Raw genomic sequence first — 71,512 nt, 5'->3', positions numbered from 1 at the left:
CTTTAATCAATTTTATTTCTAGCTAACTTTAATTTTTGGATAATATGAAAACTCAATCTCGGGATTTTGGAATTTCAACACAGCGTTAACATGATACCATCACGATTGCGTTGTTTCACCTCGATAGCGGCACCTGTGGTTAATTCCCGACGCGTAACGCAATCGATCGGTTGTTGAGAGAGAGATTAAAAACATGCGAACTATTCTATCAAACCTTAACTTTATAATATGCAAACTCGTATGCTTGAATTGTTACACAACACGGCACTTGGTCTTTGATTCGTATCCAATCCTTAATACATTCTGATATGCGAAGTTATTATGCTTGAAATCGTCAGCACAGTACCACGTTGATGTTCGTTCATTGATTCATAACGATTATGAATTTAAAGCGTTCGACTGAAATACTTCTAATTGCCTTATCAACACCACTCGATGGCCGCAATGCTTCGTTACTTGAATTGTCACACAACACAGCATTCGGTCATTGATCATGCGTGGTCCTTAATGCAATTATTGTCACGTTGTTAACAATAGGATGACTGATTATTATGCAACGCTACTCGTTGACAGGGAACTCCAACCAGTATTATTCTTGGAGGCACAAATATGCGTTTGAATTCGTTATTTCATTCGTGGATACCGGCAAGATTATGCAGAAAGACAAATATTAATGAACGACTCAAGTATTTCTAATCAACTTCTCAACGCGACTCAATGAGTGGCGATGTTTCCTTTTGAGATCCTTATCTCGGGCCAATCTTTTAATTAATTGTGGCCAGACCCCTGACAGGGAACCGGTTGAACACGCTCTCCACCCCCGCAAGCGGCGCTCCGTGGTGAGGTGCCAAGAATTAATCCTTGTTAATGGGTCAGTTGGTAATTTATGCGGTTAGAAGTACAGCCCCAGCATATTACAGAGAAAATTATGAACACTCTTAAAACGATGGATTATTCACTCGATCGTTGCGATGTTTCCACAATCACGGATGGTTCAATGGCTTGAGGTTTTTAGGCTTTGTTAATGACCCGTGTGTGTGTGTTGAATGGTATGAGTGGAATCGATTCTTTGCGTCAAGCAGACGTCTGGTTTGTCGTGTAGTGGGGGGCAGTGTATCATACGTATCAGTTGATTCTTCTTTCAGTAGTTGGTTCAGACTCGACGGACGTTGGTGAACGAGTAGATACGTTGTTGTAGCTGCGATGACCGTCTGGTAGACGGCGTTAGAAGCACGCCCGCAGCGGCGCGGTTGTACGCGGACGGCAGGTAATGCGCGCAGTACGTCTACGAGCAGCTGGCACGCTGGTGCTCCGTCGTCGGCGGTTGTAGATTGCAGGCTCACGATTCGCTCGTGGTGGCGCTGGCCGCTAACAGCGGCAGCGGGTCGCCAATCGGCGACACTCGCCAATTCGGCGAGTTGTAGAAGAGTCTCCGGCGTCGGTGATGGCTGGTCTTCTGCTGAGATGAGTTGACCGGGTCTTCTGCTGAGATGAGTTGAGATGAGTCTTCTTCTGTTGAGCTGAGTTGAGAAGAGTCTTCTTCTGTTGAGCTGGCCCCGAGGGCTGATGAGCTGATTTCAATGCTGAAACGGCTCCTTTTTACGCCAACAATCTCTCTCCTTCTCGGCTCCCCCTCACGAGGCGGAGCTATCTTTGATCTGATCGTATGTCGGTGGGGGGGGGGTTCGTGTGTCAGTGTGTATGTTTGTGTGTGTGTCATTTATGACACGGTTCTGTTCGGGTCTTTCCTCAAGCCATAAACATCAAGACAACAGACACCTCGATTCATCTTGGTGGCGTCTGGTTGTCTACTCCATCCACCCAGAGAGAGGGGCGGGTTCCCCCCCCCCCCCTTTTTCGTACACGTTTTCGACGCACAAAGAAATGGTTAAGATTTTTTTAAGTTTAACATTTCACATCACAGTTGGTATCTTATCATACACAGTTATGATCCTGCTTGTGATTCATAGTATTTGATTTATTTCCAAGTGAAGATGCTCTTCCGAGCGTATGCATTTTTATCACGTGCTGCAGGGAAAGACAAAGGTGGCCGGGATCTTCCCATCTCTCTATACTTTGCAAATATCATTTCGACTCCACATTCTACCAGCCTAATCCACCCCGTTACCTTGGCTCTTACTTAGTTTATTAATTTTCGTCACTTTGTGTGTTTATAAATGTGTGACAGTTTAACTTAAAGCTCGCTCGCTCTTTTGCTGCCCGTGTGCAGGGTGGGGTGGGGGCCACTACTAAGTTCCGTGTGTGACAGATGGTCCCCGCGATAACGATCTGTTTGCCCTGGCGTAAAATTCCTCTCTCGCGCTCTTCGGGAGAGACAAAGGTGGTCGGGAGCACCTCTTTATACTTTCGACTTATATTTCTCAAATACCATTTGGTCCCATGTTCGCCAAGACTCGTGTTTGTAACTACGTCCTCCCGACACCTCTCGGTTTTACCGAGGTTCGAATTGTTATGATGGAATTATTAAAAAGAAAAATAATTATCATCCTGAGTTTAAGAGGTCCGTTTCTTGATTGTTGGAATCCATATCCCTTGGTTCTGTAAGGTTCTATAATGGAATGTCGTGTAAGGTTAACACGTTGTTATTATTAATATTATATTGCAATTTTCTTTAAAACTTTCTTTGCCTGGTTGCCGTGTGTGGGGTGTGTCTCCTCATCAAACCCGGCTGGCTTTTCCAGATGGCCCCTTGTGATAAGGTGTAATTCCTGCTTCTCCGCGCTGTGAGAGAGACAAAGGTGGTCGGGGTTGCTTGGGATATTGTTTAAACTCTTTCGCAAGTTTGCCCGTTGTCTCATTCCTTCTCGATAACCTTTGATGTGACTCGGTATTCCTGCTCCAAGCTTTGTTTTAACAGTAAAAGTATTAAAGGTGAAAATCATTTGATAGCGAATTAATCATTGGATAATAATTCACTGATGTGTCTGGTGGCCTGTTCTTAATTGGAGTGAGCGTTAGGATCGCTAATTTTATCTTATTCTTGTTGTTGCCTTTTGATTTTTTTGTTGTTTTACTGGCAAATAAGGAAACGAATATGTATACGATTTACCCTGTTGGCGTCTGGTGTCTGCTCTCTTGGTGTTCTGACCTCGGAGGGACCTTTCCTAAGGGGCCCATCAAACTCTTGTTCATCTGGGGATTTTTGCCGATAGCTGTTACATCCTCGCCTTGAGAGTTTTATTATTTCTTTATATATATATGGCCTGTTTATGACCGACATCTGGTTTTTCGTGTTTCTGGCTTACGGGTTTGATTCATTAAAAAAATATATATTGTCACGAAAGAAAGGAAAAAGAAATCTAGGTGTATGCATCCGTAAATATTCTTATGGATATTAATTGTGGAAAAAGGGCCTTATACAACATAGCACAGTGGAAGGGGGCAAAGGCGAGCTGCTCGCTTCAGTTCCTGAAAGAGCTCCCAGCACTCCCAGGTTGAAAGGTTGGACTAATCGTGCCGAACAACACGAGAACACGGCGGGACTGCGATCGTGGATGCGGCTTGCGAGGTGAATGCGGGCGAGTTTAATCACCTGAGTGAGCTTTGCTGAACCCCTGGACTGGAATCTGGGTGCTCTCAGAGGGTGACGAGTAGCAGTGGGCAGAGCTCTCTGCTCGCCTAGCGGTCGGAGCGTCTCCATTCCAGATGCCGGCTGGCTCCTGACTCAGCCCATCATTTCCCTGCTGGGTCGAGATTTCTCCTGCTTTGTGGTCGCCCTTCGGATAGACTCGACCCTGTCATAGGAATGGTGAGTTTCTACCACTGGCTCGGGGCTGTGAAAAGAGGGTGCTCGTTTTCAGCAGGGAGACATCTGGGATTTTTCTTGTAACCCAGTCCGTCCGTAATTCTCTTCCTCAGGTGCCGCGAGTTATTGGTCCTCGCCCCTGTTAGAAATGACTGCACAATAATGATGATAATGTTGGGATTTTATTTGGCCAAGTCCAGCTTTAGTGGGCTAAACCACGCGGACATTCTGAACGAGTTATTGCTGATGAGCATCACGAGTCACAGTACCACCCTCCACGTGATTCACCACCAAGCTGTCTCGACTCTTATTGGTGTCGTTAGTCCCGGCTCCTGTGTACCGCACCCGTTTGTGTTGTCAGCCACCCCTTGTACTCCAAGATGAGATTAAACACATTCCTGCGGAGGGAGCTGGTAGGAACGTTGGGTTGCTCGGTCAATGGCCAGGGTCAACGGCGGCACCACGTGGTGTATTCCGCAAATTTGCCCGATTGTGAGGGTGGGCACAAGCCGACGTTGAGTTTTATAAGGGCACCACGGGGTGACCAGCCCCTCCCCACCCAGCCCCACCCCTCCCACCCTCCCCACCCAGCCCCACCCCTCCCACCCTCCCCACCCAGCCCCACCCCTCCCACCCTCCCCACCCAGCCCCACCCCTCCCACCCTCCCCACCCAGCCCCACCCCTCCCACCCTCCCCACCCCTCCCACCCTCCCCACCCAGCCCCACCCCTCCCACCCTCCCCACCCAGCCCCACCCCTCCCACCCTCCCCACCCAGTCCCACCCCTCCCACCCTCCCCACCCAGCCCCACCCCTCCCACCCTCCCCACCCAGCCCCACCCCTCCCACCCTCCCCACCCAGCCCCACCCCTCCCACCCTCCCCACCCAGCCCCACCCCTCCCACCCTCCCCACCCAGCCCCACCCCTCCCACCCTCCCCACCCAGCCCCACCCCTCCCACCCTCCCCACCCAGCCCCACCCCTCCCACCCTCCCCACCCAGCCCCACCCCTCCCACCCTCCACACCCAGCCCCACCCCTCCCACCCAGCCCCACCCCTCCCACCCTCCCCACCCAGCCCCACCCCTCCCACCCTCCCCACCCAGCCCCACCCCTCCCACCCTCCCCACCCAGCCACACCCCTCCCACCCTCCCCACCCAGCCCCACCCCTCCCACCCTCCCCACCCAGCCCCACCCCTCCCACCCTCCCCACCCAGCCCCACCCCTCCCACCCTCCCCACCCAGCCCCACCCCTCCCACCCTCCCCACCCAGCCCCACCCTTCCCACCCTCCCCACCCAGCCCCACCCCTCCCACCCAGCCCCACCCCTCCCACCCTCCCCACCCAGCCCCACCCCTCCCACCCTCCCCACCCAGCCCCACCCCTCCCACCCTCCCCACCCAGCCCCACCCCTCCCACCCTCCCCACGCAGCCCCACCCCTCCCACCCTCCCCACCCAGCCCCACCCCTCCCACCCTCCCCACCCAGCCCCACCCCTCCCACCCTCCCCACCCAGCCCCACCCCTCCCACCCTCCCCACCCAGCCCCACCCCTCCCACCCTCCCCACCCAGCCCCACCCCTCCCACCCTCCCCACCCAGCCCCACCCCTCCCACCCTCCCCACCCAGCCCCACCCAGCCCCACCCCTCCCACCCTCCCCACCCAGCCCCACCCCTCCCACCCTCCCCACCCAGCCCCACCCCTCCCACCCTCCCCACCCAGCCCCACCCCTCCCACCCTCCCCACCCAGCCCCACCCCTCCCACCCTCCCCACCCAGCCCCACCCCTCCCACCCTCCCCACCCAGCCCCACCCCTCCCACCCTCCCCACCCAGCCCCACCCCTCCCACCCTCCCCACCCAGCCCCACCCCTCCCACCCTCCCCACCCAGCCCCACCCCTCCCACCCTCCCCACCCAGCCCCACCCCTCCCACCCTCCCCACCCAGCCCCACCCCTCCCACCCTCCCCACCCAGCCCCACCCCTCCCACCCTCCCCACCCAGCCCCACCCCTCCCACCCTCCCCACCCAGCCCCACCCCTCCCACCCTCCCCACCCAGCCCCACCCCTCCCACCCTCCCCACCCAGCCCCACCCCTCCCACCCTCCCCACCCAGCCCCACCCCTCCCACCCTCCCCACCCAGTCCCACCCCTCCCACCCTCCCCACCCAGCCCCACCCCTCCCACCCTCCCCACCCAGCCCCACCCCTCCCACCCTCCCCACCCAGCCCCACCCCTCCCACCCTCCCCACCCAGCCCAACCCCTCCCACCCTCCCCACCCAGCCCCACCCCTCCCACCCTCCCCACCCAGCCCCACCCCTCCCACCCTCCCCACCCAGCCCCACCCCTCCCACCCTCCCCACCCCTCCCACCCTCCCCACCCAGCCCCACCCCTCCCACCCTCCCCACCCAGCCCCACCCCTCCCACCCTCCCCACCCAGCCCCACCCCTCCCACCCTCCCCACCCAGCCCCACCCCTCCCACCCTCCCCACCCAGCCCCACCCCTCCCACCCTCCCCACCCAGCCCCACCCCTCCCACCCTCCCCACTCAGCCCCACCCCTCCCACCCTCCCCACCCAGCCCCACCCCTCCCACCCTCCCCACCCAGCCCCACCCCTCCCACCCTCCCCACCCAGCCCCACCCCTCCCACCCTCCCCACCCAGCCCCACCCCTCCCACCCAGCCCCACCCCTCCCACCCTCCCCACCCAGCCCCACCCCTCCCACCCTCCCCACCCAGCCCCACCCCTCCCACCCTCCCCACCCAGCCCCACCCCTCCCACCCTCCCCACCCAGCCCCACCCCTCCCACCCTCCCCACCCAGCCCCACCCCTCCCACCCTCCCCACCCAGCCCCACCCCTCCCACCCTCCCCACCCAGCCCCACCCCTCCCACCCTCCCCACCCAGCCCCACCCCTCCCACCCTCCCCACCCAGCCCCACCCCTCCCACCCTCCCCACCCAGCCCCACCCCTCCCACCCTCCCCACCCAGCCCCACCCCTCCCACCCTCCCCACCCAGCCCCACCCCTCCCACCCTCCCCACCCAGCCCCACCCCTCCCACCCTCCCCACCCAGCCCCACCCCTCCCACCCTCCCCACCCAGCCCCACCCCTCCCACCCTCCCCACCCAGCCCCACCCCTCCCACCCTCCCCACCCAGCCCCACCCCTCCCACCCTCCCCACCCAGCCCCACCCCTCCCACCCTCCCCACCCAGCCCCACCCCTCCCACCCTCCCCACCCAGCCCCACCCCTCCCACCCTCCCCACCCAGCCCCACCCCTCCCACCCTCCCCACCCAGCCCCACCCCTCCCACCCTCCCCACCCAGCCCCACCCCTCCCACCCTCCCCACCCAGCCCCACCCCTCCCACCCTCCCCACCCTCCCCACCCAGCCCCACCCCTCCCACCCTCCCCACCCAGCCCCACCCCTCCCACCCTCCCCACCCAGCCCCACCCCTCCCACCCTCCCCACCCAGCCCCACCCCTCCCACCCTCCCCACCCAGCCCCACCCCTCCCACCCTCCCCACCCAGCCCCACCCCTCCCAACCTCCCCACCCAGCCCCACCCCTCCCACCCTCCCCACCCAGCCCCACCCCTCCCACCCTCCCCACCCAGCCCCACCCCTCCCACCCTCCCCACCCAGCCCCACCCCTCCCACCCTCCCCACCCAGCCCCACCCCTCCCACCCTCCCCACCCAGCCCCACCCCTCCCACCCTCCCCACCCAGCCCCACCCCTCCCACCCTCCCCACCCAGCCCCACCCCTCCCACCCTCCCCACCCAGCCCCACCCCTCCCACCCTCCCCACCCAGCCCCACCCCTCCCACCCTCCCCACCCAGCCCCACCCCCTCCCACCCTCCCCACCCAGCCCCACCCCCTCCCACCCTCCCCACCCAGCCCCACCCCCTCCCACCCTCCCCACCCAGCCCCACCCCCTCCCACCCTCCCCACCCAGCCCCACCCCCTCCCACCCTCCCCACCCAGCCCCACCCCCTCCCACCCTCCCCACCCAGCCCCACCCCCTCCCACCCTCCCCACCCAGCCCCACCCCCTCCCACCCTCCCCACCCAGCCCCACCCCCTCCCACCCTCCCCACCCAGCCCCACCCAGCCCCACCCTCCCCACCCAGCCCCACCCCCTCCCACCCTCCCCACCCAGCCCCACCCCCTCCCACCCTCCCCACCCAGCCCCACCCCCTCCCACCCTCCCCACCCAGCCCCACCCCCTCCCACCCTCCCCACCCAGCCCCACCCCCTCCCACCCTCCCCACCCAGCCCCACCCCCTCCCACCCTCCCCACCCAGCCCCACCCCCTCCCACCCTCCCCACCCAGCCCCACCCAGCCCCACCCTCCCCACCCAGCCCCACCCAGCCCCACCCTCCCCACCCAGCCCCACCCAGCCCCACCCCTCCCACCCAGCCCCACCCAGCCCCACCCCTCCCACCCTCCCCACCCAGCCCCACCCCTCCCACCCTCCCCACCCAGCCCCACCCCTCCCACCCTCCCCACCCAGCCCCACCCCTCCCACCCTCCCCACCCAGCCCCACCCCTCCCACCCTCCCCACCCAGCCCCACCCCTCCCACCCTCCCCACCCAGCCCCACCCCTCCCACCCTCCCCACCCAGCCCCACCCCTCCCACCCTCCCCACCCAGCCCCACCCCTCCCACCCTCCCCACCCAGCCCCACCCCTCCCACCCTCCCCACCCAGCCCCACCCCTCCCACCCTCCCCACCCCTCCCACCCTCCCCACCCAGCCCCACCCCTCCCACCCTCCCCACCCAGCCCCACCCCTCCCACCCTCCCCACCCAGCCCCACCCCTCCCACCCAGCCCCACCCCTCCCACCCTCCCCCTCCCCACCCTCCGCTCCCCACCCAGCCCCCCCTCCCCACCCATTTTTGAATGCACGACGGACGGACACAATAATCCCCTGTGGGCTGGTGTAACCAGGAGGTTCCTACCAGTAAAAGTAGCTTCTGTTGTGTCTCGTGTCTACTGTCTCGCTCGCGTTGTTCATCTCGTTTGTCTTGTTGGTAGTGTCTGTGTAGCGCATCTCGTTTGTATTGTTGGTAGTGTCTGTGTAGCGCGTCTCGTTTGTATTGTTGGTAGTGTCTGTGTAGCGCGTCTCGTTTGTCTTGTTTGTTGTGTCTGTGTAGCGCGCCTCGTTTGTATTGTTGGTAGTGTCTGTATAGGGCGTCTCGTTTGTATTGTTGGTAGTGTCTGTGTAGCGTGTCTCGTTTGTATTGTTGGTAGTGTCTGTGTAGCACGTCTCGTTTGTCTTATTGGAAGTGCCTGTATAGGGCGTCTCGTTTGTATTGTTGGTAGTGTCTGTATAGGGCGTCTCGTTTGTATTGTTGGTAGTGTCTGTATAGCGTGTCTCGTTTGTCTTGTTGGTAGTGTGTGTATAGGGCGTCTCGTTTGTCTTGTTGGTAGTGTCTGTATAGCGTGTCTCGTTTGTATTGTTGGTAGTGTCTGTATAGCGCGTCTCGTTTGTATTGTTGGTAGTGTCTGTATAGGGCGTCTCGTTTGTATTGTTGGTAGCGTCTGTGTAGCGCGTCTCGTTTGTATTGTTGGTAGTGTCTGTATAGGGCGTCTCGTTTGTCTTGTTGGTAGTGTCTGTGTAGCGCGTCTCGTTTGTATTGTTGGTAGTGTCTGTGTAGCGCGTCTCGTTTGTATTGTTGGTAGTGTCTGTATAGGGCGTCTCGTTTGTATTGTCGGTAGTGTCTGTGTAGCGCATCTCGTTTGTATTGTTGGTAGTGTCTGTATAGGGCGTCTCGTTTGTCTTGTTGGTAGTGTCTGTATAGCGTGTCTCGTTTGTATTGTTGGTAGTGTCTGTATAGGGCGTCTCGTTTGTATTGTTGGTAGCGTCTGTGTAGCGCGTCTCGTTTGTATTGTTGGTAGTGTCTGTATAGGGCGTCTCGTTTGTCTTGTTGGTAGTGTCTGTGTAGCGCGTCTCGTTTGTATTGTTGGTAGTGTCTGTGTAGCGCGTCTCGTTTGTATTGTTGGTAGTGTCTGTATAGGGCGTCTCGTTTGTATTGTCGGTAGTGTCTGTGTAGCGCATCTCGTTTGTATTGTTGGCAGTGTCTGTGTAGCGCGTCTCGTTTGTATTGTTGGTAGTGTCTGTGTAGCGCGTCTCGTTTGTATTGTTGGCAGTGTCTGTGTAGCGCGTCTCGTTTGTATTGTTGGTAGTGTCTGTGTAGCGCGTCTCGTTTGTATTGTTGGTAGTGTCTGTATAGGGCGTCTCGTTTGTATTGTTGGTAGTGTCTGTATAGGGCGTCTCGTTTGTATTGTTGGTAGTGTCTGTATGGGGCGTCTCGTTTGTATTGTTGGTAGTGTCTGTATAGCGCATCTCGTTTGTATTGTTGGTAGTGTCTGTATAGGGCGTCTCGTTTGTATTGTTGGCAGTGTCTGTATAGGGCGTCTCGTTTGTATTGTTGGTAGTGTCTGTATAGGGCGTCTCGTTTGTCTTGTTGGTAGTGTCTGTATAGGGCGTCTCGTTTGTATTGTTGGTAGTGTCTGTATAGCGCGTCTCGTTTGTATTGTTGGTAGTGTCTGTATAGGGCGTCTCATGTGTATTGTTGGTAGTGTCTGTATAGCGTGTCTCGTTTGTATTGTTGGTAGTGTCTGTATAGAGCATCTCGTTTGTATTGTCGGTAGTGTCTGTATAACGCGTCTCGTTTGTATTGTTGGTCGTGTCTGTATAGCGCGTCTCGTTTGTATTGTTGGTAGTGTCTGTGTAGCGTGTCTCGTTTGTATTGTTGGTAGTGTCTGTATAGCGTATCTCGTTTGTATTGTTGGTAGTGTCTGTATAGGGCGTCTCGTTTGTATTGATGGTAGTGTCTGTATAGGGCGTCTCGTTTGTATTGTTGGTAGTGTCTGTGTAGCGCGTCTCGTTTGTCTTGTTGGTAGTGTCTGTATAGGGCGTCTCGTTTGTCTTGTTGGTAGTGTCTGTTTAGCGTGTCTCGTTTGTATTGTTGGTAGTGTCTGTATAGGGCGTCTCGTTTGTATTGTTGGTAGTGTCTGTATAGGGCGTCTCGTTTGTATTGTTGGTAGTGTCTGTATAGCGCGTCTCGTTTGTATTGTTGGTAGTGTCTGTATAGGGCGTCTCGTTTGTATTGTTGGTAGTGTCTGTATAGCGTGTCTCGTTTGTATTGTTGGTAGTGTCTTTATAGGGCGTCTCGTTTGTATTGTTGGTAGAGTCTGTATAGCGCGTCTCGTTTGTATTGTTGGTAGTGTCTGTATAGGGCATCTCGTTTGCATTGTTGGTAGTGTCTGTGTAGCGCATCTCGTTTGTATTGTTGGTAGTGTCTGTGTAGTGTGCCTCGTTTGTATTGTTGGTAGTGTCTGTGTAGTGCGCCTCGTTTGTATTGTTGGTAGTGTGTGTATAGCGCATCTGGTTTGTATTGTTGGTAGTGTCTGTATAGGGCGTCTCGTTTGTATTGTTGGTAGTGTCTGTATAGGGCGTCTCGTTTGTATTGTTGGTAGTGTCTGTATGGGGCGTCTCGTTTGTATTGTTGGTAGTGTCTGTATAGCGTGTCTTGTTTGTATTGTTGGTAGTGTCTGTATAGCGTGTCTCGTTTGTATTGATGGTAGTGTCTGTATAGGGCGTCTCGTTTGTATTGATGGTAGTGTCTGTATAGCGTGTCTCGTTAGTATTGTTTGCAGTGTCTGTATAGCGCGTCTCGTTTGTATTGTCGGTAGTGTCTGTATAGCGCGTCTGGTTTGTATTGTTGGTCCACAGTGATGTCACAAATCGCCGAGTCGCAGAGACGGAGCAATGTTTGTGTGTCGCGTAGGCCTCGGCAAGGTAAGGCAAAAGGTAAAAACAATGAGCCTACCTTTACCCTACCTTTTACCTTACCACAATACAATCACTCTACCCTACCTTTTACCCTTCAGCAGGTAAGGTAAAAGGTTAAAAGCAACGAGCCTACCTTTACCCTACCTTTTACCCTTACCCCATACAAATTACCCGATTACAGGGTAATTACTGGGGTACTACACATGAAAAAGGTTTATAGCAGGTAAACGCTAGGTAGATCGCTTTTATCATATAGAATACTCTCGATTATTCCAAGTTTACACGCTTTCTTTTAACTCACTGTCTGTTGTTGTCGTTGTATCCTCAAATCTTGTAACTCATTTTTAACCCACTTCCCAATGTGGTATCGACTGCAAACTTGGTATACTTATGTCATCCTGATGACAATACCATATTCCATCATTAAACATTAAAAATACATATTTTTTATATTATTTTTTACGTTATGTTTTGGTTCGGGTCTAATTGTCCACGGTCAACTGACGTTGGCTGTAATTGGCCACGGCCCCTGACGTTGTGGCAACCTTCGGGGCCACTTCCTGGAGTCGTGGAGTTCTGCCATTACTAGTACGGTACATTTCATGAAAGTGTGTTTAAAAAAGTTTAAAAAAATATTACTTATTAAATGGAGGCCACGGACTGCACCACGGAGCTTTTAGTGGTAAACAAGGCACCGTATTTAGCGGTAATACTTCGCGCTACCTTTACCCTACCGGGTAATTCTTCCGAGCTACCTTTACCCTACCCTTTACCTTACCCCTTGGCATGTTGACACCTTTACCCTTTACCCTTTTACCCGGTAAAAAGGGTAAATTACTTTACCTTGCCGAGGCCTAATGTCGCGCCAACGGGAGCGGTGCCGTGGGGAGAGACACAGAGGTTGTGTAGCACTGCTGCCCAAGCGGTTGCTCCCACGGCAAACCTCCACAGGGCAGCATCTCCGGCGTGAACGGCAGCAGAGCTGGGACCTACGTCCCACGTTAGCCATTTGTCCTTCCCCCGCATCTCACTCACTCAGGAATCACCCGCGCCTGTCAACAGTTGTGTGCTTGTGTGTGCCCGAGTTACGCCGAGTTCGCACCGCAGCCATCGGTTGCGTGCAACTCTGGACTCCCCCATGCGGCCGATCTTGCTCGGCGGATTCGTAGCCACGTGGTTCCATTCTCCTCGCCCGGCAACAATCGCGAGCCGCGCGATAGGTTCGCCACGGTGCAGGGCACGCGGCGCTGCGTTCCCGTCTCGTTGTGCACCCGCTCGCTCGAGGCGCGGACAAAGCGGTCGCGTGCGGGCAGTGAGACATGCATAGAGGGCGAGTGGCGCGGCGATTTCGAGAGCGGTTTAATCGCGGGGACTTTTTACCACTCAGGTGCCGGGATCCCGGGTGTGAGACTTCGCTCGACCAGCTGGCGAGCGTTATTTGTACAAGGCGTTCGGTTGGGCGTCGCAAAGGAAGACATGGAGATACGCGGACCTTTGTGTATGGAGGCGTGTATCTATGGCTCGCTTCTCTGGCGATGGCGGGACGCTGCTGCTTGGCAGACATTGTGCGTGGTCTTGGATTTGGCTGCAAGTGCCAGAAACAGTGCCCTGGCGCGGTTGACGACGGCCGTTTTGCGCTCTCCCCATAGGTTGACTCGGCCTAAAATGAGCACCTGGTGCGGTATAAACATCGCCACTGGAGAGACAAAGGCGGCCGGGCGTCGTGCTGGCCACCCACCTCCTCGTGTGCTGTGCTGGCCTTAATAGGTGCTCGCTAACAGCACTTGCCCCAAAAGTCTGTCAAGGCTATACGGGGGATCTTTGTTTCCGATTGCGTGCATTGCCTTTGTTGTGCTCGGCCGCCAATCCCGTTCAGCTTCAGCCCAGACAAGGATGCCCACTGGGGACTGCTTGGCATGGTGTCGCTGGGAAGCTATGCCGGGTCATACCGAGCCCGACCACCACCATCATCATCACCATCATCATCACCATTACCACCATCACCATTCACCCACCCACCACCATCATCATCACCACCACCATCACCGCCATCATAATTATCAGCACCACCACCGTTGCATAATTTACACTATCGGGAATTGTACCCAAAATAAACAGTGAGGCATAAACAAACAACTCGTGCAGTCTTGCGTTTGTTTTATTGGCCTTGCGTTTGTTTTATTGGCGGCGTTCTAGCAACAACAGTTGAACGAATGAATTAAGATTGCAAATGTTCCTAAGGCACGGTCAAGGCAAATACAGCGCAATGCGTTTGTCGGAGCAGTGCGCAGCCCCCCTCCATCAAGCAGTGGCTACGCAGAGGACGTAATTATTTTAAACTTTCAAATAATTCATGTTTTGCGTGGGTGAGCATTGCCGAGCGTTTTAACAGCCGTGCGAGTGGCTGCTCCATGCCACCGCGAGCTGGCGGAAAGGCCTCCGGCTGACGGGGGAGCTTCGCTCGGAACAGGGATCATTAGCGACACGTGGGCAAACAGCGAGTGCAGGCAGCTATAGTCATAGAGGCAGCTGGCTGTACAGCAGCAAGCCTGTACTATGCCCATACCACAGGAATGTGGAATTTCCACAAACTGCAATAAATTGAGTTGGGCACCACCGACTTGGGGTCAAGCCTGGTGCATACAGCATCTCTCCAAGGCCAAGGAGCTCGTAAAACAATGATAAAGATCCCCGGATAGCTTCAGACTGGCAGGGCGGCAAATGGCGTTAGCGAGCAACCTATGAAGGTCGGCACGGCGCACAATGAAGGGGAGGGTGGCCAACAACAATCCCTGGCACCTTTGTCTCTCCAATCGCAATGTATTAACGTCCCACCAGGTACGGCAATTGCCTTTGCAATGTGGAATTTCCACTGCTGGTTCTGGGGTTGGGGGGGGGTGAAGAGGTTGTGGGTTGTGACCCATTCATTATTTATGAACATTCCCGGAGAATCAGGTTAGTCTTTACAGAGACGTGAGAAGCAGAAGAGATGGTTCAGAAGCTGCGTCGTTAACGAGGCCCCCACCCCCGGCACACAGGGGCCAGGGTGCGGACCCTCGATCGCTGGCAGGAGGGCCTCCACCCGATGGCGCTCCACAGGGAGGACGACGCGGGGACCACCAGGACACAGGCGGCAACCGTGGTCCCGTCGCGCGGCGCCACCACCAACCTCTACTGGCACTCCGCGGCGCCGTCCTGCAGGCACCAGGCGCGCGCGTTGCTGAACAGGCGCAGCCACGGCGAGGTCGTAACGGAGCCGCGCCACGCGGTGGGCGCCCACGCCCACTGCCAGGGCAGCACGCAGCGCTCCGGGTGCGGCATCATGGCCAGGTGGCGCCCGTCCGGCGAGCAGAGCGCAGCCACCCCGCTACCTCGCACGCACGGGGGGGACGGGAGACGAGACGTCATTATTGGGAGGAGTTTACGGCGGAGACGAAGCCCTCTGAAGCCCTCTGAAGCCCTCGTGTAGCTGTGTCGCTGGGGCAAGCGTGGTGAGCGACCACCGGTGAAGGTTGGTGCGGCACAAAAGGCGGGCGGGGGGGGGCGGTGGTGGGGTCAACGCCGTGTTGTGCCAGGCGATCACGGAAGGCCCCCAGTTGGCCCAGGCACGCCAAGAGAGGCAGCCCCCGGCCGGGTCATCATGGGCCCAGGTTTTTAAACTGATGGGCGCCCCCGCCTGCATTATCGTTCAACAACGCATCGCACCACGAAACACGATATGCTCAAGGAGCATAAATTACCATCACGCAAACTCTGGTCACCCTCGCAGCAGCAGCTGCTTTAAGCTAGCCATCTAAAGATGGTCACGGCATCGCGCGCTTTCAGATGCGCTTCTGCGGCCGTCTGGAACACCCTTCCGATATTAGGAAGCCACTGGAGCTATTCACTGTGAAATCATCCAGATAGACAAACTCATTTCTTTAGAAATGAGTTTGTGTCTAGTTTGTTGTCCTTCCCCCGCACCTCTGATTAACGCGGTTGACTACGTACGGTGCGAAAGAAGTTGAATCCCAATTGAGTAACTTGCGGCGCGATTTTTTTATTGAACAGGGTGGCCGCCGAGGTTCGATTCGAGTCGTGCCGGTTCCAGGCCCACACGGCTCTCGGCCGCTCACACGTGACGGACACGCGGGGCCAGCCGGGCGATGGCGCAGTGGGTGGCATGACGGTTGGCACGGCAGGGGATGTGGTGGGGTCGACGCGGCGGGGGCGCAGGGGACGCGGCGGATGACAAGGCCGGGGTAACACGGCGGGGTTGACACGGCGGGGTTGACACGGCGGGGTTGACACGGCGGGGGTGACACGGCGGGGGTAACACGGCGGGGTTGACACGGCGGGGTTGACACAGCGGGGGTGACACGACGGGGTTGACACGGCGGGGGTGACACGGCGGGGGTGACACGGCGGGGGTGACACGGCAGGGTTGACACGGCGGGGTTGACACGGCGGGGGTGACACGGCAGGGGTGACACGGCGGGGGTAACACGGCGGGGTTGACACGGCGGGGGTGACACGGCGGGGGTGACACGGCGGGGGTGACACGGCAGGGTTGACACGGCGGGGTTGACACGGCGGGGGTGACACGGCAGGGGTGACACGGCGGGGGTAACACGGCGGGGTTGACACGGCGGGGGTGACACGGCAGGGTTGACACGGCGGGGTTGACACGGCGGGGGTGACACGGCGGGGGTGACACGGCGGGGGTAACACGGCGGGGTTGACACGGCAGGGTTGACACGGCGGGGGTGACACGGCGGGGTTGACACTGTTGTATACGGCCCTTTTTCCACAATTAATATCCATAAGAATATTTACGGATGCATACACCTAGATTTCTTTTTCCTTTCTTTCATGACAAACAATATATATTTTTTTAATGAATCAAACCCGTAAGCCAGAAACACGAAAAACCAGATGTCGGTCATAAACAGGCCATATAGAGAGATAAAGAAATAATAAAACTCTCAAGGCGAGGATGTAACAGCTATCGGCGAAAATCTCCAGATGAACAAGAGTTTGATGGGCCCCTTAGGAAAGGTCCCTCCGAGGTCAGAACACCAAGAGAGCAGACACCAGACGCCAACAGGGTAAATCGTATACATATTCTTTTCCTTATTTTCCAGTAAAGCAACAAAAAAATTAAAAGGCAACAACAAGAATAAGATAAAAGTAGCGAGCCTAACGCTCACTCCAATTAAGAACAGGCCACCAGACACATCAGTGAATTATTATCCAATGATTAATTCGCTATCAAATGATTTTCACCTTTAATACTTTTACTGTTAAAACAAAGCTTGGAGCAAGAATACCGAGTCACATCAAAGGTTATTGAGAAGGAATGAGACAACGAGCAAACTTGCGAAAGAGTTTAAACAATATTCCAAGCAACCCCGACCACCTTTGTCTCTCTCACAGCGCGGAGAAGCAGGAATTACACCTTATCACAAGGGGCCATCTGGAAAAGCCAGCCGGGTTTGATGAGGAGACACACCCACCCCACACACGGCAACCAGGCAAAGAAAGTTTTAAAGAAAATTGCAAAATAATATTAATAATAACAACGTGTTAACCTTACACGACATACCATTATAGAACCTTACAGAACCAAGGGATATGGATTCCAACAATCAAGAAATGGACCTCTTAAACTCAGGATGATAATTATTTTTCTTTTTAATAATTCCATCATAACAATTCGAACCTCGGTAAAACCGAGAGGTGTCGGGAGGACGTAGTTACAAACACGAGTCTTGGCGAACATGGGACCAAATGGTATTTGAGAAATATAAGTCGAAAGTATAAAGAGGTGCTCCCGACCACCTTTGTCTCTCCCGAAGAGCGCGAGAGAGGAATTTCACGCCAGGGCAACCAGATCGTTATCGCGGGGACCATCTGCCACACACGGACCTTAGTAGTAGCCCCCACCCCACCCTGCACACGGGCAGCAAAAGAGCGAGCGAGCTTTAAGTTAAACTGTCACACATTTATAAACGCACAAAGTGACGAAAATTAATAAACTAAGTAAGAGCCAAGGTAACGGGGTGGATTAGGCTGGTAGAATGTGGAGTCGAAATGATATTTGCAAAGTATAGAGAGATGGGAAGATCCCGGCCACCTTTGTCTTTCCCTGCAGCACGTGATAAAATGCATACGCTCGGAAGAGCATCTTCACTTGGAAATAAATCAAATACTATGAATCACAAGCAGGATCATAACTGTGTATGATAAGATACCAACTGTGATGTGAAATGTTAAACTTAAAAAAAAATCTTAACCATTTCTTTGTGCGTCGGAACGCGTACGGAAAAGGGGGGGGGGGAACCCGCCCCTCTCTCTGGGTGGAGGGATTAGACAACCAGACGCCACCAAGATGAATCGAGGTGTCTGTTGTCTTGATGTTTATGGCTTGAGGAAAGACCCGAACAGGACCGTGTCATAAATGACACACACAAACATACACACTGACACACGAACCCCCCACCACCGACACACGAACCCCCCCCCCCCACCGACATACGATCAGATCAAAGATAGCTCCGCCTCGTGAGGGGGAGCCGAGAAGGAGAGAGATTTTTGGCATAAAAAGGAGCCGTTTCAGCATTGAACTAAACTCATCAGCCCTTGGGGGCAGCTCAACAGAAGAAGACTCATCTCAACTCAGCTCAACAGAAGAAGACTCATCTCTACTCATCTCAGCAGAAGACCCGCTCAACTCATCTCAGCAGAAGACCAGCCATCACCGACGCCGGAGACGTCTCTACAACTCGCCGAATTGGCGAGTGTCGCCGATTGGCGACCCGCTGCCGCTGTTAGCGGCCAGCGCCACCACGAGCGAATCGTGAGCCTGCAATCTACAACCGCCGACGACGGAGCACCAGCGTGCCAGCTGCTCGCAGACGTACTGCGCGCATTACCTACCGAGTCCGCGTACAACCGCACCGCTGCGGGCGTGCTTCTAACGCCGTCTACCAGACGGTCATCTCAGCTACAACAACGTATCTACTCGTTCACCAACGTCCGTCGAGTCCGAACCAACTACTGAAAGAAGAATCAACTGATACGTATGATACACTGCCCCCCACTACACGACAAACCAGACGTCTGCTTGACGCAAAGAATCGATTCCGAACATTGGCCTACTCTTTCCCCACTCATACCATTCAACACACACACACACACACACGGGTCATTAACAAAGCCTAAAAACCTCAAGCCATTGAACCATCCGTGATTGTGGAAACATCGCAACGACCGAGTGAATAATCCATCGTTTTTAAGAGTGTTCATAATTTTTCTCTGTAATATTGTGCTGGGGCTGTACTTCTAACCGCATAATTACCAACTGACCCATTAACAAGGATTAATTCTTGACACCTCACCACGGAGCGCCGCTTGCGGGGATAGAGAGCGTGTTCAACCGGTTCCCTGTCAGGGGTCTGGCCACAATTAATTAAAAGATTGGCCCGAGATAAGGATATCAAAAGGAAACATCGCCACCCATTGAGTCGCGTTGAGAAGTTGATTAGAAATACTTGAGAGTCGTTCGTTAATATTTGTCTTTCTGCATAATCTTGCTGGTATCCATGAATGAAATAACGAATTGAAACGCATATTTGTGCCTCCAAGAATAATACTGGTTGGAGTGCCCTGTCAACGAGTAGCGTTGCATAATAATCAGTCATCCTATTGTGAACAACGTGACAATAATTGCATTAAGGGCCGCGCATGATCAATGACCGAATGCTGTGTTATGTGACAATTCAAGTAACGAAGCATTGTGGCCATCGAGTGGTGTTGATAAGGCAATTCGAAGTATTTCAGTCGAACGCTTTAAATTCATAATCGTTATGAATCAATGAACGAACATCAACGTGGTACTGTGCTGACGATTTCAAGCATAATAACTTCGCATATCAGAATGGATTAAGGATTGGATACGAATCAAAGACCAAGTGCCGTGTTGTGTAACAATTCAAGCATACGAGTTTGCATATTATAAAGTTAAGGTTTGATAGAATAGTTCGCATGTTTTTAATCTCTCTCAACAACCGATCGATTGCGTTACGCGTCGGGAATTAACCACAGGTGCCGCTATCGAGGTGAAACAACGCAATCGTGATGGTATCATGTTAACGCTGTGTTGAAATTCCAAAATCCCGAGATTGAGTTTTCATATTATCCAAAAATTAAAGTTAGCTAGAAATAAAATTGATTAAAGCAGAAGGTTTGTGTGTGATTCTTCCTGAAATTCTGCATAATATTGTTCTGCGTATGAGATCTGAATCCTGGGGACCTATCATAAGCACACTATCACCACACATAATCCATAACACGCATAATTCGTAATGTTCAATCGAGAGTAATCGTATCCTTATCGATAATACGGAATTAAAGAGCAGAGTCGAATCGACTCTCTCTCATTCACGATCACAACGCCTGCGTCACTGCATACGATTAATTGCGTCATTCCAATTCATAACACAATCCTCGTCACCGAGGCTCAACCTGATAATCCATAACGACCTGCATTATCATAACCACGCCCACTCGCATAAATTAATACAATTATCTCTCGAATCAGCATAATTTATGTGCATGATTACACTGATTAACATAATTTCGGATAAATTATGCAAATTTTAAATTTCATTTAATTTTCATTATTTTCATCAATTTTGATAACACCTATATATACAACATATTGGGGGCTCGTCCGGGATCTCTCGCAGACAGTTTATGCTTGAATTAAGGAACAAATCACTGTTGTATTAACCAAGGTTTTATGATCTAACGTTGCCCTGTGACTGTAACGGGTGTAAAACAAACACAAAAACGCACTCTGAAGGGAAATTCCAGAGTAGCAGGGTATAACAAAGACAGTTGAAGTAAGATTATTTGCTCGAGTCAAACTGACCATATCCTGTGATACAATTGTTTATACGTGCTCCGAAGGGAATTTCCAGAGTAACTCACACGACACATGAAATGTCAGAATTAAGATACACTCTTAAGTCTATCAAGTACACCACATAAGATAGATGGAACTGGATCTGCAACATTCGGAGGCTGACACCCCAACGCATACCACTGACTCAGAGGGGACCTCCCCGGAAGAGATGGAATCTATGGAAAAACAATATCGTGAACTTGTGTTAAAACGTACTGGCCGGACTGCTAAAGAGCAGGCAGAACAGAGAGACATATGGGAGGGGACACATATCGAGGACATTAAGGAACATCGGAAAAAACTTCTTAAGGACGTGATAAAATGTAACAAATCCGAACGTGATGTAAAAATTGCGGAAATAGCAAGGTTAGACTCACACCTCCTCATACAGACAGACAGGGAAAGGGCATGGAATGCGGAAAAATTTGAAAGGGCTGAGAGGGAAGCGGCCCCGCACTCAACGCCCATCGGCGCGACGACGGCGAGCATCGTGCTGACTCTTCCAGCCAGCAGTGGACAGAAACTGGCAGCCGTTCGTATGCCCCAACCCCTCCCCCACACTCTTCCCCTCACTCCCCCACCGCGCCGCAACACACAGGAAACACATTTTGGACACACGAGATGCTAACCACGGCGTCTGCTTTACGCAAAGAATTGAACCAGTGATAACGAAGACACGATACGCAGATCGGGATAATCAAGAAGGGTTGCCACTCCAAGGTGCGGCATTAAAAATCAATTCATAACGAAAAATACTGCTGTCATTGAGTTGCATAATAACCAATCGTCCTACTGTAAAAAACGTGATAAGAATTGACTTGAAGGTCTATGAATGGATGTGGTACTGTGTGGGCAATGTTTAAATACGAATTTACATTATAAGGTTAAGGTTTTGATAGAATAGTTCGCTTGTTTTTAATCTCTCTCTCAACAACCGATCGATTGCGTTACGCGTCGGGAATTAACCACAGGTGCCGCTATCGAGGTGAAACAACGCAATCGTGATGGTATCATGTTAACGCTGTGTTGAAATTCCAACATCCCGAGATTGAGTTTTCATATTATCCAAAAATTAAAGTTAGCTAGAAAATAAAATTGATCAAAGCAGAAGGTTTGTGTGTGATTCTTCCTGAAATTCTGCATAATATTGTTCTGCGTATGAGATCTGAATCCTGGGGACCGATCATAAGCACACTATCACCACACATAATCCATAACACACATAATTCGTAATGTTCAATCGAGAGTAATCGTATCCTTATCGATAATACGGAATTAAAGAACAGAGTCGAATCGACTCTCTCTCATTCACGCTCACAACGCCTGCGTCACTGCATACGATTAATTGCGTTATTCCAATTCATAACACAATCCTCGTCACCGAGGCTCGACCTTATAATCCATAACAACCTGCATCATCATAACCACGCCCACTCGCATAAATTAATACGATTATCTCTCGAATCAGCATAATTTATGCGCATAATTACACTGATTAACATAATTTCGGATAAATTATGTAAATCTCAAATTTCATTTAATTTTCATTATTTTCATCAATTTTCATAACACCTATATATACAACAACACGGCGGGGTTGACACGGCGGGGTTGACACAGTGGGGGTAACATGGCGGGGTTGACACGGCGGGGTTGACACAGCGGGGTTGACACAGCGGGGTTGACACGGCGGGGTTGACACGGCGGGGTTGACACAGTGGGGGTAACACGGCGGGGTTGACACGGCGGGGTTGACACAGCGGGGTTGACACGGCGGGGGTAACACGGTCGGTGACGTGACGGATGACATGGCAGGTGGCACGACAGGCGTCGTGGCGGACGGTGCAGTGCTCACCGCGGCGAGCCGTTGGGGTTGAGGGGGTAGCTCTCGGTGGGGCTGCCCTGGTCGTCCACGTAGCGGAGGGGTGCCAGCTTGCCCGCGATGAGGCGCTCCAGCTGCTCCTCGTTGCTAAACGCCATGCGACCTGGAGGGAGGGTGGGGGCCACGTGCGGGCGGTCACGTGGGGCGGTCACGTGGGGCGGTCACGTGGGGCGGTCACGTGGGGCGGTCACGTGGGGCGGTCACCCTCCCCCTGCCCCACTCACCCTCCCCACTCACCCTCCCCCTCCCCCTGCCCCACTCCCTCTGCCTCACTCACCCTGCCCCACTCCCCCTCCCCCTGCCCCACTCCCCCTCCCCCTGCCCCACTCCCCCTCCCCACTCCCCCTGCCCCACTCCCCCTGCCCCACTCACCCTGCCCCACTCCCCCTCCCCCTGCCCCACTCCCCCTCCCCACTCCCCCTCCCCCTGCCCCCCTCCCCCTGCCCCACTCCCCCTGCCCCACTCACCCTGCCCCACTCACCCTGCCCCACTCCCCCTCCCCCTGCCCCCCTCCCCCTGCCCCACTCACCCTCTCCATGTGCCACCCACACACCCAGCACGGAGCCCCCCATGCCGCTCAGCAGGAGCGCCGGGGAGTCCTCCTGGACGCGCACGCTCACGAAGCGCGACTCGAAGCGGCCCGACACGTTGGGCGCCAGCACCACGCCGGGCGCCAGCGCCTCCTCGTGGCCGTCACCGCCGTCGTCCACGCCGCCTTTTAAATTCAGAGCGCACGCAAAAAGAGAATAGCCTTAACAAACTGTTGAGGCAAGTGCTGTCAGCGAGCCCCTATGAAGGCTGGGGTGGGTGACCACCACCACGCCCGGCCGCCTTTGTCTCCCTAGTAGCGATGTTTACACAACGCACCAGGTACTCGTTTGAGGCCGAGTCAACCTAAGGGAGGTTGCCGGACCAGGTCAGATAATCGCTATCACTGGTGTTGGTCGCGAGCCGGAATCGAACTCGGGTCGGTGGGTTAGTAGCGCAGCGCGCTAACCGTTACACTGCTGCTGCTCCCCACACACAGACGCACGCACACACGCGGACGCGAGCATGTGCGCACACGCTTGCACACGTGCACGGTAATGTCCTTCGGGCGCCACCACCATGAGGGTACCGGCGCGCGGAGCGATCGATTGATCTCGCGACGACACCAACGCAGAAATGCGGCCGGTCTCGCTGCACATCTCGGAAGCCAAGCAAGGCCTCAGCCTGCGCCGTGCTTGGATGGACCGACCACCGCCGCGAGTGTTGTAAAGGCGTGGTAATGCAAGGATAATAACGTGCCGCTCGGCGCTCTTGTGGAGACAAAACGAATCTCAGGCGCGGGGCGGAGGAACCACCGACACGAGGAACTCCGTTCCAAACAGCCGGCACCAACACTTGCCCAAGCTCTGCCATCCTCTATGTATTCAGGGGTTATTGGTCAGAAACCGGAACACCCAGTGAAAGTCCACTCGTGCGAAGGTGCAATGCTCTATCCCCGCACGGACGGGACAGGTGGAGTCCGCGTTTTGTCTACCGCCTTCTGCTCGCAAAGGTACGGCACCACCTTGCAGCCCATGGGGAAGGGAGTTCTGTAGCATCTGTGCGCAATCCGCCAACCCTCCCTGCCGCCTACAGTGCTGGATTACTGGCCACGTGCAGCAAACTTCACTGTTGGTCTCCACCCCCCCTCAATTACCAACACGCGCCGACCAGCGTGGTGAAGTATGGCCAAAATTTCGATTTAAAGCTTTCGTGACTGCAAGGATTCATCTTCTTGGTTCTTTCGGTAAAGTCACGTAGAATGAGAATAAAATAAAATAATAATAAAATAACACAATTAAATTCTCAAGACGTTTCGGCCACAACACAAGTGACCTTCATCAGGTGAAGGGACGAGACTGTCTTGAGGACAGCGCTGGAGCGAACAGGAGCGAACTTGGCTGTGTTCGCTCCAGCGCTGTCCTCCAGACAGTCTCGTCCCTTAACCTGATGAAGGCCACTTGTGTTGTGGTCGAAACGTCGTGAGAATTTTATTGTGTTATTTTATCTTATCAATTTATTATTTTATTCTCATTCTACGTGACTTTACCGAAAGAACCAAGAATATATGGCCAAAATATCACTCGTGGACCACAAGACGTTGGCAGGCTCTCATCCGGCAGTAGGTTAACAAGGCGAGGCAGCACACGCACATTCATTCACCGGGTTTCGTCTCTGTCCCGTCAGTGTGTCTGGACAATCCGCGTGGTCCCTTCATTCGAACCTCTGTCACATTTTTACGGAGACTCTGAAGATTCCCGCGTCACGCGTGTAAGAATCGATTTTTATCGACTAATTGACAAACCTGCACTAGCAGTGGAGCAAGCTGCTCAGCTGGCTACCGTGCGGGTGTGCTGTGTGCTGTGTGCACAAACATAGCACACAGGCTGTGATGCGTACTGTCTGTGTGCGTGCAGACAGACCGCACGCAGGTTTTTGGGAAGCAGTATTTGGGATCCACTGGAGCGATGCACTTTTAAATCTAGATTGAAATCTCATTTATTGAGAGCTGCTTTTTGTGTTTAGTTTGTTGTTCTACCACTGCACCTCCGATTAGCACGGCTGGCTAGGTACAGCGCGAAAGAAGTTCAACATACAAATAGTAGCGCGGTGGTTAGCCCACTGTGCTACAAACCCGACAATTCGAGTTCGAACCCTGTTCACGACCAATAAAAGTGGCAGAGTATATCTGAGCCAGTCCTGGGCCACCTGCAAAAGGCGGCCGGGTCGGTGCCGACCACTCGCCCCTCCGTGTGTGCGAGCTACGCGGGGAATATTTGTGCGTGCGCATGTGCGCGCGTGTGTGTGTGTGCGTGTGTGCCCGTGTCTGCGCGTGTGTGCGCGTGTGCGCGCGCGTGTGTGTGTGCATGTGTGCGTGCATGTGTGCGTGTGTGTGCGTGTGCGTGCATGGGGGAACCTCACCGGTACCGTCGCCCACCCAGCCCAGCAGCGCCATGAGCTGGCAGCCGTTGCAGACGCCGAGGCTGAAGGTGTCGGATCGGCGCCGGAACGCCGCGAACTGCGCGCGGGCGCTCGCGTTGAACAGCACAGACGCCGCCCAGCCTGCAGCACACGCGTTCGAGTCGCGGGCACGTGTGGAGCACGTATAGAGCACAGAGATCACGTGTGGATCACATGTATATCGCATGTAGATCGCATAGAGATCATGTGTATAGCGTTCAAGGCCAACCGTATCATCTCCACACGCTTCACAGGGGAGGAGGAAATAAATAAATCCATGGTGTTAATCTAAATGGAGTTAAATCTAAATGGTGTTAAACAAGGGTGTTTATCTAAATGGCGTTAATCTAAATGGAGTTAAATCTAAATGGTGTTAAACAAGGGTGTTTATCTAAATGGTGTTAATCTAAATGGAACTAAATCTAAATGGTGTTAATCTAAATGAGCTGGAAAACTAAAAGGGGGGTCCTCAAGCCTCAAGTAGAGGGAGGGGGAGCAGCAGCACGGAGCTCAAGCACAGCAGGAAGAGAATTCCAGACAACAGCAGCAGCCTGACCAGCCACTTTGTAGAACTATCATTTGTGGCCAGGTCGCATCTGACAAAGATGCTAATAGAGCTCAGTGGGCTTTACCTGGTGATATTTATTTTAGTGATTTGACCTTTCTTATACTTTGGATGCCTATCTTGTTTTTGTATTGTTTGTTGTTGTAACTTTCTGACCCGCCCGGACACATTTGAAAAAGAGCTTTATAGCTCATCGGATTCCTCCAGCATAAAGAAAGATTTAGATTCTCCGCGGCTGTGGGCGGCTCTCCGAGGCCTCTACTGCTGCCGGAGAGTCGCGCCGGAGAGACGCGGAGAGGTGAAGGTCACTCCGCGTCGTGACGCGGCCGGCGCGGGAGACCTCTGGCGGAGCCCAGGACGTCCGCGTAGCTGAAGCCGCCGACGAAGACGAGGCCTCGGAAGCGCTCAAGCGTCACGGCGCCCGTGCACACGTCGCTCATCGTCACGTCCCACACCTGCCTGCGGGGACACGGCCCCACACTGCCGCCAACGCCACCGCCAACGCCACCGCCAAACGGTTCAGGAGGGGTCACGTTTTGTTTCCACCGCAGAAGCGGAGCCGTGCCATTGACGTCACACGCGGCGCTCGTGGCTGTCAAAACGATACTTTACATTTTTTGAGGTAGAAATTTGCCAAAGTACGTGCAAAATTAAACCGAACGTCATTGAGTTGCCGTCCAGCCACCGGTGACCGGGCTGTCCCCGACGGGATGCCCCTTCCATCGCGGTCGGCTGGGCGGCCGCCTGCCATCGAATGCCGAACCTCGGCCGTGCCGGCTCCATGCTCCGGGCCACTGCTCGCTCTCACCTCGAGGTCGTTCTTTACCGTGGATCCGGAGTGGAGCAACCGTGGGGGCGGAGTGCTCTCTCTCGTGCCGTGCACTCCCTCACCTCAAAGCCGGCCATGTGCAGGGCGGCCGCCATCTCCCGGTCTCCGTTGCTGCCCTCCTCCCGGACCGTGGCCACGAGGGGCCGCGCCAACGCTGCAAAAGAGGGGAGGGCAACGGGCTTCTCACTTCGATGTCGTCGGCCATGGCCAATCCACTGCTGGATGAAGGCCTCAAGCCGTCATCGTCTCACGATCCCGCGACGTAATTGTCCGCCCAGCACCCGCACGCGAGCTGATGATGGTGGAGCATGACTTCCAAACAGCTGAGGTGGGCTAGACATTGATACACATGAGCACGCACGGACGCACGCACACACACACGTCGAGCATGCTGGCCAGGTTCATAACATTCCTCCTTCTTCTCGACCGATTATGGCGGCTGGATGTTTGCAAACTCGTCAGCTTACCGAGGCTCTCTGGAACGCTTGGAGAAACGCTGGGGTCGAAGGTCAGGCGGTAAGGGGGGGCGACGCGCCGCGACAGCCCCTCGCGCTCCTGGGGTCGGGGGGGGAGACACACGGTACACGCCGCCGAGGATCCCAACGGACCAAGCGATCCGATCATCGCAGAATGGGTGCTGCCTTTGAGTCACGTCCCTGTGATTACGGAGCGATCTCATGCTGCTCAAATATTATGATCGAGGAAGTCCCAACACGACCCACAGCTCTTGTCAAGGAAGTCCCAACACGACCCACAGCTCTTGTCAAGGAAGTCCCAACACGACCCACAGCTCTTGTCAAGGAAGTCCCAACACGACCCACAGCTCTTGTCAAGGAAGTCCCAACACGACCCACAGCTCTTGTCAAGGAAGTCCCAACACGACCCACAGCTCTTGTCAAGGAAGTCCCAACACGACCCACAGCTCTTGTCAAGGAAGTCCCAACACGACCCACAGCTCTTGTCAAGGAAGTCCCAACACGACCCACAGCTCTTGTCAAGGAAGTCCCAACACGACCCACAGCTCTTGTAAGTCCCAACACAGACCACGGCTCCTGTCGTGGACAACGAGTAGTAGCGGAGTCACGCTCGACGCACTGGACTTGCCATGCAGAGGCGCGGCAGTTGGAACGACGAGAACGTTCCCTTAGAAATTCCCCCGGCTCCTGGGAAACTCCCCAGACGGAGATCGGAACGCCGCAATCGGTGGGTCGCGCGCGTGGTGACGCAGAGTGCGGAAGGTACCGCCATCTCTGCGCTCTATACGACCGCGCCGGTGGGTGGGGGCGACGTGCGACACCAGCGGGCCTCCTCCTCCTCACCTGCCGCACGCAGGCCGGGTTGGCCTGCAGCTCCTCCAGGGCGAAGCCGGTGGCCTCCCAGACATCGCGCAGAGCGCCCAGTGGCTCGCTCAGCAGCTCCTCTCCCGACACGCGCACACGCACCTGCGCACCATGGGTGGGTGGGTGGTGGGGGTAAGTGGGTGAGTTGGTGAGTGGGCAAGTTGTTGAGTGGCAGAGTAAGTGAGTTGGTGGGTAAGTAGGTGAGTGAGTGGGTGAGTGAGTTGGTGGGCGAGTTGGTGGGTGAGTTGGTGGGCGAGTTGGTGGGTGAGTGAGTGAACGACTGAGTGGGTGAGCGAGTGAGTTGGTGGGTGAGTGAGTGGACCTGGCCTGGCACAGATGCCGTGGTGACGTCACCGTCACTTAGTGGCGAATGGCGGGTATTGGTAGAGTGAGAGTTGGTGAGTTGGTGGGTAAGTGAGTGGGTAAGCGAGTGGGTGGGTGAGTGGGGGAGTCAGTGGGTGCGTGGGTGGGTAAGTTTGATGAGTGCGTGAGTGGGTGGATGAGTTGGTTGGTGAGTGAGTGAGTTGGTGGGTGAGTGATTGAGCTGGTGGGTGAGTGGGTGAGTTGGGGGTGAGTTGGTGGAAGAGCGAGTGAGTAGGTGAGTGGGTGAGTGAGTGGGTGGGTGAGCGAGTGGGTGAGTTGGTGAGCGAGTTGGTGAGTGAGTTGGTGAGTGAATGGGTGAGCGAGTGGTGCGAGTTGGTGGGCGAGTGGGCGACCTGCGCCGTCTCCCCCTCTCCGACGATGCGCCCGACACGGCTGCACGCCACGCCGGCGCTGCGGTAGCGATGGCACACGGCATCAGCGAGAGCCGGAGACACCTCCAGCACCAGGCCCAGCTCTTCGGCAAAGAGCAGCTCCAGTGCTACTCACACACACGCGTACACACGTGTGCACGAGCGCACACACACATAAACGCGCACACACACGATCAGTGTGGTTAGGGTCAGGGCAGGGCCAGTGTGGTTAAGGTCAGGGCAGGGTCAGTGTGTCGAGTTGTTGGGGCTATCGCTACCGGAGGAGCCGGCTTCGCCCGGCATTTCAACATCGATGCCGCGGTTCCCAGCGAAGGCCATCTCCAGCAGACACACGAGCAGCCCGCCGTCACTCACATCGTGTCCCGCCGATATCGCGTGCTCTGCCACACGTACACACACAGACACACACACCCATACAGACACACACACGCATGCACAAATACACGTACACACGCACACACACACATGCGCGCACGTCCACACAGACACACACGCACACACAACAACCGTCAGTGACACTCACGTCACCATGGCACTTGTGCCAGGGTAGGTGCACTTTGAGACCATGTAGAGTGTGAAATGCCCACTGGCAGACCTAGGTGCCATATGTTGACTGACTGAGATGACTGGCTGATGCACCAGCTGTGCCCCCCACTGTGCCAACTTGCTGTGTTTTAGCCGCCCGGCACTCGGCTTGTTGTTGTGAGCACTCCTCTGCCCTCCATTGTTATTTGAAGGCGACTGCCTCCAACTGCCCAGGAGCATCCTTCACAAGCCTCTTCCACAGAGGCCGATGTTGACACCGCTGGTACCAATCATTGGCAAAGTCCACTCAACTCCATATCCTCTCGGACCATATCATTTCATCATTTAATCTCTTCTCCAGCCTGTGCCGCGCCCGTTTAGCCCCCTCTATCCGGCTGAACAAAAGCTGTTTGGGCATGTGGTAGCGGGGCATGCGGGCTACATGACCCAGCCAACGCAGCCTTGCCTGCCAGAGGAGCTCACCGATGGGACCTTGCCCAGATCTTTCAAGGATTTGTGAGCTCCTCAAGACAAAAATCCCTAGCATAGGCTTCACAGACTGTTGGGGCAAGTGCTGTTAGCGAGCACCTATGAAGGCTGGTACGGCGCACGAGGGGGTGGGTGGCCAAACACCACGCACGGCCGCCTTTGTCTCCCCTGAGGCGATGTTTACACACAGCTCCACGTATATTTGAGGCCGAGTTGACAAAGGGGAGGCCCAGGACTGGTTCACAAAAAACGTCACTGGTGTTGGCCGTGAGCGTGGAATCGGATTCGAGTCGCCAGGTTCGAAGCGCAGTGCGCGCTAACCGCTACTCCACTACCGCTCCCCACAAAGACACGCACACACACATACACACACAGACAGACATCAGAGTGAGGGGGGGTAGTGGGGGTGAGGGGAGCGGGGAGGGAGTGGGTGGAGGGAGCCTGGGGGGAGTAGCGGCAGCGGAGCGGGGGAGGGAATGGCTGGGAGGGCGACTCACCAACCAGCAGCTCCTGCGTGACGTTGAAGCCGGCCACCACCGTCTCCGGGCTATCCATGTCGGGGCTCGAGTCCCCGATCTGCCCGTAACACTGCGCCAGTGCGCTGCCACCCAGCCGGTGCCTGGCGGGCCCCAGGGACACGTGCAGCAGCACGCCTGCACGCGCACGCCAGCCGACACAAAGCTGTCCCACGACCGCAGGGCCATACTTCCCCACCCCCTACGGCGTCCAACCGACGCAAACGTTCAAGCAGACCGCGAGCGCTCTTGGCGTTGTGAAGAATTCCTTAAATAGCTCATTGGAATCCTCCACAATGAATATTCTGACTCTGGCTGGAGTTCCACGGCAGGCAGCCAGGACGCCAAGCCGCTGTTGCCCAACGACACCGGCACGCGTGGCCCCGCTCTCTTTTGAATGTCACGGGATCATCGACGCTCCGCCTTGGACGTCGCCCCGATACAGCTTCCCACTCATCGGCATTCCGCTGGCGTTCGCACAACGTAATGACGCGAACGACCTCTGCAGAGTCTGACTGGAGCATGCCACGGGCAATCTGCGGGGTGTTACACTGCAACCTTGCACGCGAAAAGACGTTCAGCGGCTGGGCGCCAACGTCGAGGGACGCCGCCTTCTAACGTAGGGCGTTGGAAGCAGTGCCTCATCTGTCGCTAACGAGGCCCGCTTCGGCTGACCTCCAGAAGCGCGAACGGATGTCGATCCGTCTCGTGATTCTGCAAGTAACGCGACGACGTCATCGTCCGTGGTTCTCTTCAGCCTGCGTCGCTGCCTCGCTCAGTCTCGGTCGTCTCTCTTTGAGCTCTCCTCCTCCCGCTGCATCAATCCCCCTGCTTCACTCTCCACCGCCCCCTCCTCATGTCCCCTTCTCGTTGTTTTTGGTGCAGTGTCGCCGAGCGCAGGCTCCTGTCCGGTCACCATGGCTGGAGCCTAACGACTTTGCCGTTTTCACTCCTTGATATTTTCCCACGTAATAATATTAATACTACATTACAATTTACACGACGGCCCCCGATTTCAACAAACTCCTGGACAGCTTCTGAGATCATTCCAGCGAACAATGGGGATCCTCCCCCTCCCCCCCGCACGCACGAGAGCCCAACGCGAACCTTCGCCATCCGGACTCTTGAGGTCGGGAGTTACGGTGGCCGTGATGTCAGGGCAGCCCACATAGGCCGAAATCACGAGGGCACCTGGGAGCACGCACACACGGACGAGGCAGCCAGCGCCGTTACCATCTCAGTCGCCGGGCACGGAGCGGACCCGCGGCCCAAACGCCAAGTGGCTGGCAACAAACAGCACTAACTTAAGGTGTAATAGTGAAGAGGTAATCGGTGTCCTGCATTGAGCAAGGTTACGATTGTCAGGGTTTGGGGAGACAGAGACGATGGCAGGGATCTGCAGAGTGGAGTGGTGCGAGGGAAGAAGTGAGGTAGGCTGCAGTGTGGTGAGTGGGTGTGTGTGTACGGTTGGGTGAGTGTGAGGGCGAGCGAGTTCGTTGGTGAGTGGGTGAGTGAGTGGATAAGTGGGTGAGTGGACGAGCGAAGGGGAGCGGTGGCGTAGTGGTAAGAGCGCTGTGCTATGAACCCGGCAACCCGAGTTCAATTTCCGCTTACGGCCGAAACCAGTGACGATTATCTGAACCGGTCTGGGGTCTCCCCTGGAGCGACTCAGGCTCAAATGATTACATTGTGTAAAAATCACCACTGGGGAGACAAAGGCGGCCGGGCATGGTGCTGGCCACCCACCCCCTCTTGTGCAGTGCCAGCCTTCAGAGGTGCTTGCTAACAGCACTTGTGCCAACAGTCTGCTCCCGTGGACTCCACTCATGGAACCGCAGCACGAGACACACAGCGTATGGGCAGGGGAAGGAGGCAGGGGAGGAGCAGGAGGGGGAGCAGGGGGAGGAGCAGAGGGAAAATGAGGGGGAGGGACAATGAGAGGGAGGAGGAGCAGGAGGAGGGAGAGAAGGAAGGGGAGGAGGAGCAGGAGGAAGAGCAGGAGGAGGAGAGAAGGAAGGGGAGGAGGGTGGTCACCAGGAGCCTTGACGGTGTTGGAGCCGACACGGGCGGCCATGCTGAGCGAGTCCTTGCCACCGTCCACGGCGATGCCGAGTTGGCGCATGCACGAGCACATGGCCCGGCACGCGGTCACGAGGCGCGCGCCCTCCCCGGGCAGTTTGGCGGCCCACATCCAGTTCCCGCTGCATTTCACGTCCTGCGGATCGTGCGGTCACGCAAACAATGGAGGCAACCGAATCACCGTCCCCGGGTGAGAAGGGGGCTTCGGGGCATGTCGGACGCACCGCAGACTTTAGGAAGTCTCGGGAAACGCAACGCTAGGAAGGACATCGAGTGGAAACCAGACGACGTGAACGCGCAACACGACGGCACTGCGAATGGAATCGATGTATCCCGTCGTGAAATTCGACCAAGGCGAGGGGACTCAAGAGACCCAGCATAAAAGAGTCGCATTTGCAAGGGCGACCTGGGTCACCGAAATGACAAAACCAAAACAAATAAAAGAAAGCACAGCAAAAAACAACTGTCGCACAAGGGATGGAACATATTGTACTAGTCGCAAATCAATGTCAAGTCGATTCCCCTGCAGCGCAAATCAGCTTGGTCCGATGGCCTTGAGGCTGATCAGTAGCACGGATGGCAAACCAACACCGAACGTTGCACGGAGGTTCGGGTCGACCAAAGCCGTTCTCTGGGACAGACAAACTCCCCTCCTCCACGCCGCTCAGTGGCCGATCCACCCCCACCCACCGCCCTCCTCACCTCTGTTGCGAGTTGGTTGCATACAAAAACTCACTGCCACAACTTGCTTCTAAATTTACAGATCGTATATATCATTTTCGCATTGTATAGAACTTTACATTTCTATGTTTGAGTATTAAAGTTTTGGGTACTTTGAGTGGCAGATATTTGCTCGTGTGAAAACGAGAAGAACATTTCCACAATTGGGATTTATTTGGCTCTGTGAGCCGCGATGATCGAGAAGCACTGGGCCCAGTGGTGATAGCAAAGTTGAGCAGCACTAGGCCCCAGTAGTGATAGCAAAGTTGAGCAGCACTGGGCCCCAGTAGTGATAGCAAAGTTGAGCAGCACTGGGCCCCGGTAATGATAGCAAAGTTGAGCAGCACTGGGCCCCAGTAGTGATAGCAAAGTTGAGCAGCACTGGGCCCCAGTAGTGATAGCAAAGTTGAGCAGCACTGGGCCCCAGTAGTGATAGCAAAGTTGAGCAGCACTGGGCCCCAGTAGTGATAGCAATGTTGATCAGCACTGGGCCCCAGTAGTGATAGCAAAGTTGAGCAGCACTGGGCCCCAGTAGTGATAGCAAAGTTGAGCAGCACTGGGCCCCAGTAGTGATAGCAAAGTTGAGCAGCACTGGGCCCCAGTAGTGATAGCAAAGTTGAGCAGCACTGGGCCCCAGTAGTGATAGCAAAGTTGAGTAGCACTGGGCCCCGGTAATGATAGCAAAGTTGAGCAGCACTGGGCCCCAGTAATGATAGCAAAGTTGAGCAGCACTGGGTCCCAGTAGTGATAGCAAAGTTGAGCAGCACTGGGCCCCAGTAGTGATAGCAATGTTGAGCAGCACTGGGCCCCAGTAGTGATAGCAAAGTTGAGCAGCACTGGGCCCCAGTAGTGATAGCAAAGTTGAGCAGCACTGGGCCCCAGTAGTGATAGCAAAGTTGAGCAGCACTGGGCCCCAGTAGTGATAGCAAAGTTGAGCAGCACTGGGCCCCGGTAATGATAGCAAAGTTGAGCAGCACTGGGCCCCAGTAGTGATAGCAATGTTGAGCAGCACTGGGCCCCAGTAGTGATAGCAAAGTTGAGCAGCACTGGGCCCCAGTAGTGATAGCAAAGTTGAGCAGCACTGGGCCCCAGTAGTGATAGCAAAGTTGAGCAGCACTGGGCCCCAGTAGTGAAAGCAAAGTTGAGCAGCACTGGGCCCCGGTAGTGATAGCAAAGTTGAGCAGCACTGGGCCCCAGTAGTGATAGCAAAGTTGAGCAGCACTGGGCCCCAGTAGTGATAGCAAAGTTGAGCAGCACTGGGCCCCGGTAGTGATAGCAAAGTTGAGTAGCACTGGGCCCAAGTGGTGATAGCAAAGTTGAGCAGCACTGGGCTCCGGTCGCAGAGACCCAGGCCGCGAGCAAGCGACGCCAACTTGCCCCGAGGGCGGAGACGCGGGCGAAGCACAGGTTGGTGAGGGCCTCCCCCACCGCCATGCGGGCCCCGGCAGCCGGGTCCACGAGGCCCTTGATGGGCTGCTCCCCGATGCTGGTGGCCGCACCGACGGTGCCGCACATCGAGTGGGCCACGACCGCCACGTCGGCCAGCGGCGTGTGCAGAGGCCCCACGCACTGTTGCTGGGCCACCAGGCCCGTCACCGAGCGGTCCACCTGCCGGCGCCGAGCACCACAGCCACCGGGGGGAGAAGAGGCCCAGAAAAACGAGACTACAAACCCCTCCACGGCAGCGGCCCGCCGTCTCTCACCATTCTGTCCCCGTCCCAGCCTCCGCCACGGTACACAACGCGACAGGCCAGGTCTGTGGCGGTCGTGGTTCGCATGCCCAAACGGAACACGGTGGAACAGCCCGACCACTCCACCCTGCTGTAGAGGCGGGCTTGTGAGCGGGTAAGATATGTGAACGTCTACAAAAGGTCACGGTCACAGCACGCGCACAGAGACCGCCCTGCGCGGGGTGCGGTTGATGGAGACGTGCGACGGCGCGACAATGACGATGCCGACGCCGATGACGACGACGCCGTACCTTGTTGGTGAGGTAGCGTTTGCTTGCGACCGACGGGAGGCGCAGGACTCGCTCCAGCGCCTGGCGAACGCTCAGACCATCGGGCAGACGCAGCGGCGCCAGCGCGACGTTCTCGTGCGCCATCACAAACTCCTGCGCAGCCAGGTAACACGGCGCAGGGAACTCTCACGTGACAGTCTCCCTGCTCCCCCCCCTCCCCACGTGACAGTCTCCCCCCTCCCCCCCCACGTGACAGTCTCCCTGCTCCCCCCCCTCCCCACGTGACAGTCTCCCCCCTCCCCCCCCACGTGACAGTCTCCCCACTCCCCCCCCTCCCCACGTGACAGTCTCCCCCCTCCCCCCCCCCACGTGACAGTCTCCCCCCTCCCCCCCCCCCACGTGACAGTCTCCCCCCTCCCCCCCCCCCATGTGACAGTCTCCCCCCTCCCCCCCGCCCACGTGACAGTCTCCCCCCTCCCCCCCGCCCACGTGACAGTCTCCCCCCTCCCCCCCCCCCCCACGTGACAGTCTCCCCCCTCCCCCCCCCGCCACGTGACAGTCTCCCTGCTCCCACCCCCCCCACGTGACCCTCTCCCCCCCCCCCCACGTGACAGTCTCCCCCCCCCCCCACGTGACAGTCTCCCCGCTCCCCCCCCCCCCCCACGTGACAGTCTCCCCCCTCCCCCCCCCACGTGACAGTCTCCCCCCCCCCCACGTGACAGTCTCCCCCCCCCCCCACGTGACCGTCTCCCCCCCCCCCCCACGTGACAGTCTCCCCCCCCCCCCACGTGACCGTCTCCCCCCCCCCACGTGACAGTCTCCCCCCTCCCCCCCCCACGTGACAGTCTCCCCCCTCCCCCCCCCCGCCAAGTGACAGTCTCCCTGATCCCACCCCCCCCCACGTGACCCTCCCCCCCCCCCCCCACGTGACAGTCTACCCCCCCCCCCACGTGACAGTCTCCCCGCTCCCCCCCCCCCACGTGACAGTCTCCCCCCCCCCCCCACGTGACCGTCTCCCCCCCCCCCACGTGACAGTCTCCCCCCCCCCCCACGTGACCGTCTCCCCCCCCCCCCACGTGACAGTCTCCCCCCTCCCCCCCCCACGTGACAGTCTCCCCCCTCCCCCCCCCCCACGTGACAGTCTCCCCCCTCCCCCCCCCACGTGACAGTCTCCCCCCTCCCCCCCCCCGCCAAGTGACAGTCTCCCTGATCCCACCCCCCCCCACGTGACCCTCCCCCCCCCCCCCCCACGTGACAGTCTACCCCCCCCCCACGTGACAGTCTCCCCGCTCCCCCCCCCCCACGTGACAGTCTCCCCCCCCCCCCACGTGACCGTCTCCCCCCCCCCCCACGTGACAGTCTCCCCCCCCCCCCCACGTGACCGTCTCCCCCCCCCCCCACGTGACAGTCTCCCCCCCCCACGTGACAGTCTCCCCCCTCCCCCCCCCCACGTGACAGTCTCCCCCCTCCCCCCCCCACGTGACAGTCTCCCCCCTCCCCCCCTCCCCCCCCCACGTGCCAGTCTCCCCCCTCCCCCCCCCCCCACGTGACAGTCTCCCCACTCCCCCCCCCCCACGTGACACTCTCTCTGCTCCCCCCCCCCACGTGACAGTCTCCCTGCTCCCCCCCCCCCCCACGTGACAGTCTCCCCCCTCCCCCCCCCCCACGTGACACTCTCTCTGCTCCCCCCCCCCCACGTGACCGTCTCCCCCTCCCCCCCCACGTGACAGTCTCCCCCCTCCCCCCCCCACGTGACAGTCTCCCCCCTCCCCCCCCACGTGACAGTCTCCCCCCTCCCCCCCCCCCACGTGACAGTCTCCCCCCTCCCCCCCCCCCACGTGACAGTCTCCCCCCTCCCCCACGTGACAGTCTCCCCCCTCCCCCCCCCCCCCCCCCACGTGACAGTCTCCCCCCTCCCCCCCCACGTGACAGTCTCCCCCCTCCCCCCCCCCACGTGACAGTCTCCCCCCTCGTGACAGTCTCCCCGCTCCCCCCCCCCCCTACGTGACAGTCTCCCCCCTCCCCCCCCCCCCCACGTGACAGTCTCCCCCCTCCCCCCCCCCACGTGACAGTCTCCCCCCTCCCCCCCCCACGTGACAGTCTCCCCCTCCCCCCCCCACGTGACAGTCTCCCCCCTCCCCCCCCCCCACGTGACAGTCTCCCCCCTCCCCCCCCCCACGTGACAGTCTCCCCCCTCCCCCCCACGTGACCCTCTCTCTGCTCCCCCCCCCCACGTGACAGTCTCCCCCCTCCCCCCCCCCCACGTGACAGTCTCCCCCCTCCCCCCCCCCACGTGACCGTCTCCCCCCTCCCCCCCCCACGTGACAGTCTCCCCCCTCCCCCCCCCCCACGTGACAGTCTCCCCCCTCCCCCCCCCGACAGTCTCCCCCCTCCCCCCCCCCACGTGACAGTCTCCCCCCTCCCCCCCCCCCACGTGACAGTCTCCCCCCCCCCCACGTGACAGTCTCCCCCCTCCCCCCCCCCCACGTGACAGTCTCCCCCTCCCCCCACGTGACAGTCTCCCCCCTCCCCCCCCCACGTGACAGTCTCCCCCCTCCCCCCCGTGAGTCTCCCCCCTCCCCCCCCCACGTGACAGTCTCCCCCCTCCCCCCCCCCCCACGTGACAGTCTCCCCCCTCCCCCCCCACGTGACAGTCTCCCCCCTCCCCCCCCCCACGTGACAGTCTCCCGCCTCCCCCCCGACAGTCTCCCCCCTCCCCCCACGTGACAGTCTCCCCGCTCCCCCCCCCCCCCACGTGACCGTCTCCCCGCTCCGCCCCCCCCCCACGTGACAGTCTCCCCCCTCCCCCCCCCCACGTGACAGTCTCCCCGCTCCCCCTCCCCCCCACGTGACAGTCTCCCCCCTCCCCCCCCCCCACGTGACAGTCTCCCCCCTGCCCCCCCCCACGTGACCGTCTCCCCGCTCCCCCTCCCCCCCACGTGACAGTCTTCCCCCCCCCCACGTGACACTCTTCCCCCCCTCCCCCCCCCCCCCACGTGACAGTCTCCCCCCTCCCCCCCCCCACGTGACAGTCTCCCCCCTCCCCCCCCCCCACGTGACAGTCTCCCCACTCCCCCCACGTGTGACAGTCTTCCCAGTCCCCGCTGTCATTCATTCCCACGGCTGGATGTTTGGCCAAATTTAATCAGATGAATGAAGTTCTAATTAAACGTGATAGATTTTTTTTGTGTACAGGCATTGGTTTCCAGGATGCTACAACAACACTTACTACAATTGAGAACCCAGTCTGTGGGTAGCTATGCAAGTCTATCGTTTATGTATGTCTATGCAAGTCAATAGGTTTCTACGCGAGTCTGTGGTTCTGAGTTTAGTCTGTTGTCCTGCCCCGCACCTCCAATGAGCACGGTTCGCTACGTACGGTGCGAAAGAAGTTCAACAAACATAGATATGTGAGTATGTGTCTCTGTGCGAGTCTATGGGCCTCAATGCGAGCCAGGCTAAGGCCATAAACTCACTACACCTGCGCAATCCATCGCTTGCTCGATGTTCGTTGGGCGCCTGTGGACGGGTACCTTGCGGGGCATCTTGCCGAGCACCCAGTCGAGTTGCAGGTCCACGGGGTGGGCCGCGTCCGCACCATCGGCACCGCCACCCTGCCCCGCCCGGTCCTCCACCAGCACCACCTGGAGCACGCCACCGCGGGAACGAGCACCGCTCACGAACACGAGCCACCCCCTCAGCCACCCCCTCAGCCACCCCCTCAGCCACCCCCTCAGCCACCCCCTCAGCCACCCCCTCAGCCACCCCCTCAGCCACCCCCTCAGCCACCCCCTCAGCCACCCCCTCAGCCACCCCCTCAGCCACCCCCTCAGCCACCCCCTCAGCCACCCCCTCAGCCACCCCCTCAGCCACCCCCTCAGCCACCCCCTCAGCCACCCCCTCAGCCACCCCCTCAGCCACCCCCTCAGCCACCCCCTCAGCCACCCCCTCAGCCACCCCCTCAGCCACCCCCTCAGCCACCCCCTCAGCCACCCCCTCAGCCACCCCCTCAGCCACCCCCTCAGCCACCCCCTCAGCCACCCCCTCAGCCACCCCCTCAGCCACCCCCTCAGCCACCCCCTCAGCCACCCCCTCAGCCACCCCCTCAGCCACCCCCTCAGCCACCCCCTCAGCCACCCCCTCAGCCACCCCCTCAGCCACCCCCTCAGCCACCCCCTCAGCCACCCCCTCAGCCACCCCCTCAGCCACCCCCTCAGCCACCCCCTCAGCCACCCCCTCAGCCACCCCCTCAGCCACCCCCTCAGCCACCCCCTCAGCCACCCCCTCAGCCACCCCCTCAGCCACCCCCTCAGCCACCCCCTCAGCCACCCCCTCAGCCACCCCCTCAGCCACCCCCTCAGCCACCCCCTCAGCCACCCCCTCAGCCACCCCCTCAGCCACCCCCTCAGCCACCCCCTCAGCCACCCCCTCAGCCACCCCCTCAGCCACCCCCTCAGCCACCCCCTCAGCCACCCCCTCAGCCACCCCCTCAGCCACCCCCTCAGCCACCCCCTCAGCCACCCCCTCCGCCACCCCCTCAGCCACCCCCTCCGCCACCCCCTCAGCCACCCCCTCAGCCACCCCCTCAGCCACCCCCTCAGCCACCCCCTCAGCCACCCCCTCAGCCACCCCCTCAGCCACCCCCTCAGCCACCCCCTCAGCCACCCCCTCAGCCACCCCCTCAGCCACCCACTCAGCCACCCCCTCAGCCACCCCCTCCGCCACCCACGGAGATCCCACGCACGGCTCGCACTAAAACATTGGTGGGGTGTGGCGGTCGCAGACTCCAGGATTCAGTTTTCTCCTCATCTAAAAGAGCCTCGGTGTCATTCTCGACCAGAATGTCGTTTGATCACCACGTGCAAAATACAATGAGGGCTTGCAATGATCATCTCAGGGCTCAACGATACATAGTATCTACAAGGCTCGATTATTGCAACTCGCTACTCTATGGGACGTTTGGTAAAAACATTAGCAAGGAACAGCGTGTATAATATTCTTTGGCACGTGTCGTGATGGGTACTGCAAGTTCTGACCGTGTCCGTTCGGTGATAGCCGAGCTCCATTGGCTTCCGACTGCCGGAAGCCAACGCAGCTCAGCACTCATTACACAAAAGTGCTTGCCACAAATAAAAGTACAATACCTTGCTGATTTCGTTAAGGAGTGTAAACCATCAAGCGACTCCAGTCATCCTCATAGCAGCTTTTGGCTAACGATCTAATAAAGAGGGTCACTGCATTGATCGCTTTCAGATACACTTATACAGCCGTCTGGAATGCTCTTCTTTCTGATAATAAGGAGCCAGTGGAGATATGCAATTTATGTCTAGCATGAAAACTAATTTCGTTCTAACAGTTTGTTGTGTTAAATTTTTGTCCTTCCCCTGCACCTCCAATTATCACGGTTGGCTACGTCCGGTGCGAAAGAAGTTGAACACACTCACGGGCCGCTGGCGAACGTCTACGTGGCCCGCACTGCCCCCGGCCACCTTTGTCTCCCCCTTGCTGAAGTTTACGGTGCCGCACCAGATTACCCAGTTAAGGCCGAGTCGATCTACGGGAGTCCCAGGACCGGTTCGGGCAGATGCTCGCCACTCAAGTTGGCCGTGAGCGCCGTTCCGCTCGACCGCCGCGCGCTTCGTCGCCTGGAGGCGGTCGCGCCGCCCCCGGGCTCGCCGCGCGACGGCGTCGCGAACCCCTCGCGAGAAAAAATCGAGCGGCGAAGCTCGGCCGCACAATCGCCGGCGACGAGGGGCGAGCCACGCACCCTGCCGTCGCCGGTGACCGTGCCCACGACATCCAGCGGGCAGCGCTCGCGGCGGCACAGGCGGCGCAGCGCCGGCAGCCCGCCTGGCGACACCAGCAGCGCGTTGCTCTCCTGGTACTCGGCGCCCCACAGCTCCAGCGCGCTCAGCGTCGGGTCCCCCACCTGCACAGACGTCACCAGCCGCATCACCGTGGTCACCACCATCATCATCATCATCACCATCATCATCACCGTGGTCACCACCATCATCATCACCATCATCATCACCATCATCACCACCACCATCATCATCATCATCACCACCACCACCACCGTCATCACCACCACCATCATCATCATCATCACCACCACCATCATCATCATCACCACCACCATCATCACCACCATCATCATCATCACCACCACCACCACCATCATCACCGTGGTCACCACCATCATCATCACCACCACCACCATCATCATCACCGTGGTCACCACCATCATCATCACCACCACCACCATCATCATCATCACCGTGGTCACCACCATCATCATCATCACCACCATCATCATCACCACCACCATCATCACCGTGGTCACCACCATCATCATCACCGTGGTCACCACCATCATCATCACCGTGGTCACCACCATCATCATCACCACCACCACCATCATCACCGTAGTCACCATCATCATCACCGTGGTCACCACCATCATCATCACCACCTCCATCATCATCATCATCATCACCGTGGTCACCACTATCATCATTACCGTGGTCACCACCATCATCATCACCACCACCACCACCATCATCACCTCCATCAAAGACCCCCCCAAATAGCCTTAACAGACCGTTGGGGCAAGTGTTGTTAGTGAGCATCTATGAAGGATGCCACGGCACACGAGGAGGATGGCCAGCAAAACGCCAGGCCACCTTTGTCTGCCCAGTGGCAATGTTTACACACCGCATCAGGTACTCACTTGAGGCCGAGTCGACCTAGGGGAGGCCCAGGACCAGTTCAGATAATCGTCACTGGTGTTGGCCGTGAGCGGGAATCGAACCCGGGTCGTTGGGTTCATAGCGCAGCGTGCTAACTGCAACACCACCGCTCCCCTTCACACACTGCAGTCGTAGTCGCCATGGCCATCATCACCGACACGGCCGTGCGCTGGACAGCACGGCACGGGGTTCTCACCGAGAAGTTGGACGCGTGGATCACGGCTCCGGCAGGCTCCACGAGCTCCTTGAGAACGTTTCCTGCAACGAAACCGAATCCATCTCATAAGCTGGGGGGGGATCCCTCCCATGGGGAGTTCAACTGAGCGTCACCTCGTCAGGAAAAAAAGAGGACGTTTCAGAGTGGATCTCTCGCTAGCAACAACCCGGTTCGAGCGCGACGTTGGGCCGACGTTGGCGTGCGGTTGGAACCGTTGGGCCGACAGTCCCGACGTTCCACGTTTATTCGCAGGAGTCTTCCGAGATAAAAAACCAAAAAAAGTCCCAGCATGCTTTGCACATCAAGATGACATCACAGTCCCCAATGTGCGCATTATCGGCACGGATTGCTAGCATTGCTGTTACGTTTCATCGTTTAAAACACCCCGACGTGCAAATGTTATCCGTTGGTCTGCGGCCTGCGCACCGCGTCACCAGCACGCGTCTCGACTCGTTCGTTGCGTGTGACGCCAATGGGTGGGCAAACTCAAACGCGGCGTCTCAAACTCATCAACCGCGTGACAAAGTCGGCGGCACGGCTCGGTTCCGCAGTCGAAAAACTTGTCGCCCTCCCGGGCCGCGCAGCCTCAGCACGGCCCCGGTATGGCCCGGTATGGCCCGGTTGCTTGGTGGATAACGGGCATCGCCGCCGCCGCCGGTTCACGCCACCGCGCCACCGCGTCGGGTTACCCTGCGGGCGTCTTACCGTTGCCGCCCGCACCCTGGTCGTGTATGGACAGCACCGGGTTGGCGTCGCCACCCATCTCGATGCAGCCGCGCAGGGCGCGGTTCATTCGCTGCTCCATCTCCGCGTCGCCGCGCTGCACCGCGCCCAGGTCCAACTCCGCCGAGTTGTCCCCTTGAACCTGTAAGGGCGGGCGGGGGGCACAGCAGCCAGGGTTCACAGGGGTCCGAGAGCAGCGCCGATCGCCTGTGGAGCCTCTTCCGTTCGTGCACGACGAAAACGGCGGTGGTGCCGGCTCCTGCTCTCACCTCGACGGAGGAGGCTGCCCCTCCTCCTACGCCGATCCTGTACGCCGGGCCTCCCATCTTCACCACCGCCATGCCTGCGTGACCACGGCACAGGCCCCCGTTAGGGTCGCCGGCACGCCGCCGTTCATCGAGGCACAACAATTCTCGCGAAACCGGTCTCCCCGCACTTCGCAATTGCATCGTTCCCTTGCTGCGCGTCCACGCACTTCCGGTGCAAACAGAGATCGGTTCAAAGTGAGTCAACTGCAGTTGTTGCCCGAATATAAACAAAAAAAATATAGCCTCATCGTTCATGCCAATCGCATTTCACAATCGCTGAGGAAACACAGACACCTCCGATTAGCACGATTGATACACTTAATCGTGCTACGTGCGGCGCAAAAGAAGTTCAACATACATACGTACGAGCTGCAAGGCTGCCACACGATGAGCCAGCGGCACCAACATTCGTTCTGCAGTTCTCTACATATTAAGATGTTTTCAGTCAATGGGTTATGGGAATAGCTCCTTGATCATCACCACGGTCATCAACGAGTTTGTTATTTCACGAACACCATCAGGAAATAAAACGTGGCAAACGCAAAGCCGAGTAAAGCAATGCTCAACGCTAACCACCAAATCGCGGCATTCTGCAGGCCGCCCACGAGAATCCCCGCGGTCCGATCAGCGAGGCTGCCGCCCGAGCGGGAAGGACGCACCGGGTTCTGGCGGCATCTTGCCGACGTGCCGATCCTCGATGGCTCCGATGCCGCCGCTGAACATCACCGGCTTCACCCACTCGCAACGCTCGCCGCTTGGCAGGCGCAGCCCAAAGGAACGCGCAAAGCCTGCGTGCAGCACATGCCTTGGGGTCATCGGGGGTCAGCAGGGATCACCGAGTTCACACACACCGTACCAGATAACTCATCGAGGCCGAGTCGACCTAGGGAAGGCCCTGGACCGGTTCAGATAATCGTTACTGTTGCTGGCCGTGACCAGGAATCAAACTACGGTTGCCTCAGGGTCACACATGGGGCGAGGGCCCGGTGGTGGGGGAACCCGAGCACTCGCTCCCCGTGGCCATCGCCACCATGGGGGGACCTTGGGAAGGGGGCCCTGAAAGGGGGGTCCAGGGGGGTGGGGGCCACCGACCGACCGACCTGCCAGCAGCGGCTCCCCGAACTTGTTGCCGTAGTCCGACGCCCCGTTGCTGGCCTCGACGGCGATCTCCAGCGGGGTGGCGAAGTTGCCGGGGTACCGGAACGAGGCGTCCTCCCAGGGCAGCTCGTACTCTGGCCCAGGGACCGTGTCGCTCGCTCAGCATCGCAGCCCCCCACCCCGTGGGGGTCGTGGCGCGGCCCGGCTGCTATTCACGGGGGCTCGCGGTTCTACTCCGGCCGGCCGCCCTGGTTAGCACTGCGGTCGCAATAACCACGAAACACGAGTACTGCGCGCCGAGTGCTTCGCGGTGGGAGTCAAAGATCGCGGGGCCTCGTTGGAAGCGAGTGCGGCGCTGGCACGCAAACAGCTAACGCCCGCATAGCACCACGACAACGTCGCCCTGCACCACGAGAACGGCGCCAACGCTCATGATCACACAAATAAATAAATAACCGCGCTTGGCCGTCGAACGCTCGGCACGGGCCCCGGCCGCTCGCTCGCCGACATGCGGAGCTGGGAGAGGCCGAGCGCGTCTGTATCTGGTGTCAACAAGCTGGCAGAACCAGCCCGGTAAGGGAGGCTCCGCCACGACAGGAGGATTCGAGTACGCGGAGAAACGCGCGGTTGGGAACGGGCAAACGCACGTGGAGGGGCGGCACTCACTCGCACACGCGACCACGCACCGCCATCCAAACACAACATCGGTGGTGTGCTGGAGTTGTGCATGGTTCCTGTGCAGGAGGAGGACGGCCACCGTCGCCGGGAGCGACTCACCGGGGATAAGGAGGTTGCCGAAGCAGTACCCGGCGGTGCCGGCGATGACGTGGGCGCCGCGGCCCGTGCTCTGCACATCGCGAATCCGCCCGCCCGTCCCGGTCGTGGCCCCGCTGAACGGCGCCACGCCTGGCACGGCAGCCACGGAGTCAGCGCTTTCGTCCGGCGGCCGCCCCGGTTCATGCCGCGGGGGCCTCTTACCGCGAAAACACGCGCCGCCCGCTTCGCGGCGGACGAGAACGAACCCGCGACGTCCGGTCGCAAATTCCTCACTTGGGAAGAACTACAAAGCAACGTCGCCCCATACTAGCGGCAGGACAATGCCCACTTGCAGGCCGGCGTACGTCTCGTGCCGCACAGGGGCAGCCGCCACTGGGGGGAATCCCTTGGATGTATTGCGGCAGGCAGCGGGGCGTTAAGAACGGTTCCACAAAGTGAGGCGCTCGTGGGCTCTCTGGCAAGTTCGCGAGCCCTCGCCACGCACCGGCGCCCGGACCAACGTGGCCACGTCCCCAACGGCGGCACCGCTCCACGCGAGCGCTCTACTCGGACTGCATCACCTCACCTCATCTCTTGTACAAGGCGCTTTACAGCAATTGTAAAATTGTACGTAGGATGATAGTGGTTGAGATAATAAAGAGTGGGGTTGTTATTATCAGTGGTGGTGTCCCTCAATAAAAACACACTATACAGAAAAAACTCGTTATTTTGGCATTTGATCATTTGTAATTGGGGATAATTTTGCACAGCTTCGCTTTCGGCATAGACAGCAGGAATTACTATACTCATTGGTTATTTCGGTAAAGTGTGTGATGTCCCTCTGTGTGTGATGTCCCTCTGTGTGTGATGTCCCTCTGTGTGTGATGTCCCTCTGTGTGTGATGTCCCTCTGTGTGTGATGTCCCTCTGTGTGTGATGTCCCTCTGTGTGTGATGTCCCTCTGTGTGTGATGTCCCTCTGTGTGTGATGTCCCTCTGTGTGTGATGTCCCTCTGTGTGTGATGTCCCTCTGTGTGTGATGTCCCTCTGTGTGTCATGTCCCTCTGTGTGTCATGTCCCTCTGTGTGTGATGTCCCTCTGTGTGTGATGTCCCTCTGTGTGTGATGTCCCTCTGTGTGTGATGTCCCTCTGTGTGTGATGTCCCTCTGTGTGTCATGTCCCTCTGTGTGTCATGTCCCTCTGTGTGTCATGTCCCTCTGTGTGTCATGTCTCTCTGTGTGTCATGTCTCTCTGTGTGTCATGTCCCTCTGTGTGTGAGGTCCCTCTGTGTGTCGTGTCTCTCTGTGTGTCGTATCTCTCTGTGTGTCGTATCTCTCTGTGTGTCGTGTCTCTCTGTGTGTCATGTCCCTCTGTGTGTCATGTCTCTCTGTGTGTGTGATGTCCCTCTGTGTGTGATGTCCCTCTGTGTGTGATGTCCCTCTGTGTGTGTTATGTCCCTCTGTGTGATGTCCCTCTGTGTGTGTGATGTCCCTCTGTGTGTGATGTCTCTGTGTGTGATGTCTCTGTGTGTGATGTCCCTCTGTGTGTGATGTCTCTCTGTGTGTGATATCTCTGTGTGTGATGTCCCTCTGTGTGTGATGTCTCTCTGTGTGTGATGTCCCTCTGTGTGTGATGTCTCTCTGTGTGTGATGTCCCTCTGTGTGTGATGTCCCTCTGCGTGTGATGTCCCTCTGTGTGATGTCCCTCTGTGTGTGATGTCCTTCTGTGTGTGATGTCCCTCTGTGTGTGGTGTCCCTCTGTGTGCGGTGTGCCTCTGTGTGCGATGTCTCTCTGTGTGCGATGTCTCTCTGTGTGTCATGTCTCTCTGTGTGATGTCTCTCTGTGTGTGATGTCCCTCTGTATGTGATGTCTCTCTGTGTGTGATGTCTCTCTGTGTGTGATGTCTCTCTGTGTGTCATGTCCCTCTGTGTGTCATGTCCCTGTGTGTGGTGTCCCTCTGTGTGTGATGTCTCTGTGTGTGATGTCCCTCTGTGTGTCATGTCACTCTGTGTGTCATGTCCCTCTGTGTGTGATGTCCCTCTGTGTGTGATGTCCCTCTGTGTGTGATGTCCCTCTGTGTGTGATGTCCCTCTGTGTGTGGTGTCCCTCTGTGTGTGGTGTCTCTGTGTGTGATGTCCCTCTGTGTGGTGTCATGTCTCTCTGTGTGTGGTGTCCCTCTGTGTGTCATGTCTCTCTGTGTGTCATGTCTCTCTGTGTGTGATGTCCCTCTGTGTGGTGTCATGTCTCTCTGTGTGTGGTGTCCCTCTGTGTGTGATGTCTCTCTGTGTGTGATGTCCCTCTGTGTGTCATGTCTCTCTGTGTGTGGTGTCCCTCTGTGTGTGATGTCTCTCTGTGTGTCATGTCTCTCTGTGTGTCATGTCCCTCTGTGTGTCATGTCCCTCTGTGTGTCATGTCCCTCTGTGTGTCATGTCCCTCTGTGTGTCATGTCCCTCTGTGTGTCATGTCCCTCTGTGTGTCATGTCCCTCTGTGTGTGATGTCCCTCTGTGTGTCATGTCCCTCTGTGTGTCATGTCCCTCTGTGTGTGATGTCCCTCTGTGTGTGATGTCCCTCTGTGTGTGATGTCCCTCTGTGTGTGATGTCCCTCTGTGTGTGATGTCCCTCTGTGTGTGATGTCCCTCTGTGTGTGATGTCCCTCTGTGTGTGATGTCCCTCTGTGTGTGATGTCCCTCTGTGTGTGATGTCCCTCTGTGTGTGATGTCCCTCTGTGTGTGATGTCCCTCTGTGTGTGATGTCCCTCTGTGTGTGATGTCCCTCTGTGTGTGATGTCCCTCTGTGTGTGATGTCCCTCTGTGTGTGATGTCCCTCTGTGTGTGATGTCCCTCTGTGTGTGATGTCCCTCTGTGTGTGATGTCCCTCTGTGTGTGATGTCCCTCTGTGTGTGATGTCCCTCTGTGTGTGATGTCCCTCTGTGTGTGATGTCCCTCTGTGTGTGATGTCCCTCTGTGTGTGATGTCCCTCTGTGTGTGATGTCCCTCTGTGTGTGATGTCCCTCTGTGTGTGATGTCCCTCTGTGTGTGATGTCCCTCTGTGTGTGATGTCCCTCTGTGTGTGATGTCCCTCTGTGTGTGATGTCCCTCTGTGTGTGATGTCCCTCTGTGTGTGATGTCCCTCTGTGTGTCATGTCCCTCTGTGTGTCATGTCCCTCTGTGTGTCATGTCCCTCTGTGTGTCATGTCCCTCTGTGTGTCATGTCTCTCTGTGTGTCATGTCTCTCTGTGTGTGATGTCCCTCTGTGTGTCATGTCTCTCTGTGTGTGGTGTCCCTCTCTGTGTGATGTCCCTCTGTGTGTGATGTCCCTCTGTGTGTTCCCTTGCTGTGTGGTTTGCGACATTTTCACCTGAGGACGAGCGCTTGCGTTGCGTTCGAAACTTCGTGATTTATTTTAATTTTATTTCTACATACGTGACTTTACCGAAAGAACCATTGAGTATAGTGATTCCTGCAGTCACGAAAGCTTCGATCACAGTATAAGTAGTTCGCCATGAGCCGAACTGCCGTACCGAATGGTCCAATTTCGGCATGCACGTGGAACGACGCCGCAGGCCACGACCAAAACAATGACGCAGTCTAGTGGCGGCACGTGTGGTGAGCGTTAGTGCAAACCTGTTGCTTTGGAGCTTACCTCGCTTATGCACTCTGTGCAAGCCCAATACTCTCATGAATGTCGTCTACACCTCCATCAAGAAGTACTAGAACGAACTGAAGTATGAATCCCTTGGTCTGTGAGACAAATCCAAAGTTTTGGGTAGAACTGATGCAGGTGTGTCAATGCGTATGGTGTGTTAAGAGTTTGGAACACAAATTAAAACATATATTGGGGCAGGAGCCACTGGGGTGTACTATTGTACATAATTCGGAATATTGGATAATTCGGCATGGCTAGAGCCACATGTTTGTCGAATTAACAAGCTTTTAATGTATACAATGTTGGTGGTGTTGTAGTTATGGTGACAGGAGAACAGTCGAGAGAGCTTAAGGGTTTGGGGTATGGGGTAGTGATAGGGGTTGGGGTAGTGATCGGAGTAGTGCTGGTGGTTGGGGTAGGCTTGGTCGTAGCTGGGGGGCAGGGAGTAGCAGGACGATGATGGTCTGGGGGTTGCTTTAAGGGAGGAACGAGAGCCGGTGAATGGAGATGATTGTTTGATGCGAAGGGGGAGAACGGGGAGATCTCCATCGCAGACAGACATCACGGTGTTAGTATTAAGTGGCAGTCACTGTGGAACCAATATCTCTCTGCGGTCCTCTATACATTGAAACGTCTTCAGCCAATAGACGAGCATCAACGCATCGACGCTCGCACCGTTGGTTGGAAAGCCACCGAGAGGGAACTGAGAAAGGAGGTGGTGGTACCTGTGGGGAAGTTGTGAGTCTCGGCCGTGAAGATGACGTGCCGTGTGGTGAGCGTCTCCTGGAGCGGACTCGGCGCGCCGGGCTCCGCGGGGACCAGGCAGCGCACCTCCCCTCCGCGTATGGCGCTGCGCTCCGAGATGCACACACACGAGGCCAGCGTCACATGCACACACGCCAGTGTCACATGCACACAAGCCAGCGTCACATGCACACAAGTCAGTGTCACACACGCGCACACGAGGCCAGCGTCACACGTACACACGCGAGTGCCACTCGCACTCACGCGAGTGCCACACATGCACACACTCGAGTGCCACGCGCACACACGCGAGTGCCACACGTACACACATGAGTGCCACACGTACACACGCGAGTGCCACACACGCACACACGAGTGCCACACACGCACACACGAGTGCCACACACGAGTGCCACACGTACACACATGAGTGCCACACACACACGCGAGTGCCACACGCACACACGCGAGTGCCACACACACACACGCGAGTGCCACACACACACACGCGAGTGCCACACGTACACACGCACACACGCGAGTGCCACACGTACACGCACCAGCATCACATGGACACATGCGAGCGCCACACACACGCCAACATTATACGCAGAGGCGCCAGCATCACACAAACACGCACTAGCGTTGCACGCGCCAGCGTCAACCACACACGCACCAGCATCACACGCACACACGCCAGCATCACAAGCACATGCGCCAAGGTTACTCGCGCACACACATGCCAGCTTCACGAGTACAAACACGCCAGCTTCACGCACACACACGTGTCAAAGTCACGCCCACATGCTAGTACAGGTAGTCCCCGACTTACGATGGACCCCGACTTACGACGGTCCCCGACTTACGATGGTCCCCGACTTACGATATTTCAATCTTACGATGGCGATATGACAAAATTGTAAAATATTTTTAATTTTTCGCGGCAGGCAAACGCAGCAGCGTACGAGGTACGATACTGTACTTTATTATCGCCATCCTCCTCTTCCGACAACTAAGTTAATGTAGCCATCCAACAACCTAACATCGCTCAAGTATGCAGACGACGGACATAATCTTGGTGAGTACAGTAGATTATGATACGTTACGATACGTTCAATGCATGTATGATACGTAGCTTTAGCGATTTCATTTTAGGGTTACCACGATATGATACGTTCAATGCATGTTAAAAGTTTTTATAGCAGATAGGATTGTTTCCTGAAAAAACTTTCTGTTAAATTGCAGTTCATATAGGTAGGCTAAGAATTTACCTTCTTTTGTACTTTAAATTTTACTGTGCAAATACAGTCTTGTAATTAATAAATGCATACAGTATATAGTTTATACAGTACTGTACTGTAAATTGCTGTTTTGCTAAATTATCACCATTCTTTAAGACTCCTGGGTAGGCTAGGCCATTTTCGACTTACGATATTTTCGGCTTACGATGGGGTCGTCGTAACGCATCTCCATCGTCAGTCGGGGACTACCTTTTTAATGCACCACAAACACCAGTGTCATTCAGCAAGCAGGGACTGGGTTCAATTCGTGTGTGAAGTTTTTATTCTCTCCCCCTCTGTTGCATGGCTTTCCTCCAGGTTCTTCAGTTTCCTCCCATAGCCAAAAAATCAACATTCAATGCGACTGCTGTTCGCCAAGCATCCCAATCCTGGAAATGTTCCTGCAAATTACACAGCAGCTGCAACATCGCCCCCAACGACGAAAACCTGGCAGGACCCTCCTGAAGAAAATCTAGAGACTTACTGAGGCCCTCCTGGGTAAACAAAGCATAATAACAATAAATTAAAATACCAGCAAAATCAGCATTATCGGTAACTTGATCAGCTGTCCGGCCTGCACTATTATTCCGTTACGGTGGTTTTTCTCGTCACTTAAGAGATTCGATCATTGTTGACATGAGCCCAGCCAGTGTGGTCAGTGGAGACTCCACATCTATGGCCCCCAGTCTGCAGCAGTGAACAATGGTAACCACACTGCACTGATGAGTCTCGATCAGGATGACACCATTCCGAAGTTGTCCTCTACATCACCGCTGCTGCTGCTGTCAGTCAGTCACAATTTACTCAAATTTATTGTGATGCACCACAATACATTTCTTCAGGAAGTGCTCATGGTTTCGTGCACAACGCACAGAGGCCGAGTGCTATTGGTGCGGTGCCGATAGCACGGTGGGATAAGGAAATGCTGCTCGGACTGTGCTGCCCCAACCGACCTGCTGTTGTCGCTGAACTTGATGACGTTGTTGGGGTTGCTGTGCTGCTGAGTGCCGATGATCATGTCGAAGAGCGACTCCTCCAGGGCTTGGCCGTCCACGGTGAGGCGGCCGCGGAACAGCCAATGGCGGCTGTGTTCGCTGCACAACACGGGGGTCGAGGGACCGTGAGGGGTTGCGGGGGGGAGTCGCGTAAAGGCGCGATGGCGTCTCCCGGCGCTAGCCGTACGAGCAGGCACAGGACACAAACCAGGGAATATCCACAACATTTTGGACGATCCGTGCGGAAAAATAGCTTTGGGTTCACACGGATTAATGACGTCACAGGAAGTGACGTCGCGTCCGCAATTCTTGCCAATAGCGGTGTCAAGTGGCATCATTATGAAATGTAAATTATGCGCAAATCTGATCATGAAAAATCTGAAGCAAACTAAACGGCGCACATCACGGGAAACCTAAAGTCACACGCTTTGATTGGCAGCTAATTTATGGGATAGGCCACATAATCAATGTTTTATAGGAACGGGATGTGTGTGCCTGCGCGTCTCTCCTCACGTGGATCCAAATCGTGATGGAGATCTCGTGCGTGTATGTACCACCGTGGGGAGCGGTAAGGTAGCAGTTGGCGTGCTGCACTACGAACCCACCAACCCGACTTCGATTCCCGCTCACGGCTAACACCAGTGTCAATTATCTGAACCGGTCCGGGCACTCCCCTAGGCCGACTCAGCCTCAAATGAGTACCTGGTACGGTGTGTAAACATAGCCATTAGGAAGACAAAGGTGGCCAGGTGTGGTGCGTAGGAGACTCGTGAAGGACGCTACTGGACAGTTGGAGGCAGTAGCTCTCCAACCACAGCGCTCACAACAAGCAGTGCGTCGGACGGCTAAAGCACCGCAGGTTGGCACAGTAGGGGGTACAGGTGGTTCATCTACCAGTCATTTCAGTCAGTCAACCCACGGCACCTGGGTTTGATCCGTGACCTCCGGCCAGTGAGGCATCGACACTTCAAGTGGCCTCAAAGTACACCAAGGCTGGCACAAACGCCCTGATGATGTCACAGCCATTTAGTGGCGATTGATGGTAGTTGTGTGTGTGTGTGTGCATGCCAACTAAATAACTTGTGCCGGCGCTGGCTTCGCTTGCCTGTTTGACTGCGCGATGTCAAAGCATTCCACGCTCGTCGGATTCCGGCCCACACGCTCGCGGAACAGTCGCGTGTAGTAATCCAGGTCCCACTCATCCAGCGCCAGGCCTGGCCCACGTCACCGCCGAGAGGTCACAGACAGCCGGGAGAGGTCACAGACAGCCGTTGACCTTTTTGTCACAGCCACTAAAACGTGTGTGGGTGTTCCTGGCAACAAAACGACCGGCGCCAGGTTGAGCGCCTTTCAGAGCCGAGGACATTTCCCAGACTTAGGAGCGATTCCCGGTTTGTCCTCGCTAAACCACCTCGCGCCACGTGCATTCAGGATCGATCCTTTATCACTGGTGCACGATGCTTTATACCTTGATGTGCCCTGCAGAGAATGTTTGTCGCATGTCTATTAAACTGAGAACGTAACCATCCGAGATGGATTACGTCAAATTATGGAAGGTTCCGAATTTAATGATGAAACAAATTGTATTCTGTGATGTTGCTGCTGAAATTGGCAGTGGTGCACAAATTAAAAAAACGCAACACATTCGTCAATAAGACTGTGGCCTTGTAAGCAAACGTAATCAATAAGCGACGTTTTTTGGCAATGGCCCTTTTTTATGGTATTAACGCTAGGAAGGGGCAGTGCCCATCAACTAACCGAACCCAGGATCTCAGCGTTGCCATCTCACTGCTCTGACCTCTGACCCACTTGGCATACAAGCCACAGGGCGTCATGACGTTGGGAGGGGCCAGTAGAAGGGATGCCTGGTTGACTTCGTCACGTGATGCTATCCAGAGTCATCCCCTGTGTGGGGAAGCAAAGGCCCGACGCTGGCAGGGGTCACCGGAACGAGCTTGTCTGAGCACGCCGGTGATCCAGCTGCACAGCACAGCCACGAAAAAAATACACGCAGCAGCTCTGCTGTGCTATCGGCACAATCAATATGAAAAATACATAATTATAATGCGATTTTGATAGTGCCCTTCAGAACGAGGCATCTCAGCGCTTTACAAATCAGGAAGCAATTTACGTGGAATGTCATCTCAAACAAGAGAAAGGGCACCCCCAGTGTCAGTCGTCCCTGCACGGCGCACTCTGACTGACCGCCCGGCCTGTGAGCCAGAACGAGCGACTGTACGGGCATGCGGTGAGAAGCGTACCCAGCTCGCGGTTGGCTCTCTCCAGGGCGGCGCGTCCCTCCCCCAGGACGTCGACATGGTACACGGGCTCCGTGCGGACGCTGAGCGCGAAGGAGCCCAGGGGATGGTCGTACACGCACTCCGTTGTGCGGTCGTGCAGGCCGCTCGCCAGCACGCGCCGGGCCTGCTCGCTCACTGCCTCCTCGCCGTGAACCTGCGCGTGCCGAGACGGAACCGATCCGTGACACGCCAACTTCGCGAGGCGTCGGGATTGGAATCGGGGCCAAACGGGGCCAAGGGGCGAGGCCAACGACGCATTTGCCTACGCGCATCTCTGCACGTTCGTTGCGTGCAATTTTATCAGCACGGCTCGGCTTCGGCGATGAACGGCAACCCAGTGCCGGTCCAGCACTGACCCGCCGGGGTTCGGTGGTATTGGAGCTGCTTGCGCAGAAGTGGCCGGGTGGATTAGGAGGCCAATCGCGTGCCGGACTCACGCGGTTAGACCGGCTTCTAAAGTGGAACGAGTTGCTGGTCTCAGCCCATTCACAATGATTGCAGGAAAAAAAACCCCCATAATTTAAATTCGGTTCTGCTGTTAATTTGGCTAAATTACGGCTCTCAGGATCAAAAATACCGGCTCGTCATGTGACGAACATTACTGTCACGTGGCAGGGTGGGTGGGAAACTGATGGCCACTACTTCAAGTGAACTCTGGTCCACGAAAAACCGAATACATTCGTAAGTATCCAAGAGCAGGCCACAGCTCACTTCAAATGATCTCAGAAGCAGCTCCATGATACCCACTTCCGAGGGCGGCTCTCTAACACGAAGGGTCGCACCGTTTTGTGATTTCTGAATTGATTCTTGCATCTTATGACGAGACACCGATGGCCCAATCGGAATAACTTGCCGCCGTTTGATTATGAAACACTTGCAACGTTCAACCTCTGTGTGCAATGCCTGAAACTGCTCGACGAGCAACTGCAGCAAACTGCGCGGCGTAGCAAATGCGGCGGCACTCATGTCACCCGGGCTCCGCGCCCTACACAATGTGCGTATTCATACAGCGTCTAAATGCGACCACGTCTCAAGATGCTGCATTGCCATCGGCTGAACTGGGCCGCTTCACAACAACGTGCTAATTCACCAGCAGCCACAGCACAAAAGGCAAAAGACCCCCCTCTGTATAGCCTGAAAACACTATTGGGGCGAGCACTGTTAGCGAGCACCTATGAAGGTCGGCACGGCGCACGAAGGAAGTGGGTCGCCAACACCACGCCCGGTTGCCTCTGTCTCCACAGTGGCAATGTTTACCATCCCTACCAGGTACAGAAATAAATTATGCAGTAGCTGCCAATCAAAGCTGGCAAAGCTGCACCAGATGGTATCTTCCAAGTTTTTTTTTCTGAAGCATCTGGGACCGAAGTGAATGAACAGGTTGGTGGCATTCTACTCCGCCGCCCTGGCTTAGGGCAACAAACCAGGGCAGGCGCAAAATGATGGAACGCACCGAAACTCCTGTGCATGACAGACACTACCAGGAGGTATGGGTGACACACAACTCATCTTTGAATGAAAGCAATCAACTGGCTGAGAAGTTTGGATATCGTATTATGACGCTACTTAAATCAGGATCAAGATATCGTCATGGCCAAAGCCATCGATGCCACCACCACACCTCACCAACGCTTATTTCCCTCTGCCAGACCTGTCCTCTGTCAGGTCCCAAAAAAATTATATATGGCAATCTAGGAAAAAAAAGTTATTCTTATAAGTTGTGATGATCCTAAGTGACAAAACTAAATTGAACGTGATTCATTTGTTGTGTGGTTATTAGTCACTGGGCTGGGAGTGTTGACTCGATTGTTTAAGGGTACTTTAAACATTTAAATTATTATTATCCTTGAGAAGCAAGGATAATAATTATTCAAGCACGGCTGACATCGGCCACCGAGTCTCAGCGATGCCGGCTAAGTTTCAACAATATGGCATCACCCTCACGAGCCGCCCCACCCACCAAAAAGTTAAAATAGAATCTTAAAACACAAGGAGCAGCTTCACCACTGAGAGGGATGCACCTTGAAGAGATGGCGTTGCGAGCATTCAATTCGCTTCACGTGATGCAGCCCGATGGAGTGGCAGATGGACACCGCGTTGGTCGACCAAGCGGTGGAGAAATTGAGCCTGTCAACCAACACGTCACGAAGACAGCATCCACACATTCACAGGGGAAGGCACGAATCAAGGTCACGTTCCCATTAGAGCTGGTCGATTCACACCACGGTTGGCTACGTTTGGTGCGAAATAAGTTCAACGTACATACATTCCCAACCTGGAATTGTGGTTGGATTGTTAAAATCGAATATCCTTTACAAATGGGAAAGATGGAGATTAGTCTACATTTTGCTGTACCGCTTTCTAAACTAAACTATTTATTTTACCAGGTAAGTCACTGAGCTCTATAGCTCTTTTTCAGAAGCAACCTGGCCACAAGTGACAGCTCAACAGTGGCTTATGTGCAACTTTAAAGTCACCAAATATTTTAAACGTAAGTTGATTCTAAATGTGGAGGGAAAAACCAAAAGACCCGGAGAAAAATCCACGTAACCGCAGGGAGCCAGGATATGGGACACCTCCTGCTCGTGCCGACACAGCGCTGGACTACAGGCCACGTGCAGCGGAGCCACCACAGCCCGGCTCAAGGCAAGAATAGGGCTTGGGGACCCTAGCCAGAAAAGTGGATTTGCCACTGAATTATATGGCTGATATTAATGTAACGAGTTTCCATGGTGATTCTGGTTGATACTGGCTGGCAGGAATTGACTCCGACACCAACCAGCTGTTATCGACCAGACTCTCGATTGAAAAGTACTGCCGAAGGTGAGTGTGGGATTGGGCCAATCCCAAATTGTGTCGTGACATTCCACGGGGATGGAAGGGCTCGAGGTGCCTGGGTGGCCTCGTGGAGGCCGGCCCGGACGCAGTAAAATACACGGCTCTAAGGCACCGAGAAAATTGGACTTGGCTGTGATGGCGCTAGCCCTAATAAGTGATTATTTTGAGGGTCCCCTTCAACTGATAAACTGCAAGTGAGAGTGACAGAAAAGATAGAGGCAAGAGATACAGCTGCAGCGACAGGAGGGAAACAGAGACAGACATATAAACGTGGCGAGATGAGAGAAGCAGACAAGCAGATTACAGTCGTTGGAGTTTTATATTAATTAACTCGCTAAGTTTGAGGATGGAATTTCCCTTTTATTCGATGCACCCCTATTCTTGTCACGGATGCCCCTTGAGCTGCTTGGGGCCCCCTCTAAGCTTTTGCTCGGTTAGCTTGGGCCTGGCTTGGGCCTGGCGTGGCTGCCGTGCCCCCGGTGGACACACGACCTGGGTCCGACTTCGATGAGGCAGTCGTTCCCTTCGGGGTTCAGGCAGCTCTGGCTCGACGCGCCCGGGCCGCCCAGCATGGGGTGGAAGAGCCAGAGGAGCTTGCGCCTCTCCTCGGCCGATGGCGCCTCGGGGCCTGCGCGACAGTAACCGTGAAGGGGAGGGAATCCACGGAATTACAATCGCAGCGAGTCGTTCAGAAACACATTCTTAACCCTACCAGGTTTCAATGGAAAGGTCAGAATCGCCTTTAAATACATACCGTTTGAGCACACCAAAATAGAGTTGTGTTCAGCCCTTTGGACAATCCACTGCTGGATGAGGGTCTCACGAGGCAATGAATGTTGCGGGGGGGGGGGGGGAGGGGAGTTGTTTGACCGTACTTCACTACGCGGGTGAATGAAAGTTGATGAAGGGGGAGGGGTAAATACCGATTTAAATAGCACTCACCACTGATCGGTTCAAAGTGCAGTGCGGGAACAATTGATGCAACTCTCCATCCGCAAACAGAGAGGCCAGATCGTCTAGGAGCATCGCGTCCACGGTGCTGCCAAACAACAACAACTGACGGCACGCGCCATCCTGAGACCTTCATCGCCCGCCTTGGTCAATCCACTGCTGGATGAAGGTCTCTTTTTAACATCACCAGGCAAGACCCCACTGAGATTTTAAGCTCTTTTTCAGAAGCGACCTGACCACAAATGACAGCTCAACTTAGTGGGCGATCATCATGTGGACATTTATAGCAGCCGAAGCTTAAAACTCTAAAGGCGTGTTTCTAAATGTGGAGGGAAAAACCGAAGGACCCGGAGCAAAATCCACGTGACCAAGGGGAGAGAAGAGACACAAACTCTAAATACACAGCAGGCGTCAGGGTCGGGATTGAACCCACGATTTGCTGTATACCAGGCGAGGAAGTTAACATCTCACCACCGTGTCTCCACAAGCTGCCACCATCTCTCACGATCCTGCGGTGTGACCAATGCCCCCTTAGCCCCTGCCCACGAGCCGATTTCATCGCTCCATCTCATCGGCGGGGCATTGGAGAGACGCCCGCTCGGAATGATGTTGATATAAAGAGACGCACGTGGATTAGAGGGCGTCCACAGAGTGAAGACAACATTGACAATGTTCACAACCCCAAGGGGGCTTGGGCCAGGACCGCTGGAGATAAGGGACGGTGGTGGCCGATAGTCAACATTAGTGACGGAGTGGAGGCCAAGGAATGGCACGCGTCGAGGAGGAGATGGAGCGACCAAATCGGATGGCACCAGATTATGTTAGCGCCTTCGATTAACACGGTTGTATGTACTGTATATCGAACTTCTTTCGCACCCTACGTAGCCAACCGCGCTAATCGATCCAACATACGCACGCACTTCTCCCGGTTGAGTTTAAAGCAGAGGATGGGGGGGGGGGGCTCCAACCCGATCGATGTTCGTGTCTCACGGCCAACACCGGTGACGATTATCTGAACCGGTCCTGGATCTCCCCTAGGTCGACTCAGCCTCAAATGAGTTCCTGGTGCGAGCGTGGTGCTGTTAAGGCTGTACGGGAGGATGTGTATCTGTGACCAGACTTGTACTGTATAACTTAATCAGACGCGTTGGGAGCGTTGTGTTGTGTACACAAAAAGACAGCGATCCCCGTGTAGCCTTCACAGACTGTCGGGGCAAGTGCTGTTAGCGAGTAGCACCTACGAAGGCCGACACGGCACCACACCGGGCCGCCTTTGTCTCCCGAGTGGCGGAGAATACAGTACAGCTCTGTGGCAGGCGTTCACATCTAGCAGTGGACTGAGCATGGCTGCTGTTGCTGCTGCTGAAGCGGCGTCACTCACCGTCCCACTCCACATTGTAGCAGAACTCCGTGTCTGGGGCGCCGCTCACCGCCTCCAGCGAGGCGGCCGCCTCCGCGCTCTTCACGACCTTCCTGCTCCACAAGCCGCGCTCTGGCCTCGCGTAGAAGCGAATCAGCCCCATGGCGAGCGATGTTTGGAACTTGCGAGCGGTGTGGAACTAACAGCGGCGGCGGCGGTAGATGAGCGAGCGAGCGAGCTGCCTCTGCACTGCGGCCCCGTGCTGAGTGGCCCAGAGTTTGTAACGCTCCGCGCCAAACGCAGCACCACGTGGAACCGGTTGCCTCTGTCTGCCGCCACCGCCACCACAGGTCGCATACAGCCGCTGTGATTTTCAATCGCACAACCCCGAATTAAAGTTTGATGGGGCGCTTGGTGCTCGTTTGACATTCGCCAAGGAAAGCGCTTAGCCACGCCGTTCCGACCGCAATAGGATGCCACTGGTTTCGTTGTCAATCCCATATAAAAATCACGTGACACACTATCAAGCGTTTAATCCCATTTAAACATAAGCCTATAATACATTATAACTGTACCAGTTGGAATGGCGTGGCTTAGTGCTTTGGTCTTGTCCTTATAAATGACGGCACTGTGCACGTGTCGCTGTGACTAACAATGGATAGCAGAATATTGGCTTGAAATTACACCGCCTATGCCTCTTTTCTGCTGCTATTACTATGTCTCCATCAGTCTGATTAAGTCACTAAGAGGTTAGCTGATATAGTAATAGAGACTCCTTTCTGGTGAAGTCTACAGCCTCATCTGATGGGGTTTGAGAACAACTGACTGGTGGTCTTGGAGTATTTGAGCTATAAACTGACAGGTCTGACCTTTGTGTATTTGACATCGATGGGAAAATGTCTTTGAGTCCCCCACTGACTGTCCACCCAGCAGTACACGGGTACACTACAGGTGTGCCCGTGTGAAGTGTGGGTACTCCCATCTTTTCTTAGACATCTGGACAGTGTGGAAGAGTAGGCCAGAATTTCCCTCTAAAGCGGCTCTCTAGAGCTCCCTCTACTGGATGCCCTTCCCCCAGCAGTGGTATATGTACGCACTTTTAGAGCTGCACCTTTAACTTTTTGGTAATTATAATTTGAGATTACCTCGCCTTTTAATAAACAAGTGAGGTGTTTTAACTCCAGCAAGCTGATCAGTTATTGGACTGAAATGTACACACTAATCATTTTATTGTTGATATTGAATGTTATACAATGGCAGAATAAACACATTCCTGCGGAGGGAGCTGGTAGGAACGTTGGGTTGCTCGATCAATGGCCAGGGTCAACAGCGGCGTGGTGTATTCCGCAAACATCCCCGACTGTGAGGGCGGGCACAAGCCGGCGTGAGTAGGTTAAACGTTGAGTTTTATAAGGGCACCACGGGGTGACCAGCCCCTCCCCACCCAGCCCCACCCCTCCCACCCCCCACCCCCACCCAGCCCCACCCTCCCCACCCCCACCCAGCCCCTCCCCACCCTCCCCACCCTCCCCAGCCCCTCCCCACCCTCCCCTTCCCTCCTGTGATAATCCTGGTTGGGCTTCCAGTCCACTACGTTTCATACCAGTAATGCCCACTAGGAGCGCATTTGTTATATATCCGGGTGTCCGGATACACGTGGACAGACATCTACAGACATACACAATTAATCCCCTGCCTCCTGTGAATTAATCCCGGTTGGGCTTCCAGTCCAGTACGTTTCCTACCAGTAAAACATTTTACAATGTCATTCAATTAATAATTTCAATTTATTTAGTGAATGCTTTTACACGTAACTTTTACACAGAGCACCAGATACACAAAAATAATGAAATAACTACAAATGTATGTCGATGTTATATTGTGAGTGGACATGAGCCCACGTAGCCACAGAGCCATGTGACAGCGTCCTTCCTCCTCCAGCACGTGCAGGGCAACAACCAGTCCGCCCGGCATGCCCTGACGGACTTCACAGCCTGAGACGATGTCTCGCGCCACGATTTCCTGCTCTCCACATTCACACAGCGGGCTGTCACGTACGTCCCAATGATTGCAATTAAAATATTTAAGTTACTTTTCAAGTAATTTACTAGAAATTACTTTTCAAATTACTTTTCAAGTAATTTACTAGAAATTACTTTTCTAGTAATTTACTAGAAATTACTTTTCTAGTAAATTACTAGAAATTACTTTTTTCTAGTAATTTACTAGAAAATAGTAATTTGGTGATGGCATCTGGGGACTTTATTAAATAAAAAGCCAAATAATTTTTATTTTATCAATGCCAAACGGCTCAATTCATAATAATAGGTTTTCCCCTTTTTTCTTGCAACAAAATAGGTGTTAATATGTTAAAACACCAAACTGAAACCTTTTACAAGGAATCATGTCTGCATTTTGTTGCCAGAAAAAAGGGGAAAAACCTATTATCATATTTTGGTACTGGCAAAGGAGGTCCCATGATGTAGATGCTCACCCCGAGCTCTCATTACTCTGATAGTGCATTGCCCGACGTGACCCTGCTCAGTAGGGCCTGCTTTCCCGCCACGTCTCCGTTGGCTACCCTTCGAGAGGTAAGTGCGCACTCATTCAACAGTTGTGGTTGTAGTCGGCTTATACATCGCAGAGACGCTATTTACGTCTCTACATCACCCCCCCTTTATGAAACTCAGCCGGCCCGGCTGACTGACATGTATAACCCACGCAACGTGTGGGCCTCCAACTTTTAACGCAACAGAACAAGAAGAAAAACAACAATAAATACTAATAATCCCGAACGAGGAATAAAACAATACTCTTTGGTTCTTTCGGTAGAGTCACGTAGGTAGAAAAATAATAGATCATGACGTTTTGATCGCAACACAAGCAATCGTCATCAGGTGGGACAACCACAGCAAGAAAAAACTGCTGAAGTAGGCGAGAGATCTACCGTGGCACGAGGTTATACAGGGCTCGGCAGTAGGGGGGGAGAGTGAAGTGGGGGGGGGCGGGGCAGAAAGTGGACCCTGCAGCAGCACCCGGGTCACTGGAGTGAAGTGGACCACCGCAGCAGCACTGGGGCCAGGTCGAGGAGACCGCTTTCCGTTCCCTTCACGACGCCCTTGTGGGGGCCCCACCACTGAGTTACCCCGATTTTCCGAACCCTTCCTGCTCGATACGGACGCCAACAATACGGGCATTGGTGGTGGGCTCTCACAGGTTGTCGGGGGTGTGGAGCACGTTGTGGCTTACGGCAGTAGGGTCTTGTCTCCGGCGGAGCAAAGATACCGCGTCACCCATCGGGAGCTGTTAGCCATTGTTTTTTATACAACAATATCGGCCATATCTGTACGGCCGGCACTTCACCATCCGTACAGACCATGCGTCATTGCAATATGCCTTTCGGGTGGAACAGCCTTCGGGGAAATTGTCTCGATGGCTTGAGGTCCTTCAGGATTATGATTTCACAACCACATACCGGAAATGTATTCGACACACAAATGCGGATGCGCTGTCTCGCCTGCCACCTGCCTCAGATTGCGCTTGTCTCCTGGGATCGGGGCGTTGTAAGCCGCCGGATGACAGCCCCGCTTTAAATGCTCCAATTCTTGCTGCCACCACCGAGGGCCCTTTATCTGGGGGTCCTGTTGAGCAGGGGGGGGAGGACTCGTTGCTGGGATTGTCTGTTACGGAATGGGGGCGCCTCCAGATGGAGGACGCGTCCCTCCTCGCGTTGCGTCGTCGCGCAGGGGGTTCCATGAGGGGGGCGACGGGGGTTGATTCGTTCGGGTTGCACCAGGGGCTCCTTATGCATTGGGATGGGAAGACCTGCCGTCACAGGCTGGTGGTACCTTCTGCTATGCGGGGTAAGGTCGTATAGGCTGCTCACGAGCGGCTTCTGTACCTAGGGACCCACAAGACCCTTGCCATGCTCCAGCTAGATTTCTTCTGGCTGGGCATGGCAAGGGATGTGGATGACCTCCTGGGTGCATGTACTCAGTGCGCCCAACGGAAGCCGCCAGTGAGGAGCGCCTGTCCGCCGATACAATCTATTACGGTCTCTCGGGTTAATGAACTCGTCGCACTCGATATATTGGGGCCTTTCCCTGCGACCCCTAGGGGAATAAGTACCTGCTGGTTGGCGTGGAATACTTTACTCGATGGCCTATGGCGTGGCCCCTCGCCAACTAGTCAGCAGCAGCCATCACCGAGGCTTTGTCCAGGGCTATGTCCTCGACAAAGGTGCTCCCGAATAGCTGCTGACTGACCAAGGGAAGAACTTCTCTAGCGCCCTTCTGCACGAGGTGTGTGCGCTCCTCGGTACAAAATAAATCCGTACTTCCCCCTATCACCCACAAACGGATGGGACGGTGGAACGCCTTCATAGGACTCTCATGTCACCAAGTTTGTGACTCCCAGACCGATTGGGACCTTCAGATCCTGGGGGTTTTGGCTGCCTACAGGATGGCTCCTCACACGGCGACCGGATTCTCGCCATTCTTTCTGATGTACGGCCGCGATGTTGATCCACCTATTGAGACTCAGCTGCGGGTCTCCAAATCAAACGCAAAATCGAAATTGGCCGACCATGTCAATTGTAATATCCTGAGATTGACCGAGGCGCGAGAGGCAGCCGCCCTAAACTCAAATTCCCGTCAGAAGGCTAACGAAAGGTTGCGATCACGCCAGTCACGTACACATGCGTGGAGACCGGGTGACAGAGCCTGGCTGCACTGCCCTCAAGTGCCGTTGGCGACCTCGTCTAAATTGCTGCGGCCATGGAGGGGTCCCGTGGAAATTGTGCAGGTCATGCGGCCACAGTGTATTCGTATTCAGTGGGGGAATCGTCGCTGGTATGTACGCCCCTCCCGCCTGAAGCCGTTTGTGGCACCGCGCGTTCCTCCACCACATAACAAAGGCCGAGCATGTGATGTGTCCGCTGACTCCCGGACGGCGACTTCGCCGCCTGCTCCTGATCTGCCACTAACTGTTCCATCTTCAGGTGCCTCGAGAATGACGCCCTCCCGGCCGCCCGCGCCACCTGGCGGAGACGGCGATTTTTCTCCCAGGATGCCGGAGGGTTGCGCACCCGAACGGACAGCACCCACCACCGCCCCGACCGGCTTTGCCCCCTACGATGGACTCGCCAAACGGACTCGCGCCAAAACGTGCCGGTTTTTGTAATGTTGCCTCCTTGTTGCACTTGTTCTGTTCACACTGTATATACTTACCTGTTATGTCTCCTTTTGCTGCCCCGACGGGTGATTCCGGTTGAATGCGGGGGGGGGGGGGGGGGTTGGGGGGGTTGGGGGGGGGGGAATGTATATGCTGTATATAATGTATATTAGTATAGGTGGGTTGAGGTTATTTATTGGGGCGTTCGGTTGTTATGCGGCACGCACGGTTCAGGTTTTTGTTGCGTTGTTTATTGTTCAGTATTGTTGCAGCTGGGACGGCTGCAGGCTGTACAGGAGGGGGTGATGTAGGGGTGTTGCGGGAAGGGAACACACGGTCACATAGTGGTGGCTACAACCACGTCCGCTATAGCCCCGCCCTCAGTGGTGTATTGGTATAAAGGGCGGGGAGCCAGAGAGCTCGGGGCAGTGTGTTGGAGCCAAGAGTGAAGAACCAGTGAATAAGGAAAGCCGGCTAGATAGATCCTGGAACTACCATGACCGCTGCCCTTTTCAGGGTCGGCAGGGCAAGCCAGTGGTGCGGCCCCAGAGCCTCAGAGCCGGAGCCCTTTTAAGGGTCGGTCTGTCTGGTTGGGTGCCGTGACCTGCGCCATGACCAGGGCCAGGTCAGATAGCCTCCTCTAGCGCCTGGAGCGGAGGAACTGGGTGCACAGTGGTTAGGCTGTTAGCCTAGAGGGTGTGTATACGGGTGAAAGGGCCGGTACCCCTTCTCAGTGTAACCCTGCCAAGCTTTGAATAAATAGTGCTGTCTCTACTTCACCGTCTCCGTGTCCCTTGAACCCACTACATACACATTGTTTCAGGATTGTGGCTTGCCAGGTTACGGGCGAGCACACACTGACTTGGAAATGGCTGCTCCACACACAGGTGTCACTCGTTGCTCCAATGCTGGGCGCGATCGTGCACGTCTGGTTTTTCTTCCTTTCAAATCTGGGGGGTTTTATAGCCAGGTTTGCTGTGTTTTATAAAGCGGGGGGGGGGGGGGGTGATGTAGTGACGTTAAGGGTGTCACTAGGGTGGTCGCGCCAGGCACTGTCATAAGAGTGCGTCTGGAACCTCTCTCTGGGGCCAGAGTGAGTACAGTATGCGAACGGGCCCTAGGGGGCATAGTCCTGGTGGTGGCCTGAGAGAGGGCAAGTCAGGACATGGTAGTCTGGGTGAACCCGAGAGGGCACGTGACCGGAACAGGGTAGAAAGGGAGCCCAAGGGGGGCTTGAGGGACACGTGACGCTCCGTCAAGATCCTTCGGGAAAGGTCTTGAAGGGGGCGTGGCCGAAGGCGGAGCGAGGCCACGCTCAGGAGCATAAAGAGGCAGTCCGAGAGCGTTCTAGGTCGTCTCTGGAATCAACCCATGGCGCTGCATCTCGTCGTCTTCGGTCTTCGGTCGACATTGTGGGTCAGGCAACATGTTGGCTGACTGACCTGTTCGTGTAGTTAACCCACTACTCACATAGTTAACTGTGTGGCTATCACATAGCAGTAGAACCGGTGTATGTTGAGTAAAGTTACCCTGTTGGGGAGTTATTAAATAAACGTGTTGCCTCCAACTCCCACCATTAATGGTGACACACACACAATTCACCAGATTAAGACAACATGACCTTGAAAGCAAAGAATTATGAATAAATTCCGAAATAATACTAGCGGATGCTCCCGTATCAATGAGCACCCTTAGCTAGACACCCTGCACAAACCCAATAACTACGGACGATCCCGCCGCCGCCGCCACGGCATGATGCGCCAACGCGGTCCACTGCCCCGCGCCCTGCGGCCACCCGCCGAAGTCTGGCATGCGCGTGCCATGACATGATGAGGGATGACGGTGTGTGAACCCGACACACTCAGAGAGGGAGATGCATGAAGTGACTGTGGTGGCTGGGTGTCCGGTGCATTGCGACTGCCTGTGGGCCCGGGAAAGCGGAGGTCGGCAGGGCGGGAGATTGGAATTTAAGTAGAGGTCACGATGGTGGATCCTGTATGGTACATTCACATCAAAGAGCGGCATGCTAAAGCGGGTTTAGTCTGTTTATTGATTTGTTAGTAGCTGATCTGTAAGCAGCGTCACAGCAGTCACACCGTGGTAGACTAATAGCTTCAACAAGTTGCACACGCAATCTAAACGGGAATGCAATGTTTGTTGCCGTATGAAAAACCTCTACAGGAGACTCACGATTACCTGTGCTAATGATGGGGAGGACAGCCGTGGATAATTCAAAATCACGTATAATCCAAAAACATAACCACCTTGCACAGATCTTTATGCGCAGAAGACTTGGCCCACTAAGTGGATGATAGCAGAGCCACAGCCAATTATGATAATAAATCAAACTCCGCTCACCCACTGATATTGCAACGGCTGTACTGTAGCGGCGATTGCGCCAATTTCGGATTAAACGGAATAATATATTTGCTCAGTCTAAAAGTGCGTGACTTGTAATAAAGATTTAAAACACAATGTATAACTGTTTTCAGATGATTCATTAGGGCTTAAGGGACAAATCCACGAGTTAGTAATTTAAGTGAAAATCTGAAGTGCACTGGTTAATCTTTCAAATCGGATAAACCATGCACGTGGATAATTGAGAGTCTGCTGTGTTTTTAGATTTGATTTTCTTTGACATGTGATTAATATGGGGTTCGGAATGTAACCTTACATGCAATCAGTAACGCCAAGTATTCAAAGTGCTTTGTCTGTTCAACGATATTGTCTCCGATATATGTAAGTATGTGAAATGCGGGGGGGGGGGGAAGTGGAAAAACAGTATTTTGGTTTGAATAAAAGAGCAAGATTTTTCGTTTTTTTATTTAGGAGCAAATTTTAGTGACAATTTAACGTCGAAAGCAGCAATCGATGTCGCGTTGGAGGCAATTCTGTTTGACTTCGTGTCGGAGATGTTGACCCCCAACACCAGCACGACAGTGCCATCGGCAAGGGGGATTTCACGCCGAGCGATTTCAAGTTCACGTCCAACCTTGTTCGGTGAATATAAGAATGGATTTTGAATCCGCCATGGAACCTTGTGGTTTTAAACGTTTGTGGATGTCCAAAATACAGGGTTTTTTTGGGTTAGATTGCGTAAATATATAAATGTGTCGTTAAACTCGCCACCACCCGACAGCCAATTAGTAAGGTTTGTCACGTATTTATGTTTTTACACATTTATATATTTACACTAACCCCAAAAACCTGTATTATGGATGATATTGGTCGGAAAATCCTCCTACGTGTTAAATTTGTGGATGTCATCACGACGCACCATGTGATGTCATCACGACGCACCATGTGATGTCATCACGACGCACCATGTGAGAACAGTCTTAGCGGTGGCTCTTAAAACTACTTTATTGTGATTTACCGTCTGAACATTTTATATTTGACAGAGTTTTGTGAGTAGAATATCATGGTCAGCGGTGTCAAAAGTTTTTGACAAATCACGGAGTGGTGGTGGCACAGAGGTAGTAGCCACTGGAGCTATGCAACTTTAAATAATCGAGATTGACAAACTCATTACTTTAGAAATGGTTGTTGTTGAGTTCGGTTTAGTGTCCTTTCCTCACGTTCCTCCGATTAGCACGATTGGCTACGTACCATGCCAAAGAAGTTCACATACATAGACTATACACTACACAACTACACAAGACACTATGCATCACATTCATGTACACTACTATACACCACACTATTAACTACTACACTACTAGACACTACCCTATACGCTACTAAACAACTACATTATACCCTCCTAAACACTACACTATAGACTACACCACTATACACTACACTATTATACACTACACTACTAGACACTACGCTATGCGCTACTATACAAAGACACTACACACTCCTATACACTACACTATAGACTACATTACTATACACTACACCACTATACTAGATTGACAACTAATTTATTTAGAACTGCTGGTTGTTGTGTTTAGTTCCTTGTCCTACCCCCGCACCTGCAATTGGCACGGTTGGCTATGTACGGTGCGAGATAAATTCGATGTACACTATACACTACACTAGAAATTACTATACACTGCACAATACACAACACTATAAACTACAATACACACTACACTATACACTATACTATAAACTACTAACACTGCACTATACACTACACTATAAAGTACTATACACACTACACAATGCACTAGTGTACACTACACACTTCAACTACATCCAAATCCAGGTAACTGCAGAAACATTTTGTTTACATTCATCATCGCTGCAATGATTGCCTCGAAAACCGGACTGTTTACGGTGCAGGAGATTGGTACTTATTGGCTCGCAGTTTATTTGCGATTTAAGTGTCTTCTGTAACGTTGTAGTGACAGAACAGAGACGGGTCTGTAATTATGAGGGTCAATACTGCACCACGACATTGTAGCTCTGTCGTCCCCAAATGTTTGTTCCTTTCACCTGAAGAAGGACACTTGTGTTGTGGCCGAAACGTCGTGAGAATTTTATTGTTTTATTTTATTATTTTATTCTCATTCTACGTGACTTTACCGAGAGAACCAAAGAAGATGAATCCTTGCAGACACGAAAGTTTTAAATCGAAATGTATGGTCAGTGTTGAGTCTCTGGGCAGTGTTGCGTCTATGGTGCAGTTTTGTGTCTATGATGCAGTGTTGAGTGTATGGTGCAGTGTTGAGTGCATGGGCAGTGTTGAGTCGATGGTGCAGTGGTGAATCTATGATGCAGTGTTGAGTCTATGGGCAGTGTTGAGTCTATGGGGAAGTGTTGAGTCTAGGGGCAATATTGAGTCTAAGGGCAGTGTTGAGTGTATGGGCAGTGCTGAGTGTTTGGGCAGTGTTGAGTCTATGTTGCAGTGTTGAGTCTATGTTGCAGTGTTGAGTCTATGTTGCAGTGTTGAGTCTATTGCCAGTGTTGAGTCTATGGGCAGTGTTGACAGTATGGGCAGTGTTGAGTCTATGGGCAGTGTTGAGTCTATGGGCAGTGTTGAGTCTATAGTACAGTGTTTATTCTATGGGCAGTGTTGAGTCTATGGGCAGTGTTGAGAATATGGGCAGTGTTGACAGTATGGGCAGTTAAATTTCGATTTAAAGCTTTCGTGACTGCAATGATTCATCTTCTTTGGTTCTTTCGGTAAAGTCACGTAGAATGAGAATAAAATAATAAATTGATAAAATAAAATAACACAATAATATTCTCACGACGTTTCGGCCACAACACAAGCGGCCTTCATCAGGTGAAGGGAGCGAGACTGTCTGATAGGACAGCGCTGGAGTATGGGCAGTGTTGAGTCTATGGTGCAGTGTTGAGTCTATGGGCAGTGTTGAGTCTATGGTGCAGTATTGAGTCTTTTGTGCAGTGTTGAGTCTATGGATGCAGTGCGGAGTTTATGGTGCAATGATGAGTCTATGGTGCAGTGTTTAATCTATGGGCAGTGCTGAGTCTATGGTGCAGTGCTGAGTCTATGGGGGCAGTGTTGAGTCTAGGGGCAGTATTGAGTCTATGGTGCAGTGTTGAGTGCATGGGCAGTGTTGAGTCGATGGTGCAGTGGTTAGTCTATTGTGCAGTGCTGAGTCTATATTGCAGTGTTTAGTCTATGGGCAGTGCTGAGTCTACGGTGCAGCGCTGAGTCTATGGTCCAATGTTGAGTCTATGGTGCAGTGTTGAATCTATGGGCAGTGCTGAGTCTATGGGCAGTTTTGAGTCTATGGTGCAGTGCTGAGTCTATGGTGCAGTGCTGAGTCTATGGTACAGTGTTGAGTCGATGTTGCAGTGTTGAGTCGATGGTGCAGTGGTTAGTCTATGCTGCAGTGCTGAGTCGATTGTGCAGTGCTGATTCTATGTTGCAGTTTTGAGTGTATGGTGAGGTGTTGAATCTATGGGCAGTGTTGAGTATATGGGCAGTGTTGAGTCTATGGTGTAGTGCTGAGTCGATGTTGCAGTGTTGAGTCGATGGTGCAGTGGTTAGTCTATGGTGCAGTGTTGAGTCTATGGTTTAGTGTCGAGTCGATGGGCAGTGCTGAGTCGATAGTGCAATGTTGAGTCTATGGTGCAGTGTTGAATCTATGGGCAGTGCTGAGTCTATGGGCAGTGTTGAGTCTATGGTGCAGCGCTGAGTCTATGGTGCAATGTTGAGTCTATGGTGCAATGTTGAATCTATGGGCAGTGATTAGTCTCTGGGCAGTGCTGAGTCTGGGGGCAGTATTGAGTCTATTGGCAGTGTTGAGTGTATGGGCAGTGCTGAGTGTATGGGCAGTGTTGAGTCTATGGTGCAGTGTTGAATCTATGGGCAGTGCTGAGTCGATGGGCAGTGTTGAGTCTACGGTGCAGTGCTGAGGCTATTGTGCAGTGTTGAGTCTATTGCGCAGTGTTGAGTCTATGGCGCGGTGTTGAGTCTATGGTGCAGCGCTGAGTCTATGGTGCAATGTTGAGTCTATGGTGCAATGTTGAATCTATGGGCAGTGATTAGTCTCTGGGCAGTGCTGAGTCTGGGGGCAGTATTGAGTCTATTGGCAGTGTTGAGTGTATGGGCAGTGCTGAGTGTATGGGCAGTGTTGAGTCTATGGTGCAGTGTTGAATCTATGGGCAGTGCTGAGTCGATGGGCAGTGTTGAGTCTACGGTGCAGTGCTGAGTCTATTGTGCAGTGCTGAGTCTATGTTGCAGTGTGGAGTTTATGGGCAGTGATGAGTCTATTGTGCAGTGCTGATTCTATGGGCGGTGTTGAGAGTATGGGCAGTGTTGAGTCTACAGTGCAGCACTGAATCTATGGTGCAATGTTGAGTCTATGGTGCAGTGTTGAGTGTATGGGTAGTGCTGAGTGTATCGTCACTCTTCTTTAGTTCTTTCGGTAAAGTCACATAGAATGAGAATAAAAAAATAAAATAAAACAATAAAATTCTCACGACGTTTCGGCCACAACAGAAGTGGCCTTCTTCAGGTGAAAGGAACAAACCTGTCGGGACGACATTGTAGCTCTGTCGGCCCGACAGGTTTGTTCCTTTCACCTGAAGAAGGCCACTTGTGTTGTGGCCGAAACGTCGTGAGATTTTTATTGTTTTATTTTACTGTTTTATTCTCATTCTATGTGACTTTACCGAAAGAACCAAAGAAGATGAATCCTTGCAGACATGAAAGCTTTAAATCGAAATGTATGGTCAATGTTGAGTCTCTGGGCAGTGTTGCGTCTATGGTGCAGTTTTGTGTCTATGA

The 71,512-nt window shown here is 55.1% G+C and overlaps 1 protein-coding gene across 1 annotated transcript; it reads right to left on the bottom strand.

The window, feature by feature from the left end:
- Positions 1 to 13,719: 13,719 nt before the first annotated feature.
- PFAS (phosphoribosylformylglycinamidine synthase) lies at positions 13,720 to 59,454 on the bottom strand. Its single transcript, XM_032977082.2, has 30 exons — positions 59,149 to 59,454; positions 57,309 to 57,444; positions 56,000 to 56,105; positions 53,940 to 54,132; positions 52,784 to 52,892; positions 51,637 to 51,777; positions 49,385 to 49,509; positions 45,037 to 45,165; positions 44,262 to 44,393; positions 43,821 to 43,949; positions 43,123 to 43,196; positions 42,836 to 42,995; positions 42,110 to 42,171; positions 40,929 to 41,090; positions 38,695 to 38,805; positions 35,183 to 35,314; positions 34,579 to 34,809; positions 32,437 to 32,617; positions 31,510 to 31,593; positions 30,385 to 30,540; positions 29,131 to 29,253; positions 28,835 to 28,980; positions 28,098 to 28,220; positions 27,246 to 27,333; positions 26,841 to 26,932; positions 26,290 to 26,404; positions 25,346 to 25,486; positions 22,926 to 23,111; positions 22,370 to 22,499; positions 13,720 to 14,934 (listed from the first exon to the last, which is right to left on the bottom strand). Exons 1-30 carry the CDS (start codon positions 59,288 to 59,290, stop codon positions 14,739 to 14,741), a joined length of 4,035 nt encoding a protein of 1,344 aa, XP_032832973.1. The 5' UTR covers positions 59,291 to 59,454; the 3' UTR covers positions 13,720 to 14,738.
- Between the last annotated feature and the right edge of the window lie 12,058 nt (positions 59,455 to 71,512).

Source organism: Petromyzon marinus, chromosome 61 (assembly GCF_048934315.1).
Source record: "Petromyzon marinus isolate PM22_M1 ecotype Great Lakes invasive population chromosome 61, UKy_Petmar_22M1.pri1.0, whole genome shotgun sequence".
Classification (NCBI taxonomy): Eukaryota; Metazoa; Chordata; class Hyperoartia; order Petromyzontiformes; family Petromyzontidae; genus Petromyzon; species Petromyzon marinus.
The sequence above is the reverse complement of the archived record's forward strand: the minus strand, read 5'-3'. Positions and strand labels throughout refer to the sequence as shown.

Bases quoted from the DNA above. Each gene is read 5' to 3' on its own strand.
- PFAS (XM_032977082.2), bottom strand. From the start codon at position 59,290: ATGGGGCTGATTCGCTTCTACGCGAGGCCAGAGCGCGGCTTGTGGAGC. The intron at 51,778-52,783 runs GCAAGCGAAGCC...CGTGTTGTGCAG, and splicing joins GACATCGCGCAGTCAAACAG to CGAACACAGCCGCCATTGGC. The intron at 26,933-27,245 runs GTAAGCTGACGA...CCTCTTTTGCAG, and splicing joins AAGCGTTCCAGAGAGCCTCG to CGTTGGCGCGGCCCCTCGTG.